The following is a 72,089-nucleotide window of genomic DNA, read 5'->3' on the forward strand; positions in this document are numbered from 1 at the left end:
CAGGAGATTATTTAGATTTACTATCAGATAATTTAGATTTACTATTTGCCTACAATTATACTCAGAGTAGATATGACTACAGGATTCCTATATAACTGTTAGAAACTGTCACTGCTCTGGCCAACTTTGGATACCTTATTATGAGTATAAAATATTCTTTTTAATCAAGCCATTTCTTACAAGTTATCATTCTCCATTCTTACAAGAAATAAGAATAGATTTCAACTTTATTCTAACCTAAATGCTCTCAGCTCCCTGAATATAGTTTTTTACAGTTGAATAGCACCAGAAACTGGCAGTTTTAAACTTTCTTTTCCTCCACTTTGATGATTTACATGTTATAGAGAATAATTACCTCTGTGATAAAGGCACCCCCATGGCTAGAAATAAAACCTGCCTGATCTTTAGAGTCTTAGTTTAAAGAGATTTCTCTGAGAGTGATAAGTGAAGTGGTCTTCTGGTATAATGATGTTTAATGGTTGAACTGACAGTAAACTGAGATTCAATACAGATTCAGGAAACCTGACTTATGCTAAAAACAAATTTTAATAGGAAAATCTTGAAACTCAAATTTTAAAAGCTATAACTGAGATTCATGTTGAGGTTTGATAGAAAACAACAAAATTCTGTAAAGCAATTATCCATCAATAAAAAATTAAATTAAAAAAAGTTACAGCTGAAATATAACCATTCCTTAATAGTTGGTTAATCTCAGAAATTTTATTTTGATCTCTGAACTTGTTATTCTTTCACTGTGCCCACCCTTTCTTTGAAACTAAAAATTTCCACATTGCTTAAAACTCTAACCAGTCAATATTCACAATATATTGATGTGATAAAAGGATGGAAAAATTGCTATGAATGTGATTCTCTTTGAAGACTGAAATTTCTTGAGGAAATGAATCAAAAATTTCCTGAGTTGGAGCTAATATAAAGCAAAATATATAAACATGGTAAATTTACAGGTAGTTGTACTAAAAATAACACTCACAGATTGATGGAAAAGAGAGAGCCTCTCTTTTGAGTGAGAAGAGAGAAATGAACACTGATACATGACAATAAATGAGGAAACTGACAGTTTCAGATGCCTAATAAACACATGAAAAGATGCTCAACGTTGCTCATTATTAGAGAGATGCAAATCAAAACTACAGTGAGATATTTCATCCACTCAGAACGGCCATCATTAAAAAGTTTACAGACAACAAATGCTGGAGATGGTGTGGAGAAAAGGGAAATCTCTTGCACTGTTGGTGAGAAATGTAAATTGATACAGCCACTATGAAGAACAGTATGGAGATACCTTAAAAAACTAGGAATAAAACTACCATATGACCCAGTAATCCCACTACTGGGCATATACCCTGAGGAAACCATAATTGAAAAAGACACATGTACCCCCAATGTTCATTGCAGCAGTTTATATAATAGCTAGGACATGGAAGCAACCTAGATGAATTGATGAAAAAAATTGACAGATGAATGGATAAAGAAGTTGTGGTACATATACCCAAGAGAATATTGCTCAGCTATAAAAAGGAATGCATTTGAGTCAGTTCTAATGAGGTAGATGAACATAGAACTTATTGTACAGAGTGAAGTGAGTCAGAAAGACAAATATACTAAAGCATATATATGGAATCTAGAAAAACAGTACTGATGATCCTACTTGCAGAGCAGCAAAGGAGATGCAGACATAAAGAATAGACTTTTGGACACAGTGGGAGAAGAAGAGGGTGGGGTGACTGGAGAGAATAGCATTGAAACATATACATTACAATATGCAATACAGATAGCCAGTGGCAATTTGCTGTCTGATGCAGGGAACCCAAAGCCAGCGCTCTGTGACAACATAGAGGGGTGGGATGGGGAGAGCGGTGGGAGGGAAGTTCAAGAGGGAGAAGACATGTGTATACATGTGGCCAGTTCACGTTGATGTATGGCAGAAACCATCACAATATTGTGAAGTAACTATCCTTTAATTAAAAATTTAAAAAGAGAAAATAAAGAAAAAAAATTTGACAGTTTCACAAGGAGTCAGGGAAGTGGCTGGCACTGTGGGAATTGTTGAGATGTAGTCCCAACGATGGTTCACAAGAGACAGCCCTCCTCCTGTAACTCCCCTGGGGGCTGTTCTAATTGAATTGGACAAGTAAGAGAGGGGAGTGTTACTGCCACCAGCAAGCTAATCCTTTATCAGAGCTAAGAGGAAGAAGGAGCAGAAAGATGCATCTTTATGGCAATCTCCATATCAGGGAACTGTTGCACTCTAACTGTTTATCCTCCAGATCTAGGCTTCATGTTGGAAGTGAGCAGGATTCCTTTTGGAAACACATCAGAGGGTCAATTTCTTAAAGGACCTAACTCCCATGTGAGTTGTGCTGAACAGCCTGTGGCTGTAATAATCAAGGGGCAATTAGCAGAGCAGTCAAAAGCACGGTACCTCATAAACTGCACTCAGTAAGCAGAGCCACAACCCAAATCAAGAGTGTGTGTCTTGTGAATGAATTTCAACTTGTTTTCAATTGAGCAACTGTTCATGCATCTCCTTTCTCCCCCATGCCCCCTTTTTTTGCCTAGCCAAAAAAAAAAAAAAAAAAAGAGTGAGCTGGCAGGAATGACAGGATGACAGGGAGAGGAATTGGAACAAAGAGGTGTCACCGGCAGATAGCCCTCCCCACATTCCTGCCATTTGTCGCATGTTCACTGTGATTCAATTACTGCGTTTATATTCTGTTGTTTGATCTGTACAAGATCCTAGGAAGTAAAACAGACTCAGAGAAGTTAAGAAAACTTGCCCAAGGTCACACCGCTGTTTGGTCATGGAACATGCTTTAGGCAGTTTAAATGGTAGATACACCAACTTTCATGAGGTCGCCTGCCCAGGAAGATGACGGCAGGGGCTCTTTGCCTCACCACTGGAATGTAGGCAGGGGCCCTTCCAAGTGTAGGCAAGTCATCAGCATATATATAACCTGCCTATCAGGTTTTTTTTCTTTAAATTTTTAAAAAAGTTGTAATTGAAGGAACATTGTTTTACAATGCTGCATTGGTTTCTGCCATACAGTGACATGGATCAGTCATGGGAGAGTGAAATTTGCTCCATCATGTCCAACTCTCTGAGACCTCATGGACTGTAGCCCACCAGGCTCTTCTGTCCATGGGATTCTCCAGGCAAGAAGACTGGAGTGGGTTGCCATTTCCTTCTCCAGGGGATCTTCCTGACCCAGGATAGAACCCAGGTCTCCTGCATTGCAGGCAGATTCTTTACTGTCTGAACCACCATATATTCCTGTTAAAAGTTAAGACGGAATCATTTCTAGGTCTCTTGTGGATGAAAAGATATTAAGGGTTATGCCCATTTTTGCTACCATCTTAAATTCTAGAAAATTTTATCCACTCTAGAAAATTTTATGTAGTCACTACCCTTTGTAGTGATGGAGGAAGATCAAATGAGAATAGAGCCCTTTTATGCAGCTACTCTTAGTTTTCTGTACATCAGGTTATTTGCATTCTCCTTTTTGCTTCTTAGGTGCTTAGGTGTGGGTAGTTAACTCTTAGACTAAGTATAGTGAGGAAGGAGAAGGGAGCATCTTTTTTTTTTTTTTTTTTTAATAGCTGGAGGGAAAAGAGAAGGGCAAAACAAGAACAAAGGCATATTCTTTTCAGAAACCCAAGATCTTTTTAACTTGTAAATGTGTTCAGTTCATGCATATTCAATCTAATATCACAGTTGCTGACCCTGAAATAGAATTTTGAGGATAGTATTTTACGAATAAGGCAGAAGGCAAGTGATTCCCCTGCCCCCCACAATTTGAAAATCACATACTATTTCAAGACTATTTGATTCAAGACTAATATGATTCTTCATATTGAACTTGGGAGGCAGAAGCAAATTGATTGATGCATATATAGGTGAGGTGAAAGGGCTAAAACAATTCTGGACTTAAATGGAAAAATAAAACTATCTTATCCTTAAATGACTAAGTCTTAGAGACATTTCCCATATACATGAAGTAATGGATTTTAAGATGTTATGAAGATTTTAAAATAAGTTGAAGTGCTTTTATACAAACTCATCCTAATATAAACTAGCTTTTAAAAATTATCTTTATTTTTATTTGTACTTTAAAAATAAATTTGAGTAATTTTAAAGTATTTTAATTAAAAAATTAAATATGCTTATTTCAGCTTTCAGTGACATTTAAATGATGAAAACTTGCACCCAACTGACTAAGATTATTCACTTCTCAATGTTGATCTTTGATAATGAACTTTGCAAATTATAGTTTATTTCCTATGTTTGAAACAAGGATCCCTACAAGTAACTCCATTTGCACTAAAAGGTTTAGTTTTTTTTTTTTTTTTTTCAGAAGGTAGGACAAGGGAGAAAAACTAACAGATTAATATGAGTCTATGAGTCTCTGATTCATTTTTTAAAGAGAATTTTTCCAAAACCTGCTGTATCTTTCCATGCCAGGTTAGACTTTTACAAAGTTAATATTTTTAAGTGCAAAGTTTTAAGTAATTTAGAAATGAACATAGAATGAGGTGATGGCAGTGTTTTAAATAGAATCCTCGACCGAGAACTTTAAAGGTGTCTAATACATATCCGCTAAATTAAGAGTAAGCAAGCTTTTCTAAGCTGTGTTGTGTGCAGAAAGGTTTATTTGACTGAGGAGATAGACTTAATGTGATTCTTCTTAATGAGCCAAGGAGTGGAATGTGCCCTAAGGCTTCCTGCCAGTCCTTTTCTGTGCTCCACAGTTTATGTATGAGCTTGTACCCAAAGCAATTGTTGTTGTTTAGGTGTTAAGTCATGTCAGACTCTTTTGCAACCCCGTGGACTGTAGCCCGCCAGCCTCCTCTGTCCATGGAATGTCCCAGGCAAGAATATGGAGTAGGTAGCCATTTCCTTCTGCAGGGGATCTTCCCAACCCAGGGATCAAACTTGTGTCTCCTGCATTGGCAGGCGGATTCTCACTGAGCCACCAGGGAAGCCCACCCAAAAGAATGCCCAGGTACTATTTGCAAGTGGGCTTTGCTATACGAACAGCAGAAGAAACACCTTTCAAACTGACATTTCACAAGTTTCAAAGGGAGGACACTGACATTTTTTCGAGTACCACTGGGATGTTGCCACTGATTCTCTTTGGTTTATCTAGTGAGAGAACCAGTTTAAGCTCTGAAAGGAGTTTCCTCCTCTTCCTAAGCCACAGAAAGACCTTCGGGTATTTCTTCTCAGTCTTCACACTTAACTCACCAACACAGGCTCAGACCAAAGCATTTAGCAAGATGTACGTTGCTCAAAAGTCTCTCTCAGTTGGGAGCAGTTCTGTCCCTCAGAGAGTATTTGGCAATGTCCGTAGAGAAAAACTGAGGAAGGGGAGTGCTGCTGGCAACTAGGATGGAGACGCGAGGAGGCCACACATCTTACAGTGCACAGGACCGCTCCCACCACAGAGAATTATCAGGTCTGTTAAGTGTCAGTGTCTGGAGGTTAAGAAACCTTGCTGTAGACTGGGGGAGAAACATCAACACAATACATTTCCTCACATGGCGAAGGAACAATAATTGAAGGCAAATCCCTCTAGTCCAGAGGTACACAGATGTACTGTGGTACTCTGCCATATGGTACTCCTGCCATATTGCATGGGTCCTTAGAAGGATGCTGGGCACATAAATTGCTCTGATAACTTCTTTTAAGGGCCTCATATGTTTAGGTGCGATTTAAAAATTCCATTAGTATCTTTATAGTGAATGCCTTGATTACCATAGACAGAGAGAGGAATCATGTGGTAAGAGCCTGTTTTAAAAAGCAGTGGCTGCTTCGTTTTTATTTATTTATTTTTTTATTGAAGGATAATTGCTTTACAGAATTTTGCTGTTTTCTGTCAAACCTCAACATGAATCAGCCATAGGTATACATATATCCCTTCCCTTTTGAAACTCCCTCCCACCTCCCTCCCCATCCCACCCCTCTAGGTTGATATGGAGAGCCCCTGTTTCAGTTTCCTGAGCCAGACAGCAAGTTCCCCATTGGCTATCTATTTTACATATGGTAATGTAAGTTTCCATGTTACTCTTTCCATATATTTCACCCTCTCCTCCCCTCTCCCCATGTCCACAAGTCTATTCTCTATGTCTGTTTCTCGTTTTTTGGCTTGTAAATAAATTCTTCAGTATCATTTTTCTATATTCCGTACATGTGCATTAGAAAATGGTATTTATCTTTCTCTTTTTGACTCACTTCACTCTGTATAATAGGTTCTAAGTTCATTCACCTCATCAAAACTGACTCAAATGCATTCCTTTGAATGGCTGAGTACTATTCCTTTGTGTATATGTACCACAACTTCTTTATCCATTCATCTGTCAATGGACATCTAAGTTGCTTCCATGTTCTAGCTATTGTAAATAGTCCTGCAATGAACAATGGGATACATGTGTCTCTTTCAATTTTGGTTTCCTCAGGGTACATGCCTAGGAGTGGGATTGCTGGGTCAAATGGTGGTATTATTCCTAGTTTTTAAAGGAATCTCCATACCATCTTCCATATATATCTTATGTATAGCATGCTCTGCAGTTTCATGGGCTTATAATTTTTACAATGATTTTTGAATAGGAAATAAATGCAAATAGTTCAAAATTTAAGCGTTACCAAAGAGTTTACAGGAAAAATTAGTAATATCTCTTTCCTTCCCTGTTTCCTAAGTAAGGTCCCCTCCCTTGAGACAAATCCTATTAACAGTATTTTCCTTATGATATTGTTAGTTAGAATAGGGAAACAGGGTCTCAGATGGCAGTCAGAGGGAGTGGCGACTAGAAAAACAAAAAAGTCTGCAGAAAGGGGAAGCCATGGACTGGAATGGGAACCTCTGGTGAGAGAATATGCCAAACACGTCCCCTGTCCTAAAAGCAAGCCCATTTCCCAGAAAGCATGTCCCCTTCCCTGCTGGTCTTGGGCATATGCAGGTTATTCCCTACCTGCATAGGGTGTAACCTATGAGGCCCCAGGAACCCCTCAGGGGAGGGAAGAAGGGATATAAAAGAGGGAAGCCAAACTAGGACAGGGCCACTCCTGTGGGGTGGCCCACTCTTAACGTGTCAAAAGTGTACTGCTTGCACAATAAATCTTGCCTGCTTGAGCTATAACTGTTGGTCATTTCAATTCTTTGCTACGATGAGACAAGAACTGAGGAAGAAGGACCAACCAGACAGTATGTATCCTTTGCATTTATGGTCATTCATGTCCAAACTGATAAGATCTTTAAATATATTATCTCATTTAATCCTCACATCAGCTAAGGGTTATTTAATTTAAATATGAGTTATATTATGAACAGAATTTTATAGGTCAAAAATAGTCAAATATCAACAAGTCATATGGTTGGATCTAATTTAGGTAAGTGGGAGATTTCCATTTTCTGTAGCAAGGAAGAGAAGGTACCCTGAAAACTTTTCACTGAGCTGTGTAGCTGAGTTTTCAATAAGGGGAAGTTCCCAGAAGACAAGTATAAATTGGGAAATGAAATCAGCCAGAAACCTGAGGGCTGGAGGTATAACATTGATGAAAAACCAGGAGATAAAGCCTTTGAGCTCATAGAGAAAATGGAGGGTTCACAGGAAATGGAATTAAAACTTTTATAAAAAAGCAGGGAAATTTGATTAGTCTCAGTTAAAGGGATATTTAGAAAAAAACCTGTCCTTCAGCACATATAGGCAAGGAAAGAACTTACCTTTCTTGATTTTGGCTCCAGGTGGAGGAAACACAAAGGGCTTCCCTAGGAATTCATTATGCTTGGTGAAAGCAAGCATAACTTTTTAGCTAAAGTTTGAGATTCTTATCTATGCTACCCATATACAGTGTGAAATTCCAGTTAAGGAAATAGCATGAAAGGGGTTTGGGCTGGGAATATGCCTGATATATCTGTCAGAAGCAATCACACAAGAGTCCTTTTCAACCCAGACCAGAAAAGATAGCCACAGGCAAAGTATGACTTACATGAAATAAAAACACAGTAACAAGATGCATGGGGGGAGAGGAGATTTAAGATTCAAGACAACAAATAGAACTTCTAAACTTGACTTATTTGATCATTGAAACAAAAGTCTCAATGGGAAAGTCAAACAGCAGTTCTGACACAGATAATAGAAAATCATTGAAATCAAAGATGAAGCTGAGGAAAGATAACAAAAGGAAACATGTAAAAGAGTTTGAGAGACATGAAAGAGAAGCAAAGCTCTTTATGTGGCTAAAACCAATTTCCAAGAATAGCCAATATTTGAAGAAAAATATTGGATGAGGATCTCCAGAGTAGTAGGAAGACAAGAATCCTCAGGCTCAGAAAATGAGTCCTAAGCGGAATATGAAAATATATTTTATCACGGTCAAACTGCTGAAATGAAAGATAAGGTCTTTTAGAACAGCCAGAAAAATGGAAGGTTTTGGTATTTTGGTTGAGGTTACTGAGAAATGGAATATTTGGAATGGAATGCCGTATCAGTAAACAAGGATGTCACAGTCATCAGAGATTGCAGCCACCAAGGACAGAACTCAGGAAGGAAAGAATACTTGCCATCTAGCAGCCGTCAGACTGCAGCCACTCCCTTTGGTGAGCCCTGAGAAAACTCAGGATATGAAAACAAAAGATACTGGCCCCAGATAGCCAATATCAAAGCAATGATTTCAGTGAGCCCAGACCCTTGCATCTTCATATACATAGAAATACTAAATTCTTTAACTTCAGGTGTCTTGTTTTCTTTCATTAACAATCACCTTTTCATGTTCAGACTACCTGCCCTTTGTTGCAAAACTTCTATATAACCTGGCTCCCCTCCTTGGAGCAGTTCTCTCAGGGTTACATGAGATGCTATCTCCTGGGTTTGAAGTCCTGATAATTCCTGCTGAATAAAGCATAACTCTCAACTTCTAGGTTATGAATATTTTTAAAGGTAACATTACAAATCCAGCAGAGAAAAGTTTTGAAATCACATCTTTCAGACTGCAGACCCCTTGCACCTTGCAGTTGCTCTGTTTTGCTCCCTAGCATTCTTGATTGCTCTCTTTTAATCTCTTGCTGTTATTCTCAGTCCCCTTGAAATACTTTTATAAATATTTAATCTGTTCTAACAGCTTTTAGTTTTTATTCTCTGCTTTTTAAATTTTAAATATGTCATTTATTCAACAAATATTTACTTAGCAACTACTGTGTACAAGTCATTATTCTAGGATAAAAAACAAACAAAATTTCTATAAAATAGAATAAAAGTTCAGCAAATACCAGTCCTGATATTAGGATGCAGTGATACAGCTTGAGGGTTGGCTAGTATGCTTTCTGACTTTTCATGCTGAAAGGATTGCTAAATTCCTTCCATACCATCTTGGATGTATCCATTTTCACCGAAGTTCGGTGCTTTTTCTTGGAATGATTTCATCAACTCTTATATACCCAGTCTAAGTCTTATTTTTGTGAGGATAGGGAGGTGCAGAGGTACAGGGCTTCCCTGGTCTGGTTGCTTAGATGGTAAAGAATCTGCCCGCAATGCAGGAGACCCAGGTTCAATCCCTGGGTTGGGAAGATCCCCTGGAGAAGGGAATGGCAACCCACTCCAGTATTCTTGCCAGGAGAATTCCATGGACAGAGGAGCCTGGTGGGCTACAGTCCATGGGGTGGCAAAGAGTTGGACACAACTGAGTGACTAACACTTTCACTTTTAGGGAGGTACAGATATTATGGTTAGTAAACTTTTGAGTCTTTAGTTTAGTGGGTTGTAGTTTACTTAGGTTTTTTGGTGAAAACTATTTCTTTTCTCCTCCTTCCACATTTATGTCACATAACAGGAACCCCTAGTTTATTCTGCAAATATACATGATGTTCTATTCCTATCTCTACTTTTTCCAAATGTGGACAAAAAATGTCAACTGCCCTGTCAGTGAGCAAGGATGTTTCAGCCATAAAGCCATCAGTCACTGCAACAGCCTCCATCTCCCACTCTTGTGTGCCCCAAGGGGAATTCAGGATAGAGAAAAAGAGGATACTGGCCATAGATAGTTAAGATGTACATCAAAAGAATGATTTCTGTAAGTCCAGATGCTTGCATCTTCCCATATACCAGAAATCATTAAATTCATCCATCTGAGTTATCTGAGTTTTTGTGATTAGCAGTAATCTTTTGATATTCCACTATGTAGTTCTCCCTCCAGTAAAAACTCCTATGTATCCTGGCTCCTTCCTTCCCTCTTAGAAACAGTCCCTCAGAGCTATCTGAGAGACTGCCTTCCCAGGTTATAGTCCTCCATCAGGCCACCTCATAAAACTCAGTTTTTCTGAGCACTGAGAACTACTGAGAACTCAGTAATTCTCAGTTTTTAGGTTGTGCATTTTTTTCAGTTGACACAACCATCTTGTCTTTGTAGTATCAAAACAGAAACAAAAAACACAAAAGAAATAGGTTTACCAGACTTCAAAGAACACCCAACTAATCTGATCACTAGCCACAAAAAAAAAGTGATTCTACCTATCTTTTAAAACATGTACCATGTATATGTATATTATTTTGCATTTGTATAGGTTTATATGGCTTCAAATTCTTTCATAGTTATCATCTTAAAAGTCATATATATGTGTATATATACCTACCTATGTTTGTAAAAAATTCAGAAGTTAGCAGTTCAATCAAAATTACTTAGATTTCTGTTTTTGAGGAGGGTGGTTTAAATTTTATAATTTTGTAACCCAAGGAGACAGTAGAAATTATCAGTCTATAAGGAAAAGTATTAAATTAATCCATGGGTTCCTTTATAAAGCCAAATCAATTATCTAAAAGTGAGTGCGTGAGTGAGCAAAGGTCACTCAGTCATGCCTGACTCTTTGCGACCCCATGGAATTCTCCAGGCCAGAATACTGGAGTGGGTAGCCTTCCCCTTTCCCAGTGTATCTTCCCAACCCAGGGATTGAACCCAGATCTCCCACATTGCAGGCAGATTCTTTACCAGCTGAGCCACAAGGGATGCCCAAGACTACTGGAGTGGGTAGCCTATCCCTTCGCCAGGAGATCTTCCCGACCCTAGGAATAAAACTGGGGTCTCTGGCATTGCAGGCAGATTCTTTACCAACTGAGCTATCAGGGAAGCCCATCTAAAAGTAGATTGCTCTTAATTTTATAAAATGTTTTATTGTGAGTCTATCATATGGAGTAAACGTGTGTGATTGTGTAAAATAACAAAAATATAAGGAACAACCTTGTGTTATCAGCCAGCTTAAGAAACAGAACATTACTTATACTTGTGAAGGCTACTGTGTGCCTCTCCTTGATAGCAACACCACTATCGCCTTCCCAGAGGCAATCAAGGTCCTAAATTTTGTGATAATCTTCCCATTTTTTCTTCATATTTTAATCACATGCATGTGCCTGAATATATCTTGTTTAGATATCCCTGTTATTGAACTATGCATGAATGGAACTATGTTTCTATATTCTGCAGTTTGCTTTTTGACTTCAAAAATTTTCTCTGAAATTTATGTTGATGCATATAGCTGTAGTTCATTTTTACTACAGCACAGTATTTCGCTGTATGATTATATAACAATTTTATCCATTCTAAGTTTAATGGACAATTGAGCTGTTTCTAGTGTTTCCTGCTATTATGGACAGTGCTATTCTAAACCTTGTATGTGTTTCCTGGTACACATGTGCAAAGATTTGGAGTAGAACTGCTTAGGCAAGGTGTATATGTACACTCAAGTTGACTGGGAGATAAGTTATTCCCCAAAGATGATTATACCAATTTGTGGTCTTAACTCCTCTGAGACATTCTATCATTCTATGTCCTTCTTATCACTTGGTTTTGTTAGACTTTAATTTTTTTCTAGTCTGCTAGCTGTGAAATGGTATATTATTATTTGAATGTTCACTGACTGTAATGAGGTAGAGAATCCTTTGATATTTATTGACTGCTCATGTTACCTATGTGACATGATTTTTCAATAAAAAATTGATTTATATTTTTCTATTGATACATGAGGTTGGTGTATATTGTAGACACTAGTCCTTTTTTTGATTTTTGTTGTGTGAATCACAAATATATTTTTGCAGTTTGTGGTTTGTCTGTTACATTATTTACAGGGTCTTTTAAAAAATTGATGTATAGTTGATTTGCAGTGTTATATTAATTTCTGCTACACAGCAAATTGATTCAGTTGTGTGTGTGTATATATACATATATATATATATATATACACATATTTACATTTACACACACATGTACATACACACACACACACACACACACACACACATACTCTTTTCATATTCTTTTTCCATTATGGCTTATTATAGGATACTGAATATATTTCCCTGTGTTATACAGTAGGACCTTGCTGCTCATCCATTCAACATATAGTATCGGGTTGGCCAAAAGGATTATTTGGGTTTTTCATAGGATGGTATGGAAAAACCCAAATGAAGTTTTTGGGCAACACAATAGTTTGTATCTGCTAACCCCAAACTCCCAGTCTACTCCTCCCCCAACTCCCCTCCACCTTGGTAACCACAAGTCTTTACAGGGTCTTTTAATGCATGGTTCTTAATTGTGGTGAAGTAAAATTTCTTAATCCTTATTACAGTTTACATAATTTCATTTAAGAAATTAAGGCTATGGAAGTTTTTATCCTATATTTTCTTCTAGAATTTCTAATATTTTATTGTCATACTTAAGGCTTAATACATTAGACACTTATTTTTTGTTTTTGCTGTAAGGCTTGAGTTAAGGGTCAGTTTACAGTTTTATCTTTATAGATAAGCAATTATTCTAGAACCAGTTATTGAATAATCTGTTCTTTTCCACCAATCCTGAATTTAGTTGTGCCTTATGTCAAGTTTTCTACGTGCATAGATCAATTTCTTATTTTTCCATTCTATTCCATTGCTCTATCTCTGCACCAATTACATGGTTTTAATTATTACAAATTTTTCTGGTAGGAAAAATCTGCTTGATTCTTTAGCACTCATTTGGCTCTTTGCTCTTTCATTTAAGTTTTTAAATCATTTTTAAAAATCTGTAATTCCAGTAAATAGATATAATTTGAGGAAACACATATTTTTACAATATTAACTCTTCCAACAAATGAAGCAAACATGTATATCCATTTATTGAGAACTTTTAAAATGTCTTTTGATTCAGTTTTATTATTTTCTCTATAGAAGGCTTGTTTGATTTTTGCTATGTGTATTTCAAAGTACCATCTATTTTCAGTTGCTTGTATAAATAGTATCTTAAAAAAATTGAATTTTCTGTTTGTTGCTGGTGCATAGAAATACAATTGTTTTTTGTGTATAAATCTTATGATGGTTGGATGGCATCATTAACGTGATGGACATGAGTTTGAGTAGGCTCCGGGAGTTGATGATGGACAGGGAAGCCTGGCATGCTGCAGTCCATGGGGTCGCAAAGAGTCAGACACGGCTGAGCAACTGAACTGAACTGAATCTTATGTAATTTCTACCTTGACAAATTTCCATGATAATTCCAGTAATTTTTATGTCCCTCCTTGTGTTGTCTATGCAGATGACCATATTATTTACAGATGACATTTTTTCCCCTTCCATCACTTTTCTATCATTTTCTCCTTAAGACCTTCAGTACGATGTTGAATATCTATGATAGTGAGTATGCTTATACTGTTCCTTAAAGTGAACACTTTTAGCATTTTACTACTGAATATATATTCTCCTTTTGTACATACTGATGAATTTGTTGTTTGAACTATATCTTTTCTTTTTCTCCTTGTGTTTTGGTATTAAGTTATAACTCATGAAACCAGAGTGGATTACTTCTTTCAGTCTTTTAAAGAGTTTTTGTGAAATATGAATACTCTTTTCCTTGAAAGAATTAGAATTGTCCCATGGAACCGTCTGAGCCTTGTGTTTGATCTATGAGGGAAAAAAATGATAAATCTAATTTCTTCAATGGCTATAGACCTAGTTTCTACTTATTGAGTTTGCTTTAGTAATTTGACCATTTCACATACTTCAGAAGTTCTGGGAATACAGTTGTTTATAATACCCTCTGCTTGATTTCTGCAGTATTTTTATATTTTCCTTTCCCCAAATTATTTATCTGTGACTTTTTTGGTTTTTTCATTTTGTCAGTTTTCTTAGTCTTTCTGAAGAAATATATTTTGGCTTTGTTCATTCTGCCTATTGAATCTTTATTTTCTTTTCCACTCACTTTTATCTTTATATCTAATTTCTTTCAAGTTATTCTGCTTTTCTAATTTCTTAAAGTTGTATATTTAGCTCACTTACTTTCAGATTTTCTTCTCTAACCCAAGTACCCAAGACTATTGGATTATCTTCTCTGCAATCAAAAGTGACTGTTCTCACACATGAAAAGATGCTCGAGATCACTAATTATCAATGAAATGTAAATCAAAACTATAGAGAGGTATCACTGTATACCAGTCAGAAAGGCCGTAATCTAAAAGTCTACAAATAATAAATTCTGGAGAGGGTAAGAGAAAAGGGAACCTTCCTACAGTGTTGGTGGGAGTGTAAATTGGTATAACCACTATGGAGAACAGTAAGGAGGGTCCTTAAACTAAAAATAGAATTAGCGTATTGTCCAGTAATCCCCCTCCTGGGTATATAACCAGAGAAAAAGTGAAGTGAAAGTGTTAGTCACTTAGTCATGTTCAACTCTTTGCAATACCATGTACAGTCAGGGTCCTTGGTCCATGGAATTCTCCAGGCAAGAATACTGGAGTGGGTAGCCATTCTCTTCCTCAGGGGATCTTCCTGACCAAAAGATCGAACCTGGGTCCCTCCTGAATTGCAGGCAGATTCTTTACCATCTGAGCCACATGGAAGTCCATAACCAGAGAAAATCATAAACCATAATGAAAAAAGATACATGTACCAATTTGGTCATTTACAATAGCTAAGACATGGAAGCAACATAAATGTCCAGAAACAGAGGAATGGATAAAGAAGATGAGACACATATACACAATGGAATATTACTCGGCCATAAAAATGAAATAATGCCATTTGCACCAACATGGATAGACCTAGAGATGACCATACTAAGTGAAGTAGGTCAGACAGAAAAAGACAAATATCATATGATATCACTCTTATGTGGAATATAATTTTTAAAATGATATGATACCTGTTTACAAAACAGAAACAGATTCACAGATCTTGAAAACAAACTTATGTTTACCAAAAGAGAAATACTACCAGAGGATAAGAGAGGGATAAATTAGGAGTTTGGCGTTAATACACACACACTACTATATATAAACTAGATAACCAACAAGGACCTACTATACAGCACAGGGAACTCTGCTCAATATTCTGTAATAACCCACGTGGGAAAAGAATCTGAAAGAGAATGAATGTATGTATATGTATAACTGAATCACTATGTTTACACCTGAAACTAACACAATATTGTAGAACAGCTGCGCTTCTATGGACACTCTTAACACAGCCATGTTTCTTCATTTTGGCAGTGACTTTTTCTTTTTTTTTTTTCCAGTTTTCTCTACAGTCCCATAACCAACATCACTGTCCCTCTTTAGAGATGGCCAGATGGCCAGTATTCCCTTTATCAGTGGTTTGACTCCCAGATCTACAGGGGGGTGTCTTATGAACTCCTGAACATCAGTTCAGTTCAGTTCAGTTGCTCAGTCATGTCCGACTCTTTGCGACCCCATGAATCACAGCACGCCAGGCCTCCCTGTCCATCGCCAACTCCTCAAGTTTACTCAAACTCATGCCCATCGAGTCGGTGATACCATCCAGCCATCTCATCATCCCCTTCTCCTCCTGCCCCCAATCCCTCCCAGCATCAGGGTCTTTTCCAATGAGTCAACTCTTTGCATGAGGTGGCCAAAGTACTGGAGTTTCAGCTTCAGCATCAGTCCTTCCAATGAACACCCAGGACTGATCTCCTTTAGGATGGACTGGTTGGATCTCCTTGCAGTCCAAGGGACTCTCAAGAGTCTTCTCCAACAGCACGGTTCAAAAGCATTAATTATTTGGCACTCAGCTTTCTTCACAGTCCAACTCTCACATCCATATATGACCCCTGCAAAAACCATAGCCTTGACCAGATGGACCTTTGTTGGCAAAGTAAGGTCTCTACTTTTAAATATGCTATCTAGGTTGGACATAACTTTCCTTCCAAGGAGTAAGTGTCTTTTAATTTCATGGCTGCAGTCACCATCAGCAGTGATTTTGGAGCCCCCAAAAATAGAGTCTGACACTGTTTCCACTGTCTCCCCATCTATTTCCCATGAGGTGATGGGACCAGATGCCATGATCTTAGTTTTCTGAATGTTAAGCTTTAGGCCAACTTTTTCACTCTCCTCTTTCATCAAGAGGCTTTTTAGTTCCTCTTCACTTTCTGCCATAAGGGTGGTGTCATCTGCATATGTAAGGTTATTGATATTTCTCCCGGCAATCTTGATTCCAGCTTGTGCTTCTTCCAGCCCAGTGTTTCTCATGATGCACTCTACATATAAGTTAAATAAGCAGGGTGACAATATACAGCCTTGATGTACTTTTTTTCATATTTGGAACCAGTCTGTTGTTCTATGTCCAGTTCTAATTGTTGCTTCCTGACCTGCATACAGGTTTCTCAAGAGGCAGGTCAGGTGGTCTGGTATTCCCATCTCTTTCAGAATTTTCGACAGTTTATTGTGATCCACACAGTCAAAGGCTTTGGCATAGTCAATAAAGCAGAAATAGATGTTTTTCTGGAACTCTCTTCAGCACCTTCTAATCAGAGATCTGGGTCCCAGCTCCGTAAAGTCCCTTTTCCAAGTTGTTAGATTCCAAGAGCAATCACCTCTTCCTTTCCCCCCAACAGCTTATAAGTAATAGATAATGCTTATGGTTACTATCTCTGTTACCTCAGTTGTCCTCAAGTCTCTTTATACAGTTCCTATGTTAATTTTATCTTTTTCCCTGAATGAACCCTGACTGGTAAAGTCATGTACTATATGGGTTAAATAATTTTTCATGAGTCAGTTTTAATATTTTCTATCATTCTAGATTTTGAAACATTACATCTGCTTGAAATTTAGCTTCGTACACTTCAAAATAACTTCTGCTTGATTCTGCAGTCTAGTTATAGCACCCTTTACCCTTTTCACTTTCAGACTTTTAAAAACAATGATATAACATATTCTTTTAATATGAGTATGCTCCAGTTGCATCTTGGAAATATTTATATATAGTTTTTCATTCATATTTGATTCTAAGTAATTTAAATTTCTGGGTGGTTTCTTTTACCCATAGATAATTAGAGCATGTGAATTTAAACATGAGTTTTAAAAATTCTCCTTTTGGTAGTTATCATCTAACTTAATTTTCTTGAGGTCAGAGATTAGGACATGTATAATACTGGTTTTTGAAATTAAGGAGTTGCTTTATGTCCAGATCATATTTCAAAGGAATGTTCCATGTGTGCTTGAAAACATATTCTAATAAAGAGCTCAGAATCTGATATGTGCACATTAGATCAAGTTTTCTAATTGGGTACAAATCCTCATCCTTAGTGATTTCTTGGCCTACTTTTAAAATCAGTTACTGAAATTGATGTGATATATCTTTGTTTATTTTGTTTTGTTATATTCACTCATTTGTGTATTCTTTAGATTCCATATATAAGTGACAATATAGAGTATTTGTTTTTCTCTGGCATTTTTTCTCTTGTGTTTTTATTTTTTAAATTATGGAAGTAGGATAACATTTATAGGAAACTTGGAAAATACAAAGCAAGGTTACATATAGTTCCACTATATATTATAATTATTTTTAAATAGACAAATTAAGATTTTTAGTTGGAGATCTAATACCAAATTCTCAAAAATTAATAGAATGAAATACAGAAAAGCATAAGGATATAGTAGACCTGAAAATCACTATGAATCTATTCAACATAATTAAGATTTATACAACTTTCATAACAATTTTCATATAGCAGTAAGATACAAATTCTACTCAAGTTCCCATACACTATAAACTAGGAACAGTGGAATATATCCAGGGACACAAAACAGGGGACATAAATTCCATGATCTAAGGTATTGGAAGCATACAGAGTTTGTTCTCTAATCACTGTGGAATTATGTTAGAAATCAATATCAAAAGATATTTGAAAATAACCCACATATTTTCAAGTGAAATGTGACATTTACCAAGAGAGGCCTTTGACTTAGCCATTGAAAGCCTCAATATAGTTAGAAGACTGAAAACCCACAGAAGGTGATTGCAGAGAAAAAAGCATTTAAATGAGAAATTAATAGATGTGATTTATCTTTAACTGTGATGGTGGATTTACCTATCCTTGTAATTTCTCTTTATTTAAAGCTATGTTTTAGTTATGTATAACTTCAGAATTATATATATTCTCTTGGTGGGTTGGGAATTGTATATACTTGTGACCCTCTTTATTTTGAATGTTGCTTTGGTCTTAAAGCCTGTTTTGTTTGGTTTCATTTAGCTCTATCAACTTTGCTTTGGTTAGTATTTGTATATTTTCTCATCCTTTTACCTTCTGTCTTTCAGTGTCTTTATTTAGTTGATGTATGATGGTAAGAATCCCTTAGAAAAAACAGAGTGGCCCTCATGGTCAACAAGAGAGTCTGAAATGCAGTACTTGGGTGCAATTTCAAAAATGACAGAATGTAATCCAAGTCTATGCCCCAACCACTAATGCCAAACAAGCTGAAGTTGACAGTTCTGTGAAGACCTATAAGACCTTCTAGAACTAACACCAAAAAAAGATGTTCTTTTCATCACAGGGGACTAGAATGCAAAAGTAGGAATTCAAGAGAGAACTGGAGTAACAGGCATGTTTGACCTTGGAGTACAGAGTGAAGCAGGGCAAAGGCTAACAGTTTTCCCAAAAGAACACACTAGTCATAGCAAACACCCTCTTCCTACAACACAAGAGATGACACTACGCGTGGGCATCAGCAGATGGTCAATACTGAAATCAGGTTGATTATACCCTTTGCAGTCAAAGATGGAGAAGCTCAATACAGTCAGCAAAAACAATACCAGAAGCTGACTGTGGCTGGGATCATGAACTTCTTATTGCAAAATTCAGGCTTAAATTGAAGAGATTAAGGAAAACCACTAGGTCATTCAGGTTTGATGTAAATCAAATCCATTATGATTCTACAGAAGTGACAAATAGACTCAAGGGATTCCATCTGACAGACAGAGTGCCTGAAGAACTATCGATGGAGGTTTGTAACATTACACAGGAGGCAGTGGTCAAAAGCATCCCCAAGAAAGGGAAATGCAAAAAAGGCAAAATGGTTGTCTGAGGAGGCCTTACAAATAGCCAAGAAAGGAAGAGAAGCTAAAGGCCAAGGAAAAAAGAAAAGATATACCCATCTGAATGCAGAGTTCCAAAGAATAGCAAGGAGAGATAAGAAAGCCTTCCTAAGTGATCAGTGCAAAGAAATACAGGCAAACAATAGACTGGAGATCTAGAAAACAATAAACTAGAGATCTCTTCAAGAAAATTAAAGATGCCAAGGGAACATTTCATACAAAGGTGGCACAATGGACAGAAAAGGAATGGACCTAACAGAAGCAGAAGATATTAAGAAGAGGTGGCAAGAACACACAGAAGAACTATATAAAAAAGATCCTAATGACCCTGATAACCACAATAGTATGATCACTCACCCAGAGTCAGACATCTTGGAGTCCAAAGTCAAGTGGGCCTTAGGAAGCATCACTATGAACAAAGCTAGTGGAGGCAATGGAATTCCAATTGAGCTATTTTAAATCCTAAAAGATGATGCCATGAAAGTGCTGCACTCAATATGCCAGCAAATTTGGAAAACTCAGCAGTGGGCACAGAATTGGAAAAGGTCAGTTTTCATTCCAGTCCCAAAGAAGGGTAATGCCAAAGATTTTTCAAACTACTGCATAGCTGCACTCATTGCATATGCTAGAAAAGTAATACTCAAAATTATCCAAGCTAGTCTTCAACAGTATGTGAATGGAGAACTTCCAGATATTCAAGCTGGATTTAGAAAAGTCAGAGGAACCAGATATCAAATTGCCAACAGCCAATGAATCATAGAAAAAGCAAGATAATTCCAGGAAAACATCTACTTCTGCTTCATTTACTATGTTAAAGCCTTTGACTGTGTGGATCATACAAACTGTGGAAAATTCTTAAAGAGATGGGAATACCAGACCCCCTTAACTGCCTCCTGAGAAACCTGTATGCAGGTAAAGAAGCAAAAGGTAGAACTGGCTGTGGAACAATGGACACATTTGGAACAAAGGAGTGTGTCAAGGTTGTATATTGTCAGTCTGCTTATTTAACTTATATGCAGAGTACATCATGAGAAATGCCAGGCTGGATGAAGCACAAAGCTGGAATCAAGATTGATGGGAGAAATATCAATAACCTCAGATATGCAGATGACATTACCCTTATGGTAGAAAGTGAAGAGGAACTAAAGAGCCTCTTGATGGAGATGAAAATGGAGAGTAAGAAAGTTGGCTTAAAACTCAACATTCCAAAAACGAAGCTCATGACATCCAGTCCCATCACTTCATGGCAAATAGATGGAGAAAGAATGGAAACAGTGTGGGACTTTATTTTCTTGGGCTCCAAAGTCACTGCAGGTGGTGACTGCAGCTGTGAAATTAAAAGATGCTTGCTCCTTGGAAGAAAAGCAATGACAATCCTAGACAGTGTATTAAAAAGAAGAGACATCACTTTGCCAACAAAGGTCCAACAAAGGTTTTTCCAGTAGTCATGTATGGATGTAAGAGTTGTATCACAAAGAAGGCTGAGCACTGAAGAATTGACACTTTTGAACTGTGATGTTGGAAAAGACTCTTGAGAGTCTCTTGGACTTCAAGGATATCGAACCAGCGAATCCTAAAGGAAATCAACACTGAATACTCATTGGAAGGACTGATGCTGAAGCTCCAATACTTTGACTACCTGATACGAAGAGCCTACTCATTAGAAAAGACCCTGATGCTGGAAAAGACTGAATACAGGAGGAGAAGGGATGACAGAGGTTGGGATGGTTTGCTGGCATCACCAACTCAGTGGACGTGAGATTGAGATAAAAATTGTTTTTACAAACCTGACAGCTATTTCTCTTCATATATGCATTTGTTCTTACATGTCCTAATGAAGGACAGTAAGACAATTTGCCTTTTTAAACTCTTCTCTAAGCTTTTTTTTTGCAATATACTCTACTGAATGGCTTCCCTGATTGCTCAGTTGGTAAAGAATCCACCTGCAACGCAGGATACTCCGGTTTGATTCCTGGGCTGGGAAGATCCCCTGGAGAAGGGATAGGCTACCCACTCCAGTATTCTTGGGCTTCCCTGGTGTCTCCGCTGGTAAAGAATCTGCCTGCAACACGGGAGACCTGGGTTTGGAAGATCCCCTGAAGAAGGGAAAGGCTACCCACTCCAGTACTGTGACCTGAAGAATTCCATGGACTGTATAATCCATGGGGTCACAAAGAGTTGAACACGTCTGAGCGGCTTTCACACTTCACACATTACTACTGAATAGATATTTATACTTAATTCATTGGATGAGTATCTCTAAAAATGTTTTTGTTACCTGAATTGTTTTCATCTTTATTTTTATTTATTTTTTTTAAATTTTTTTATTAGTTGGAGGCTAATTACTTCACAACATTTCAGTGGGTTTTGTCATACATTGATATGAATCAGCCATGGATTTTAATGCAATTTGTGTGATCCCTGAAGACTGAGTTAGGACAACCTTCTAAGCCAAACCCCTGGTGACTTAAGAAAAACAGAATTGGTGGCAAGTGTCAACAGGACTCAAGTGTGAAATCACAATAGGGCAAAATGCAGTTGCAGGACTGTGGAATCAACTGTGTAATTGTAAACTTCTCTCATGTGTCTTACACTTCTGAACTTGTCAAGAAATGTTTTACATATATATGCATTTAAAGATATAGTGGTTTTAACATACACCTGTAATTTTTCAAAGCAAAATGAATTTAACTAGTACACTTAGGGAGATGGGTTTGACAGGGTTATGTTCGAGACAAAAAGTTGAAAATCAGAATATCTGCCCATTCTCCAAACATAGATACATTCTCAACAGGGGATTGAATGATCTTTCTACACAACCTCTTAGGAATTTACTTCATCATGTAAATTCCCTTTTAACATGGGTTTCCCTCACTGTTCAAGCCTAGGACAAAAGCAAAGCCTTTATATTTCCTACCTGATGACAAATATTCTGTGGGACTGAATGAAACTTGGATAACTGACAAGGTACAAAAAACCCCTGACTTTCCCAATACTTTAGCCACACATGATGCCTTTTGGTGACTGCCATACGAAAATAATGTGTTCATTCTAGCATACTTAATTGATTCTAAGAATTCAAAATGGGATACATACCTGGACACACATACTACCACAGCCCTATTTGTAGCTTCATCATGGCTATCAGAATCTGCAAATATGTTTTATTTGGGTACTAGGAAGTAGGGGAAATAATTCCTCCATGTCTTGAACACATAGCTCATACTTGACCCAGGCAGTCTGCTAATTATGAAGGAGTTTGTTTTTTACATTTTATAAGTCGGATGTATGAGGGCAAGGAAGAAAATCTTATTTTATATCTGCAGAAAAACAAGACTTCAAGGATATATGCAGCATAACCAGTATGGGGTGGGGGCACAGCTGTCTATGGGAAAGCAGGACAGATTTATGTCAGCTCACTATCTCCAGGCACAAACCTTCTTACCATGGTCCTATTTTAAGAAATGAATGAATATTTTTTTTTACTAAAGTAAAAGCTATGTTTCCTGAAAACAAACACAATCAAATAACATTTCAAAAATGCACAGTTCCAGACACTTCAACAAACTCAATGGCATAGTAACTAACATGTGCTGCTAATAGAAATTACAATCACTTTAAACTGATTTTTGAGTCATTTTGTCAGAGGCTTGTCATAAAAAAAATTTGAATAGTTAGCTATTTTAATTAATTATGTATATACATATATAGAACTAATCTTTAGTTTCAAAAAATAAAAATGGTTTTGTTTATGGCTCCTCATAATTAAACCTTTGTATCTTGTATTTGTTCTGTTTACTATGAATCCCTAGATTCACATGAAAGCCATCTAAAAACTATCTGTGGTCTTGAATCTATGTGCTCTAAGTATTTTCACTAGGATTTTTCTTTTAAAATTTTGCCAACATTTTGCTGGTATCAACAGAGGCTTTAGGATAAACCCTTTCAACTGGGAATGTATATGCACTAAAATAGATATCACAAAAGTTTGATTTTTTCCTGAGGTATGCTGTCCACGGTTTAGGCTGTGTGTCTGTCCTAAATACTAAACATCTAGATATTGATTTGGGTCATGCAAGCAGAGAATGGGGTGCAATGCCCTTTGAACAAAGGTGTTGTAAGGGGCATTGTTTCAGGCAACTGTTTAGCAGCCCTAGAAAGACCCTGAACATATCTCCTGACACTCACCAAACAATTATGGGCTCTTTTGCACCTGTCATGTAAAACACTGGGTTTAGCAATTGTGGCTATCATCTATTTAGAAAGTCACACACAAAATATTTGGCATCTTTCCCACAGGAAAATGCATGCATGATGCAGCAAATGGGCATGTAAGGCTGGTAAAATTTCTGGAAGTGTTACTTCTACCTAAAAATTAGGTCATCTGTCAGTGTATAGCAGGGTACCTTCCAGTGAATTCAGCTGAATGAGTTTTCATTGTGGACCGTTGCCTTGGCCTTGCGTTTCCACCCTAGGGAATTATTACAGTGCCTCTTCCTTCCTCACATTTCAAAACTCCAAGTCCAAATGCTTGTATATTTGAAAGAAAGAAAACTTTCCAGAGAGCGCTAAGTCCAAATGGGGATCCCCAGAAATTTGGTCAATGTGATTCTGAACAGAGAATAAAAAGGTCATAGAAAAGCCCTTTGGTCTTCATCCCATGGTTTCTAGAACTTTGTGCCTTACTGATTATTTCCAAATGACCCAAATTCCTTCCAAAGAAGAAAGTCAACCATGATTTTGTGAAATGCCTTAGCAAGCGTGTCTCTTTCTCCCAGTGAATGCTCCATTCTTTGAAGTATCTAATTCACCTTCCTATCTGCCTGGAGGTGAGTCTTGCTCAGGAATCACTTGTGGGAGGACAGGTGGGTGAAATGCTGTTTGTACTTAATTGACATGCACAGTGAAAACCTCTATTTGTGGCATCATCTTGAATCCAAAGAGCAAGGCAGAAGAGCTTGTCTGCATCTAAGAGGCTAAAATAAAGACCCAATTCTCACAGAGAGTCATGGAGAAATACAGAGGGGTATTTATTAATTTCCAGGTGACTGGCTTAAGTCCTTTGCCGGTTTTAAAACAACCAAATGCTTCTGAGAGTCCATAAATCAAATGAGTGTCAGAACCCTGCCAGCAGGTTTCAAACATACAGATTTATGTAACTTTTTTAGTCTTGGAGAAAACAAGAATAAAATCCAGCAGGAGCCTTTTGCTGCAAATTCTATTGTAAAGCACTAATATGACAACAAAGAATAGTTCTCTGAACTGTCTCACATTATTGGAAGTACGGAGAAATTTACCCATACTATCATCTTGAAATAATCAATAGATGTAAAACATGTGTCCTAACAAAGGGAAAGAGCTGAGCTGTTATTCAAATGCTGACAATCATACAGCTTCTATGGGAAGGAGGTAAATATCTGCCTTTCTCACTCTGGAAAAATACACAATTTTGCCAATAGATTTCACTTAACTGAAATTTCAATGGGAAATTCCCGTTTCAATGGGAATCAGAGGTGATTAGAACTAGTGTTTCCTCACCCACACAGTATCTGAAAGACTGCAAATAACTGGAAAAGAGCCTAATAGAGAGATGACGTAGAAAAAAAAAATCATGGGGAAATATACCTTGGCTGGTGTTTGCTGTCACTAAAATTGACTTATGATGATGACACTTAAACAATGGAGCACAACCTTAAAAGGCACACTTGTCAGAGAGGAAAATGCATTAAGTGGATGATGGGAGAAGGCTACCAATATTTTGCCTAATTTTAATTTGTTCTGAAATTTTGGTCCAGACCCCAAAATTGTGTCTTATTTCTAAATTGCAGATGATTGGGTTGCCCAGTAGAAATGGGTGATCCAAACTTTACCCTGGTTGCATCCCTCAGGGGTCTTGCCACTGAGTCTTGGTTGAGATGTGGAATAAAGTTCATGGTAAGGTGTCAGAATCTTCCTAGAACCCCAGAATTATGCACACAGTCACTGACCCACACAACCCCTTCCACTACAGAGGTGGGTGGGGCCGTATCCTAGGACCGGCTCCTGGTCTAGTGCTTGAGCTGCTGGGCAGGGCAGGTGCTCCCCCAGGTTCATCTGCTCCCTGTTGGGGACACCCAGTGTTTTGCCTCAACCATTCACAGCCTCGGGCCTTCCCAGATGGTGCTAATGGTAAAGAACCCACCTGCCAATGCAAGAGACATAAGAGACCATAAGGGGGTTCAATCCCTGGGCTGGGAAGATCCCCTGGAGAAGGAAATAGCAACCCAGTCTAGTATTCTTGCCTGGGAAATCCCATGGACAGAAGAGCCTGGTGCTACAGTTCATAGGGACGCAAAGAGTCTGACACGACCGAAGCGACTTAGCTAGCACATTCATAATCTCCAGACTAGTTACCTAGTTTCTAGATTTTGCTCTTACTGATTTGGGTCCAGTCCTGAATTCACCTTTCCCACAAAACATTCTCTACCCAAGTGATGCCCTCAAAAGCATTTCTAGGACACATCAGCCACCCCTAAGGCCCTTCTTACTTATGGCCTCACCTCACAGAGATCTACACACACTTCTTAGCTTTAAACCCACTGAAGATCAGTTTTCGCCTTCTTAAAGTTCCTATATTCTTACCACTGAATAAATCTCTTAAACATAAAATAATGAAATCAATGTTGGATAAATATTCATGAATTTCACTTTAGAGAATAGATCTTTCTCAAGATAATTTAGGTTTCCTTTAAAATGCTCCATAACACTGACTTTTTAATGAGGTCCTATGTTCAGAACTTTTATAAAAAGAATAATTATCCTTTAATGGTTTCCTTGGTAAGTCCAGTTTTTTGTATGCAAAATTTCCAAGGCAAACTCAGAGGATTTGGAACCCTTTGGAAGGCACCTAAATGCTATAATAATTCATGCTACAGCAAAAATTTTGCCAAAGAAGGTCTTTCCATGTGTTAGTCTTCCATTTTGAAATAGAAATCATAATGTTTTACAACTTCTAAGTATATCTAAGCCATGCTGTTGGATCTGTCTCTCAGCTTTAAAGAGGATACTAATTCAAGAGTGCTAGATTTTTTCCCCCCTCCAAATCTGTGTTCAAATTCCCTGGTTTATAATGATCTAAACATCTATCTAAAGTTTAGACTAGAGCAACGTCTCTCAACTTTGGCACTCCTGACACTTGAACTGGATAACTGTTTCCCCGGGGCCTCTCCTGTGCATTGTAGGATGTTTAGCAGCACTTCTGGCGTCTGTCCACTAGAAGCCAAGAGCACTCTTCCATTACTCCCCCATCCCCCACCCCGGGACAACAGAAAATGCCCCTACACATTGACTAATGTCCCTGGGGAGAATATTCATTTTTCCTGTGATCCCCAGATCAGCAGCAATGACATCATCTGTGAACTTATTAAAATGCACATTTTAAGCCTACCCTGACCTACTGAAGCAGAATTTCTGGGGCAGTACATGCCAAATGGTCATTGAACAAGCTCTTTAGATGATTTTGACATGCAGTAAAGTTTGAGATCCACAGAGGCCCAGACCCAACTAAGTAGGATAGGACCCGGCTTTTGCATGGATGATGCTGATGATTTTCATACTCATCAGAGCTTGAGAGTCACTAGAGCAAAGGTTCCTAAACTTGTCTGTGCATTAGAATCATGTGGCGCATTGTGGGGAGATGGGCAGGGGTCTTTTAAAAAATTCCGAAGCTCAGGTTAGATTCCAGACCAATTACATTACAACCTCAGGGGTGGGGAGGGTGGGACACAGGTATCAGTATATTTGAAGCTCAAGCATTGGCTGCATATTAGACCCAATCAGGGAGCTTTTGAAAACATTTGTGACTGATCCCATTTTCCAACAATTAAATCAGAACTCTTAAGTTGGGATTCAAGCATTGGATGTTTTCTTCTGTAAAATACAATGTTCCAGATGATTCCCATGTGCATCCAGGGGCAAAATCTACTGCTCTAGATCTGAAGAAGTTTTGAGAGGCAGAATGGTGTAATTAGGGAGGCAGACCTTGGATTCCAACTCCCTGGGAGTGAATCCCAGCTTTCCCACTTCCTATTGGACCCTGGACAAGTCACTACTAAGCCCCCACAGACTCATTTGTCATTTGGGGAAGATAATAATCATGCTTATCTAGGGGGTGCTTGTGAGAATTACATGGAATGACCCAGTTAAAGCACTCTGCATAGTATTCCCTCAAAATAAGCACTCACTAAAATTTGATAATTTTTAAAGCAAAATCTTGAGGAGATTAAACATTAAAAAAGATCTCTTCAGAGATAAATATTTATCAGCAAATGTATAATTCTTATTCCAAGCAAGACAACCCTGTTGGTATCCAGAGTTGTGTTTCTAGCAAATGGAGGTCAGCTACAAATTCTGGAAACTCAATTTCAAATAAGCTATTTCAATATTGCCAACCACCCACCCAGGTATCCATGCAAAGAAGGCATGTGATGAAAACACCCTAGCTTTGCTCCTGTCTTTCATGGAGTCTACAGAGAATCTGATCATGGCTTCTTTGAGACTGTATGATTAGCATTAGAATACTTCCCCTATGTATCTCCCACTATCCTATGTTCCCGTTAGCCTATGTACCCTCCCATTAGCCTATGTACTCCCCTATTAGCCTTAAGAGCATGCTCCCTTTAACGTCCTCTGTCCTATTCACTAGCTGTGCCTGTACCTTGAATCTTTGCAGCCTCTCCCCTGTTCATGAACTTCTGGATGCAGAGGACAAGGTTGACATTTTGGCAGAGGATCATGACATTCACAGAAATGTCTCTCCATAGTAAACACAGCTCAGAACCAGCATGTTCTAAGACATCTCTACAGGTCTTGAAGGTTTTATTCACTGCCTGCACAGGAAGTTTGACATGTGCTAACAACTAACTGAAAACCAGAATGTATTGATAAAATCCCCACAAAAGTGAGTTTGTTGATGTATGTGCACAGGTCCTAAAAATCAAGGGAGTTCAAATAAAATCAAGGCAAGCTTTGATAAGGAATCAAGAAGCTTTTGTGGCTCTTTATAATTCTCTTTTGGCTTGTTATTATTTAACAAATTCTGTATTTGTCAGAGAACTCTGCTTCTATGTGTCAGCAAGCATGGTAGAATCTGATATAAATTAAATATTATATATTATATAAAATTATATAAATATAAATAAATCTGATATAAATCAGGTATAAATCCTGATGCACAACTTATTGTTAATGTTTCCTTGGAAGAATTAATCTCTGAGCCTTAGTTTCCTTACCATTTTACTAGCAGAGTTATTGTGGGTGTTACATGAGATGAGGAGTAGGTAACTCAGGCATCACTGTCACCTCATCCCATATCTCTTACAGGCAACGAGTCTATAGACAAAACAATAACAGATACAGAGAAGCAGCCCTCATGATTTTTCAAATTCTGAAAATTGTTGTCAACATTTAACCCACACACTGAAGGATAGAAAATATCAGTGATCCCAATGAATCATCAAAGAGTATAAAAATAATGACCTATATTGAGGCATTTTTTTTTAATGGAAAGATTTGTCACTGTGGTCTTATATTTATATAGAAATTAAATCAAGTCTAATTTGCTATCACAGTTTGCTTCTGAGAAACCCCAAAGCCTTCTCCAGGAGGTGATAGAATTCAAATGCTCCAAACAAGAGCAGATGCCTGTGGACACACTTCAGCTGCAGAGCATTTTAATCAGACTGGTCATAAGAGTCATTTACATGGTGTCATGGTGCTTTGCTAAGTGAATATTCTATTAACTAAATGGTTGAGCAACAAAGGTCCAGCTTTTGGTGTTCATCCTTAGGAACCATTTGGCAGGCTTGATGCTTGGTATAATCCCTTACATGTTTACAAGTGCAGATGAAACTTTTAAGAAGCCTTTCAAAGCATGAGTAGTCTGTGCTAAGGATAAGTGGCTAACTGGAGACAGGAGAGTTGGTCATACAACATTAAGCAATTCTCAATAAATATGTAATCTTCAGACCAGCAGCACCAGTTGCAGCTGAGGACTTCTTTAGAAATACATTTTCTTGGGCCCCGCTACAGAACCACAGGAGTAGAGTCCAGCAATCTGTTTTAATAAGCTCCCTAGATCATTCTGATGTTCAGTCAAGTTTTAGGGCCGCTCTAATGTGGCCCTAAATTTTGGTGTTTATCACCAAGAATAACTTGCAGAGCTTGTGATGAAACAAAAACAGAAAAACAAAACCTAAAAAAACCCAGATGGTATCATGTCAACCCTCTAGATTCTGATTCAGTTAGTTTTAGACCAGGGAATTCATAGTTCCAAAAGATGACTCTAGGTGACTTTATTGATTATCTGGTTTGGATGTCACTTTATGAGTTATCAGATTTCAGTGGCTCTCACAGACAGGGAGAGAAGGAAAAACAGAGGAGGAAAGAAGGAAGAAGGAAAAGAGAGAGGGAGAGGAAGCAGGAGGGGGAGATGGGGAGGGAGGGAACGGAACACCTTTTGTTTCTTAAGTCAAAATAGAATACTTTGATACATCTATTTTTAATATCATTTTCAGGCCTAGGTTTTAAGAATTTGCATTAACAGCAAGCCTTTAAATAGGCCTAGGGTAAAAAAAAATTGTTCCCTTTCCCCCTAATTTTTGACTGTTTTTAATGATTATTTAATTTAGCACTAGTTAACTCTAGGATTTGATTATCATCTTTTTCTAACACACTTGAAATGTTTACCTTGGAGTCAGATACTTTAAGGACTTGTCCAGAATCTTAGGTTTAGAATTAAAAATCAATCCTGCTAGTAGTTTGGCCTCAACATTCCAGCTACTGCCTAATTCTCTTCATCTTGTACACTGGTAAACTATCCTCCTACAAAGATAATTGAAGGTAAAGCCTTTTAGATTCCTCCTTGGCTGGAATTATCTGCCATTTTCTGACTTTTCCACATCTGATCTCCTTTTGTGCCTGAAAAAGAAAACCTCTATCACAGAAAACATCTGCCAATAACAGCCCCAAAAGGTTTTGTGACAAATTTTCAAATATTGTTTTAAAGGAGAGGTGCAGCACCCTTTTATAACAGTGATTCTAGCATTTGCCTCTGACTATGGAACTAAGGCCACTTTCCAACTCGCTAAACCAGAGAAGTGGCAAAAACTCCTCTAACCTACCACTTACTTTGCTGTAACTCGTGAACTAAGAAACATTTTTAAATGATTGAAAAATATTATCAGAGCCCAGGCACATTCATTCCACAAAGTACAAAAGCAGAATGGAGTGCTACCATGGTGCTGAGTATTCATGATACAAAGACTGTGTGCATGCTCTGTTGCTAAGTCGTGTCTGACCCTTTGTGACCCCATGGATGGTAGCCTGCCAGACTCCTCTGTCCACGGGATTTTCCAGGCAAGAATACTGAAGTGGGTTGCCATTTCCTACTCCAGGGATCTTTCAGAGCCAAGGGATTGAACCTGCATCTCTTGTGTGTCCTGTATTGGCAGGCAGATTCTTTACCATTGAACCATTTGGGAAGCCCCTATAGAGGTCATTTAACCTACAAAGCTGAAAACATTTCCTATTGGCTCTTTTCAGAAAAAAAATATGTTGACCTTTGACCTAGATTCTGAGATCCTGGAAGGATAGACCCCCTGCTATTCATTCCTGGCAATTGTCTCCCACCTTGAATAACTATCTAACCTCATGTTTTTTTATTTCATAGGCACAGTTTTTACAATCCACTTTCCTTTTGAAAGAGCTTATTTCTTATTTTATTTTATGTTTTAAACAACATTTAGAATAGGAGCTTTAGTAAGGATATAAAATAGAGATTTTCAGTGGTTGACCCACCTGGTACAAAGTCATAAGTATGGTGAAGGAAGCTGAGGCTTACGACTAAATGAGCAGTGGAACTCATTTTTCCCTGGGGTCATTTTCCTCTCTAGCAACTATTTTTTTCTATCATGAATAAAAGCTAAAATGGTTTAAAAAACTCCACTTCCAGCTATTTTTGCTCATTTTCAACTTACACGTCATAGTAAGTTCTTATTTTTTCCTTCAAAGAATCCAACAAGAACATTCTTTGAAACAGGTGACTGGTAAATGGGAGTATTGACATTTGAATTACATTTAAAATAAAGGGAGAGAAGGTGATGAGGAGAATATGAATCAGCCTTAGAAAAACAATGGGATTTCCACATTCTAAAATCACACAAGAAATAAGATTATGAAATAACTGAATATCAACAGCAACTACTTTTCAAAATGGCAGTCAAGCAAAGTCTGACTTTCTTAAATTCAGCTGTTAGTGACAAACATTTTGGTTCCCTTGTTTTCTGAATGTAATGGAAAACGAAAAAAGTAGAGTTCACTGCATTTGATGTCGGCTCTCATAAACATCTCTACTTTTCATTGCCAGTATTGTTGGCATCTTCAAGCAGTTACATGATAAATTGCTCATAAGCATGTAAAACCGCTGTTTCTTTTGCAAACAAAATTACCAAAGAAGGCTCTAGTTTTATAGGCAAATCACATTTTCTTCACACTGTTTTTTTTTGTGTGTAAATGCCTTTTTTTAAGAGTGACAGAAATCCACTGTTACTGTTTCAGATTATATCACAATCCCAATAATTAGATGCCAGAGACAACTGCCACTCAGAATACCATTTACATTTTACTTTTAATAGCCTGCATTTCTTTAAATGTAGGCATTCAAATTGATCTTATTTTTTGACAGGGCAAATGAACATAACTAAAAACATAGTAGGAACTTGTGCTGGGCTCCAGATTTAACAAGTAGCAGATGAAACGTCCACATTTATGGATTTGGGATGAATGTTTCATGGCCTGCCTGCCAAACAACTTTTAGCTGGAGGTAAAACAGCAAGAATAGTTCAAGGAAAATGCTACTTTCATAATTGAAAATGATACAACAGCTAAAGTTCACCTGGCGTTTCATATGCAAGGCATTGTGCTCATTGCCTTACATGATTTATCTTGTCTCTTTCTCCGATGCCTTTAATTTTCTAATTTTCAACGCTATTGATCCAGTGTTTCATCGAGCAGCATCTCATGGCAGATGGAAACAGATTCAGCAGGAACAGGTGAGGAGGATGTAGCCTGCCCTAGTCTAACTCTTCACCTGCGCAACACCCAGTCGCCTGGGGAGAAGCCAGTCTCCAGGACAAGCCTATCATGGCTCTAATGTCTAGGTTCTCACAACAAAGGCTACTAGCATTGCAGAACAGGTGCAAACATTCTTCTGAGTTCTGGGCATTTTCCCCTTGCATGGCATGATGACATTTCAAGCTGAATTGGTTAACATTGTGAAGGCATAGGGATGTCAACTTATTGGTTCTCAGAGAAGGTTGTAAAGTAGAATACATCAATTTCAGATTTTCCTGGACTGTTTGTACCACCTTCCTCTCCCTTCCCTCACCCTACACACAAGCATATATACACACACACACAGAATTCCAACTTTAAAACAATGAAAAAAGGAAAATTCCAAGTTGGGACTGTATTAATCACTAACACAAAGAGAAAGCTGGTTTTAGAATCTGGTAGAGTTGAGGAGGCTTTACATTTTATTTTTTTTGTTGCTTTTTTTTTTTTTTTTTTGAGGCTTTACATTTTGTTTTGCTGTTTGAAGCTAAGCATCTGAAGTGAAGACAGACAAAATTCCCTATGTTTACCTACACTTAAAAAAAAACAACAAAAAGCTAAACTTATCTTTTGGTATACTACATAATGAGTAATATGAAGCAAAGTGTTATATTGATTTTAAACTTTTTTCAATAACAGAGAAATGGAATAATGCTGAAGGATTTTCTTAGACTAGTTTTCCTCATGTGTGCCTATGCTGCTAGAAGCACACTAAGAGAAGTAAATCATTACAGTCAGAACCCGTGTTAAATGTCCTTCTTTATCAGTTGCCAAGTGACATTCTTTGATTAGCCTAAAGCCCAAAGGGGGGACAAATCAACTTGAAAAGTCCTTGGTTTGTCTATTATTCATAAATTCTCGGCTCAAGCTGTCTCCTTGAACTATTTTCTGTTGTGTTTTAAAATAGTCAATATGTAAGTAATTACACCACTGCTAAAAGGTCATATATTCATGACAGATATTTTGAATAAAAGAGTTCATAAACATAATTTATGCTTAGTGTTCCTGAGAATTAAATAAGTGGTATCTGAAGTCAGCTGTGAACTAGTCCTGCGTAGTCCCTTTCTTTTTGAGCAGACAGCTGACATCTAATCACTGAGGAGTAAAAACTGCAGTTTACAGGAAAATATTTCCAAAAGATCAAAAACATATAAAATCAAGACAATTCAAAAATCCAAAATGTAAACACAAAAAACGCTATCCACTGTATTTGTGAAACTACATTTGCAAATATTATTGGTATAACTGCATCTCCAGTTTATGTTGTCTGTAGTGTTTAAACCTTTCCAAAACTGTTCATGAGATGCTGCTTGATGAAACACTGGATCAATAGTGTTGAAAATTAGAAAATTAAAGGTATCGGAGAAAGAGACAAGATAAATCATGTAAGGCAATGAGCACAATGTCTTGCGTATGAATTGCTAAGACCAGAAACTATAAAACTCCTAGAGGAAAACATAGGCAAAATACTCTTCGACATAAATCACAGCAGGATCCTCTATGACCACCTCCCAAAGTAATGGAAATAAAAGCAAAAATAAATAAATGGGACCTAATTAAACTTGAAAGCTTTTGCACAATGAAGGAAACTATAAGCAAGGTGAAAAGACAGCCTTCAGAATGGGAGAAAATAATTGCAAACAAAGCAATGGACAAAGAATTAATCTCAAAAATATACAAGTAACTCCTGCAGCTCAATTCCAGAAAAATAAATGACCCAATAAAAAAATAAGCCAAAGAACTAAACAGACATTTCTCCAAAGGAGACATACAGATGGCTAACAAACACATGAAAAGATGCTCAACATCACTCATTATCAGAGAAATGCAAATCAAAACCACAGTGAGGTACTATCTCACGTCCGTCAGAATGGCTGCTAGCAAAAAGTCTACAAACAATAAATGCTGGAGAGGGTGTGGAGAAAAGGGAACCCTCTTACACTGTTGGTGGGAATGCAAACTAGTACAGCCACTATGGAGAACAGTGTGGAGATTCATTAAAAAAATGGAAATAGAACTGCCACATGACCCAGCAATCCCACTTCTGGGCATTCACGCTGAGGAAACCAGATCTGAAAGAGACACGTGCACCCCAATGTTCATTGCAGCACTGTTTATAATAGCCAGGACATGGAAGCAACCTAGATGCCCATCAGCAGATGAATGGATAAGGAAGCTGTGGTACATATACACCATGGAATATTACTCAGCCATTAAAAAGAATTCATTTGAACCAGTCCTAATGAGATGGATGAAGCTGGAGCCCCTTATACAGAGTGAAGTAAGCCAGAAAGATAAAGAACATTACAGCATACTAACACATATATATGGAATTTAGAAAGATGGTAACGATAACCCTATATGTGAGACAGCAAGAGAGACACAGATGTATAGAACAGTCTTTTGGACTCTGTGGGAGAGGGCGAGGGTGGGATGATTTGAGAGAATAGCATTGAAACATGTATATTATCATATGTGAAACAGATCACAAGCCCAGATTCGATGCATGAGACAGGGTGCTCAGGGCTGATGCACTGGGACGACCCAGAGGGATGGGATGGGCAGGGAGGTGGGAGGGGGGTTCAGGATGGGGACGCATGAGCACCCGTGGCTGATTCATGTCAATGTACGGCAGAAACCACTATAATATTGTAAAGTAATCAGCCTCCAATCAAAATAAATAAAATTAAAACAAAACAAAAACTGTTCATATTCATAAATCCTTTTAGTCTGTACCATAGCACTATGGAGGAGACCAGACATATTGCTCATCAGAGAAAAGGTCTCATTAGGGTGACAGATTTTATCAAAGTTTGGGACTGTACATGCTGGAGCCATTACAAGAAGTAAAATCATACTCATAACTCATTTTCTTCCCAAGCACCTTTTTCGTATAGTAAGAAGAACATTGGAATCGCTCAAGAATCTCTCCTAAAGCTAAAATTTTCAGATTCTGCACCTCAGTTTCCTTGTTGCCATAATGGAGCTAACACTATATGTCCTTGACTAGGTACATGTTGAGAATCTGCATGCAAAAGGGCTCACCTTTGTGGTCAGAGTTTCAAGTGTAAAGTGAGGACTCCTCTATGCCAAATCAAGTTCAGTTTGCATGACGGAGGATAAGGCTCAGGAGACTGGAGGGCTGGTGGGAAAATCTCCAAACTTAATAATCAAGTCATGGGGGAAAAGTGGAGGCCTTGTCTCCCAAAGGTGAGAAGAGACAGGAATGATAAGGACTTGCAGTAGGAAGTTGGTGAATAAAAAGGAATACTCTGTGGGAGCTTGTGTGTCAGCCCTGCAGGTTGGGGCAGAAGTCAAAGATGTCATAGATACATCTATTTTGATGAGAGTTGCAAGATGTTATAATTACATTTATATGTTCATAATAAACCCAAAAGGTCTGGATGCATAGTTTGGGTTCTAAGAAAAAAATAAACTTCCCTTCCTCTTTCCATTTCTCCCTTTCCAATCCCTTTTCTTCCTCTTTTAATATTGGTTGAAGGAGAGTCCTTCCCCTAACTCACCGTTAACAACTGGAGTAAAAGAAGAGTTAGAACCGTAATATTTGGGGCATGTTTTGAGACAGTTATGGCAATAATCACTATAACCAGAGAATTGTCATGATCAAGAGGAAGGCTGTATTCAGAGCTGAGTAATCAATTTAGGGTACGAGCCATCCTATACCTGTAGGGACTGTGACAAGACCAATCCAGAGAAAAACCTGAGAAACAGAAAAGCTTAAGTCCATAGGGGTGTATTTATCTCATGCAACAAAAATTGAGAATAGGCAGTCCAGAACTGGGTACCAGCTCTGAGTGTCTTCAGAGAACTAGAATCCTCTATCTGCTCCTTCACCTTTGGTGTCTTAGTTGTCTATTGCTATGCAGCAGTGTTGCCACAAACTTCACTTAAAACAACCACCCCTATTATCTTACGATTGCTGTAGGTCAGGAGGCAGCAGCCTTGCAAAGGACCTTACAGCTAAGCCATTTCCAATAAAGATGTTGGCCAGAGCTAGGTTCTCATCTGGAAGTTAGACTAAAGAAAGGGAATGGCTTCTGAGCTTTGGTGTTGGTTCAGTTCCTTGTGGATTGTTAGACTGGGGGCCTCAGTTTTTCACTAGCTGTTGGCTGGAGGCCACTACAGTTTTTAGTTGGTTATTGGTCAGAGGCTCCCTCTAATTCCTTGCCACATGTATGTCTCCCAACATGGCCATTCTCTTCACCAAACTCAGCAGGAAGGTCTCTGAGAAAGATGCTACCCTCCTACGTAACACGGGGCTTCTCTGATGGCTCAGTGGCTAAAGAGTCCTCCTGCCAATGCAGGAGACGCAGGGGACGGGAGTTCAATCCCTGGGTCGGGAAGATCCCCTGAAGAAGGAAATGGTAACCCACTCCTGTATTTTTGCCTGGAGAATCTCATGGACAGAGGAGCCTGGCGGACTACTGTCCATATGGTTGCAAAGAGTGGACATGACCAATCACATGACATACATGTAACACAATCACAGGGGTGACATCCCATCACCTTTGCTGTAATCTATCAGAAGCGAGATCCCTTCTACACTCAAGGGGACAGTATGAACATGAGGAAGTGAGGATCGTGGGAGATACTTTATCATCTGCCTGCCGCGTCTAGCATGGGCACAAGAAGGCTGCTGTATCTCATGACACCCTGTGTCCTGGGCAGAAAGGAGAAAGGGGAGACGTGACATCAGACTTCCTCTTCCATACCGTCCATCAGAACTGTGATGCATGTGTGCATGTACTTCGTCGCTTTAGTTGTGTCCGACTCTGCGACCCCATGGACCGTAGCCCGCCAGGCTCCTTGGTCCATGGGATTCTCCAGGCAAGAATACTGGAGTGGGTTGCCATGCTCTCCTCCAGGGGATCTTTCAGACCCAGGGATCGAACCCGTATCTCCTGCATTGCAGGCAAATTCTTTACTGCTGAGTCACTGGGGAAAGCATGGTGCCCATCCAGGCCAACTCAAAGGCAGGCCAGGAACTCTCTCTCATGTTCAGCTTCTCTATTTTTTATAATGGAGCCAAGGGGGTTGTGTTATGTTAATTAGCTAGAATCTCCCACTTACTCGTAAGTAGCAAAGGAAGATTATAATGGCCTGGAATAGTTTGGATAAAGACCAGTGGTTTTGAACATGAAAGGAAAGATCCATGTGACTAAGGTTTAGTGATTTCCCAAGAGAGGTTGACGAGACATGAGATGACCATGGTAGATGTGCCTAGGGAGATGGTGGAGGGGCAGGAAGACCACATATATATGTATGGAACAGGATGTAAAATAATGATATGGATTCCCATAGTACATATATTGGGTTGGCCAATAAGTACATTAGAGATTTTCCGTAAGTTCTAAAAACCTGCAAGAACTTTTTGGTCAACCCAATAGAAAATAGCCTCTAATTTTCTATTTAAAGTTCCAAAAATAGTACAAATGGAATTTCATTTGTATTACATCAGCCTTCTTTTCTAGTGAGAGGATCCTACTTTTTTTCCTAATGTTCTGAAGGACCTTAAAATTCTTCTACAAAAGAAAGCTATAAAAATGGAAAAGTTAATTATTTTAAAAATTGTTTTCAGCTATTATTTATATAAACTTTGTTTTCATATGTGTGACCATAACATTTAGCTTTAAAATTTTTTACCTTAACCTTTGGAAAGAATAGCTCTCAATTTAAATGGACCACACTGGGGAAAAAAAAAAAATCAACTCTTGCTCTGCTTTAGCCCAGAAGAAATTAACTCGGCTGAAACTTTTCATCCCTGCGGTGGCACTGCCACAAGTCAAAGTCTCCTGGGAATTAAATACTTGATAATCATGAAAGAAAATCAAATTATTGTCTCACTGTGTGCTCTTTGGATGTGAAAATTGTTTACACAAAACCAGGCTCGCCCTTGCCTGTAATATTTTTTTTCTCCTCACTGCACAGTTTATTATTTTTTGATGGAATCAAGTCACACTCTAGCCATATCAAAGTACTCTATGAAACAGGATATTCTGTCAATATGAGAGATGAGCGGCAAACACAAAAGACTCCTGTAATTTGCTTCTCTGCCTTCTTTTTATTAACTTTCCAGAAGGAGTATAATAATTTTACGTGAAGTTCTTTAGTTTTCCACTCTAATGAAGTATATCATTATTTGGGCCAGCAGAATGGAATATATTTTCATGTCCTCTGTTTTGTCTATCTAGCATCTTTCTTCTGAAAGTTCAACACTGATTAAAACCCTACTGCTAACACTCCAGGCAACATTCAGACAGTACTGCCCTGGATCTGTTAAACCTGCTAACAGCTTTCTCACAGGTAGGAACAACAAAACAGTTTGAAGCTAAGTACTAAGATCACACACTGCGAGAAGAAATATGTACTTTATGTAAATATGTCACATATTTACATTTTATATAAATGAATATATTAATATAAATATTTTATATTTATATATTTCTTTATAAATGTATAAATTCTATATATATGTTATATACATGTTTACATAAATATAAAACAAGAGACAAATACCAGCTCACGGAGTTCTTTTAGGGCAGTAAATGGAAGATTTTAGAGTTGCAGGCATAGACTTACTCATTTGGAATTTATGTTGTATATGAGGTAAGAGATTTGTTTGCAATAAATTTCAATTTTATACTTTGATGGCTTTCCTAACTCCTTATTTTTGACATAAACAAGTCAAAAGGATACAAAGGTAAGCTGAACTGTGTGTTGATATTACCTAGTATCAGTTTTCAGCTGGCTTCTGGAGACCTTAGTTTCTCTAGCTACTATAGAAGCTCTGTGTTTAAAAGGGGAATAAAAATCACACCTTAGGCACAAGATGACGGAGCTGATTTATCTCAGCAAGTTTAGGGAACATTTCCGACAATGGTACCACCTCTGCATGAATACATCTTATGGGATCAGCCACCGCTACCTGGGCAGCTCTTCTGGGGTCCAGCATTTCAGTAGGTTCCCTTCACTCTATGTTTTATATGAGCAATGCCTGTTATAGTTTCTGCTGTAACAAATTACTGCAAATTTAGTGACTTAAAACAACACATATCCATTATCTTCAGGTCAGAAGTCTGGCACGGATCTCCATGGATTAAAAATCAAGGTGTCAGCAGGCCTGTGCAATCAGTCTGGAGGCTCTAGGTGTGAATCCATTTTCTTGCCTCTTCCAGCTTCTAGAGGCCACCCCCATTCATTCAGTCATGGCCCCCTTATCCCATTTTCAATGCCAGAAACAGTGGTCAAACCCTGCTCACCTGGCATCACTCCCTCCTCCTGCCCCTCTTTCACTGTCCTAGATCCCTGCTGTATTAATCCACCTATATTAATCCACCTAGATAGTCCAGTATCCTATCGCAATATTAAAGGCAGCTGATTAGCAACCTTAATTCCATCTGTAACCTTAACCTCTTTGCCATGTAAAGTAGCATATTCACAGATTCTGGAAATTAGGATGTGAACATCTTCTGGGACCATTATTCTGGCTACCAGAGCTCCTAAATAGTGTTTGAAATCAATAGCGATTTTGATCAGCTAGTCACATTGAAGAGCAAAATCACAGGTATAGTACTGATGAAATATGAATTGAACTGTGTCAATCAGCCCTGCCCTACATAGAAGCTTAAGAGTGCAAAGGTCAGCCAACTCTCCTTATCTCTTCTCTCCCCCTTTTAATTAATACATCAGCAAGCTCTCTCTGCATTTACTCTCCCCTATGTTATTGCTAAGAATCTTTGAGTCCATGTGACAGACGGTGAGCTGTTAACCAAAATCTGTCATTTTCTTTCTTGGTCCCCAGACTACTTTTTGCAGCCTCTTTTGAAGTTAGGTGTGGTCACGTGACTAGGTTCTAGCTAGTGGAAGTCAGCCAGTTCCTTACTCAAAATCCCTTATGGTTACCCAGGGGGAAACGGGGGGGGGGGGGGGGGGAATAAATTAGGAGTTTGAGATTAACACATACTCACTACTACATATAATAGACAACCTATAAATAGCAATGTGCTGCCTCTGACCTGGAGTCCCCATATAGGACTATTAAGAGAAAGAAAGAACGAGTCTTATGAGCCACTGAATTTTCGGAGCCACTGAGCCTATATGGATTATTTTCTCGTGCACTCCTGTTTTGCTGCACTCTTTTCTTCTTTGCATCTTTAAGGCCTCTGCAGCCAAATGCTTCCTGGACTATATTTATAGCTTTGCTGCCCCTGTGGCCTCCCGGGCTGCTCTCATTTTTCTCATTTACTGAACGTAGGGTCTGGGTCCCCTCACTAGCTTATACGACACCTTTGTGATTATTAGGAAAAGATGTCTTTTTCTCTGGGTGAGCCAAATAGAAGAGCAACACTTCAGGCTGGTGCATTCTGTAAGCGCACAGCTTGGCAAATGGACCAACATTTTAGCAACTCAAAAGGCTCCCCTTCTGCTAGGCAGTTGCTTCCACGCACCCGAGTGCAGGTTTAATGAGCTAGAGGCAGCTGATTTTGGTTCACACTGACTCATCATCTGGGTCCTGTTACGTATGCTCGCGGAGGCTCCACCAGAACCCATTCACAGTGCAGACCTGCTTCTGCTGATGCCACCCTCACGCTCAGGACCTAACCTTAACTCACATTAGGTTGTGTAAGCCGGGCCCCAGTACTGCTGCTGACTCAAGACATTCATTTTACTGAAATCATCTGTTTTACTCTCCTCTCTAAGGAAGTATCATTTGAAAGAAAAAGATGGGCTTCCAACACCGTGAGCATCCCCCTCGGTTATTAGAACCTTAACACAAGCTTTCTCTAAATATTGAGGAACGCCTGCAAGGAAATAAAAGGATTGGGGAAGCCAATGGGTTCCCTGCTTAAGAGATGGGGTCCAGACCTGACCTGGACCGTTCCTCTCACCTTTATTCCTCAGGAGAACACATGGTTACCACTCTGATCCATTCAGTTTCTTTGCTCAGTGATTACAGCATGTGGTAACTGTACTCCAGCTTGGACCTAGCTGGATGGTATTTCTGAATTGTGCCTAGCACCATGCTTCCTACTTTCAAGTCTGCATAAACACAGGAAATTTTCCACATCTATTTACTGAAACATTTAGTTTTCTTCTCAGAAACACAAGAAGACTACATTTTCTAGGCTGTGCTGTGTTTAGGTATACACATGTGACTGAGTTCTGACCAAGGAAACGTGGGTTAGAATCATATGTGTCACTCCCAAACCAAGAAGAAGAAAATTATCTTTAAATAAAACTTTCTCCTAGGTAAAGAAACTTTATTCTTCAAATGTAAACACATCCTCTATGGAGACAGGAGTAGCTCTGTTTACATAAGAAAGATAAATTTCTCTCCCTCTCTTAGAGGGGATGAGGGGTAGATATCTAGCCCCTATATAAGCTCCTGGTTTCATAAATTTGGAGTTCATCTTACTGGCAAAAAAAATCCCTTTTTCATCTGCAGTGTCCATCTTCTCTCATTGTATAACTCTGCATGGGATGAAATGGGGCATGAGGAACTCAGCCCAGTTATTCCTGTAGGCAATAAAAGCATGTTCTCTGATCCAGAAAGCTGCTTTGCTTTCAGGATAAGTTAAGTACATACCAGATATTTAAAACCACCCCTGTATTTCTTTATATTCTCTCTTTGCTGTCTTCTGGCTGGATGTAGGGTGTCTAGTGGAGGACTCCCAAGGCTTAGGGTAAGCTGAGTTACTAGAAAGGGGGAGTCTGCCTCTGAACATCTACATGAAGAAGATACCCCTGTTGGACCGTGATGTGAGTAAGACAATTTCCCTCAAAACTTTAAGCCATTGGGATTTTCTTGGTTGGTTGCAAGAGCTGACCTAACTTACTTTAACACAAATGGACCTCTCAGATTTCATAGTAACTTGCCATCAAAAGCACTAAGTTAATAGAACCCCAAAGGAATGGCTACTCACTCCAGTATTCTGGTCTGGAGAATTCCATGGACTGTACAGTTGCAAAGAGTCAGACACGACTGAGTGACTTTTACTTTCTTTTCACTCAAATTTGTATAAATGTTACAATCAATGTATATAGTACTTTTATCCTTGAGGTTATTCCCAGATATTTTATAAAAAATTGGAATGATCTTTAAAATGTTATTTAAAATAGCATAATGTCTATAAACAGTAGAAGACATGTTATATAATAATAATGTGTTATTTTTTAGGACATTGAGATAATAGATCTATTCCTACTTCATTTTTTTTTCCTTTCATTTAAATTTAAATATGCAAATGTTCCTTTTGACAGATAGGTTTAGCGTATTATGTTGTAATGACATTCAGCCTCACTTCAAAATGTAGCTAATTTTGATCGTTTCAGGGAAAATGACAACTGTTCCCTTGTTACAAAGAGCATACATGAGATGATTTATAATTTTTACTAACTAAAGTTAATCACTGAGGTTAATAATACTTGATACTTACATAACCGTTTGCTTCTGTATATTGAATGCCTATTATTACAAATGCTTGAAACATCTTTGTGAACCAGGCAGGAGACAAGGTTTTGTGTGTGTGTGAGTGTGTGTGCGCACGCACATGTGTGCACACACATTTCCTCACAAGTTCTGTGGAAACAGTGATGTAGCCATGGGAATGAAACCAAGGTACAAAGATAGAATTTACTCATATCTACGTGGCTGAAGTAAGGGTCTAACAGTCAGAGCAGGTGTCCAGAGGCAGTAGAGTCTAGGCATGGCCACAAATGAACTCTGAGGATGATATTACAATTCAAAGTAGACTAACCTTCTTGGGTGATCTTGACCATCTTTGCTTCCCTTGACTCCTACTTTTTTCTTTCCCTTTTTAAAGGACTTCTAAAGACTCTTCATTAGTGCTATGGGCTACCCAACATTCTAAAGCAAATTTTGTTTCCTTGAAGTTGGCCTAATGTTGTTGTGTGTGTGCATGCTCAGTCTTGTCTGACTCTTTGTAGTCCCATGGACTATGCTTGCCAGGCTCCTCTGTCCATGGAATTTTCCAGGCAAGAAAACTGGAGTGGGTTGCCATTTCCTCTGCCATGGGATTTTCCCGACCCAGGATTGAACCCATGTCTAAGCTGGTTTTTATTCTGGCAACCAAAATCTTGACTATGGCCACAAAGTGTTTGGAATTATCATCTTTAGTCTAAATAAAAGATTTACGGAAAGGGAAGGTTGCTGCCAGAAGAAAAGCTCTGGAGTTAGTTTGAGGAAATCGAATAGCTTCCTAAGATCTGCTTGCCTTTGGGGATATCAGCCCTCACGGTCGATATTCTTCCTCCCAGGCCAGACTGCCAGTGTAAATCTCTGTTGCTCTTTAAACACAAGATATTTGATTTCTAGTCACCCTATAAACCTCCATTGACCTGTCACTTTGTCTGGAAAGTCTTCAAAGGCTTCCTTCCCTCTACTCTGCGATGAGTCTAGTCTTTCTCTTGCTCCCGTGGCATGCTCTAATACACATCATTATGCTTAACACACTGCACTATGACAGCCACATTTCTCATAGACTAGGGAGGGAGTCTGCGTTATTTACTCTGCCTCCCCAGGCCTGGTACAGTGCTTGGAATGTAGTAGACACTCAGTGAATGTCAGTTGAGTGAATCATGCAGACTAATGCCCTTAATATGTTCAGAGAAATGCATTACAAGTTTTTGGATTTCTACTTCTCAGTTTGAAATCTATATCCCTTGGCTGCTATCCAAATGTCTGCAAGCAATAAATGCTGGAGAGGGTGTGGAGAAAAGGGAACCCTCTTACACTGTTGGTGGGAATGCAAACTAGTACAGCCACTATGGAGAACAGTGTGGAGATTTCTTAAAAAACTGGAAATAGAACTGCCATATGACCCAGCGATCCCACTTCTGGGCATACACACCGAGGAAACCAGATCTGAAAGAGACAGGTGCACCCCAATGTTCATCGCAGCACTGTTTATAATAGCCAGGACATGGAAGCAACCTAGATGCCCATCAGCAGATGAATGGATAAGGAAGCTGTGGTACATACACACCATGGAATATTACTCAGCCATTAAAAAGAATTCATTTGAATCAGTTCTAATGAGATGGATGAAACTGGAGCCCATTATACAGAGTGAAGTAAGCCAGAAAGATAAAGACCATTACAGTATACTAACACACATATATGGAATTTAGAAAGATGGTAATGATAACCCTATATGCAAAACAGAAAAAGAGACACAGATGTACAGAACAGGGTTTTGGACTCTGTGGGAGAAGGCGAGGGTGGGATGTTTCGAGAGAACAGCATCGAAACATGTATATTATCTAGGGTGAAACAGATCACCAGCCCAGGTTGGATGCATGAGACAAGTGCTCAGGCCTGGTGCACTGGGAAGACCCAGAGGGGTCGGGTAGAGAGGGAGGTGGGAGGGGGGGATTTGGATGGGGAATACATGTAAATCCATGGCTGATTCATGTCAATGTATGACAAAAACCACTACAATATTGTAAAGTAATTAGCCTCCAACTAATAAAAATAAATGAAAAAAAAAGAATTAAAAAAAAAGTTAAAAAACAAAAACAAAAAAAAAAAAGAAAAAGAAAAAGAAATCTACATCCTTAAGCTGGAAAGCTACATACTGTGCCACTGTTTCATGTCATTTTTTCCTTAGCCTGGATTGGCACTAAATACTTTTACATGCTTGATCTTTTTGGATGTTAGTAACATCATAAGGGCAGGGACTGAATGCATGATGTTAGAGCTCAGGGGAGTTTGGGGATCATCTATCACAAACTCAAAATCCTTTCAACAAGAAAACTGAACCTACATGCTTGTGGTCACACGGTTGGCAGGAACCCACCATCTGTCATCCCAAACCTGGTCTCTAAGTTCCAGCTCCGTGCTCTTGCCTCTGTGCTACCTTGTCCTTCCCTAGTAAAGTTGTTTGTGGAGTTGTCAGTGGGATGTTTGGTTTGTCCTGGGGAGGGAAGGGGAGTAACTAACATTTGCTGTTCTCCTACTACAATTACAGGTGTGATGCTGAACACACTGTGTATCTTATGTTGTTTAATTTTTCAATATCCCAATAGAGGTAAGTTTTGTTATCTATATTTTACAGATGAGGAATCTGTAGCTCTGTTGGGGAAATTCCTTAAGGTTACAGAGCTGAGACTCAAATTTGAATCTGTGTGATATCAAAATTATGGCACAATTAGATTATTACACAATTATTACACAATAATTATACAATTATTAAGAGTCCTTCTTAATGCAGAGGACTGTGGCAGAAGTGACTTGATCTCTATCTGGGCTTTTCCACTTCTCCTTACCATAGCCTGTATTTGCTTGGTTGAGTTATGCTTTTTCTTCGTAACATGTTCCCTTCTTTTGTCCTCTTCAGCAGGTCTTCTGAACTAGCTCAGAACTTCCCTCCTCCTGGAAGCCTTCCTAGATTACCATTCAGGTTTTAACCACATTCCTATGCTATGCATTCTGTACATGTTAAAGGGAACATTTACATGCCATGGACTCTATCCTCAACCTTCAGGCAACACTCTATGCAAATGTATTTCAGAAAAATGTCATTAATAGTGTTTAAAAATCTCCAGTAAAAGGGCCTTCATAAGTTACTTGCCACTATTCTAAACTCTCTAATTACAAATTAAATCTGGAAGTAATCTTGGGGATCGGTCTACTCTAAGACTCCTACAGATGAAGAAACAGATCTGGAGAGATTAAGATGACTTGCATAGGATGTGTGTTATACTTCAGTTTAGTAAGTGGTTGAATTAGTTCGGGTTCATTTTAACTTATTTTTAGTGGAAAATGGGAGGAAAACCCACTAGTGGTCTAACGATCAGTTGTGTAATATTCCTTCACAGGAAAAAGGACAGGTAAAATCTCCTTTTAGCTTTTTCTTGTTTAGGCCAAATTGTTTTTGCCTCTCTCTCTGTCTTTTCCTCTCCCCTCCTCCACCTCTCCCCCTTCCAACTCTAGTCATGCTTCATTTCCTAAAGGATTCTAGGTAGCCAGCAAATAGTTACTGTTTCTCCAAGCCCCCCCCCCCCACCCCCACCCCCCCAACCCTTGAGCAGGTATTTCTTAGAAGGCATCTTTGACCCTATTGGAATTTGGGGGAGAAGCTCTAGTTAGTAGTAAAAATATGGATATCTGGAATATAAACACAAAATTCCTCAAGAAAATATTAGCAAAATGAATCCAAGAACACATGAAAAGAATCATATACCATGATCCAGTTGGATTCATTCCAGAGTCAAAAGAATGGTTCAGCATATGCAAAATCAATGCGATATGCATCAACAAAAGACAAAAACCACATGATCAATAGGTGAATAAAAAGCATTTGATAAAATTCCCTATCCATTCATGATAAAAACTCTGCCAAAGTGGGTTTAAAGGGAACACATCAACACAATGAAACCATATATGACAAACTGACAATCAACATAATAACCAATGGTGAGAAACTGAAAGTCTTCCCACCAAATTCTAGAACAAGACAAGGATGCCCACTCTCATCACTTTTATTCAACACAAATGGAAGTCCTAGCCACAGCAATCAGATAAGAAAAAGAAATAAAAGTTACCCAAGTTGGATATCACTTCAGATGGTGACTGCAACCATGAAATTAAAAGATGCCTGCTCCTTGGAAGAAAAGCTATGACAAACCTAGACAGCGTATTAAAAAACAAGAACATTACTTTACTAACAAATATCCATATTGTCAAAAGCTATGGTCTTTGCAGTAGTCATGAATGGATGTGACAGTTGGACCATAAAGAAGGCTGAGCACTGAAGAATTGATTCCTTTGAACTGTGGTGTTGGAGAAGACTCTTGAGAGTCCCTTGGACTGCAAGGAGATCAAATCTGTTAATCCTAAGAGAAATCAACCCTGAATATTCGTTGGAAGGACTGATGTTGAAGCTGAACCTCTAATACTTGGGTCACCTCATGTGAAGAGCTGACTCATTAGAAAAGATCCTGATGCTGGGAGAGGTTGAAGGCAGGAGGAGAAGGGGATGACAGAGGACGAGATGGTTGGATGGCATCACCGACTCAATGGACATGAGTTTGAGCAAGCTCTGGGAGATGGTGAAGGACGGGGAAGTATAGCATAATGCAGTCCATGGGGTTGCAGAGTTGGACACAACTGAGCAACTGAGCAACAGCAACAACAAAAGTTGGAAAAGAGGTAAAATTGTTATTACATGCAGATGACATGATACTATATGTAGAAAACAAAAGATTCCAAACAAAAGCTCCTAGATCTGACAAGTGAATTCAGCAAGATAGCTGGAAACAAGATTGACATACATCAATCTGTTTCATTTCTTCACATTAACAATGAAATATCAGAAAGAGAAAGTTAAAAAAAAAAAACTCATTAAAAGTCACATCAAAAAATAATATACTTAGGAATCAATCTGACCCAAGAAAGACTTATATGCTAAGAACTATAAAACATTGACAAAGGAAACTGAAAATGATTTGAAGAAATGGAAAGATAGTCCATGTTTTTAGATTTGAATAATTAATGTTAAAATGGCCATATTACCCAAAGCAATCTACAAATTTAATGTGATCCCTCTCAAAATCCTGCCAACTATGCATTCATTTGGGCTTCCCTGATAGCTCATTTGGTAAGGAATCCACCTGCAATGCAGGAGACCCCAGTTCAATTCCTGGGTCAGGATGATCTGCTGGGGAAGGGATAGGCTACCCATTCTAGTATTCTTGAGTTTCCCTTGTGGCTCAGCTGGTAAAGAATCTACCTTCAATGCAGGACACCTGGGTTTGATCTCTGGGTTGGGAAGATCCCCTGGAGAAGGGAAAGGCTATCCACTCCAGTATTCTGGCCTGGAGAATTCCATGGACTAGTCCATGGGGGTCTCAAAGAGTTGGATGTCACTGAGTGATTTTCACTCTCAAAATACTCATGACATTTTTTTTTCAGAACTAGAACAAATAATCCTAAAATTTATATGAAACCATAAGAGACCCAGAATTGCCAAAGCAATCCTGAGGACAAAGAACAAAGCTGGAGGCATAAACCTTCCAAGACTTCAAACACTACTACAAAGCTACAGTAATCAAAATAATGTGGTATTGGCATAAAAGCAGATATATAGATCAATGAAACAGAGTCCAGAAATAAACCACACACCTATGATCAATTTTTTACAAAGGAGGCAACAAAATACAACAGAGAAAAGACAGTCACTTTAGGAAGTGGTGTTGGGAAAGCTGTTTGAATATTCCCTCATACCACACAAAAGTAAACTCAAAATGTCTTAAAGACAGGACACCATAAAGCTACTAGAAGAGAATAAGCATGCAAGCTAAGTCACCTCAGTGGTATCCAATTCTGTGCAACCTTATGGACTATAACTTGCCAGGCTATTCTGTCCATGGAATTCTCTAAGCAAGAATAATGGAGTGGGTTGTTGTGCCTTTCTCCAGGGAATCTTTCTGACCCAGGGATCAAACTCACTTCTCTTATACCTACCTGCATTGGTAGGTGGGTACTTTACCACTAGCACCACCTGGGAAACCCCTAAGTTTGTGGTCTCATTTATTTGCTTTTATTTCTTTTGTGACACTGACCTAAAAAAAAGTTGCAATAATTTATGTCAGAATATTTTGCCTAGTCTGACATAAATTATTACAATATTTTCTTAGGTCAGTCTCCCAAAAGAAATAAAAGTCAACAAATGAGACCACAAACTTATAAACTTTTGTACACCGAAAGAAACCATGAACAAAAAAATAATTTGCCAACTGGGAGAAAATATTTGCAAATGATGCAACAAACATGGGCTTAATTTCCAAAATATACACACAGTTCATACAACTCAGTATCAAAAAAGACCAGAAAACAATCCAATCAAAAAATGGACAGAAGACCTAAATATTAATAGACATTTCTCCAAAGAGGACATACAGATGGCCAATAGGCACATGAAAAGATGTGCAACATCATTAATTATTCAGTTCAGTTGCTCAGTCGTGTCTGACTCTTTGCGACCCCATGAATCACAGCACGCCAGCCTTCCCTGTCCATCACCAACTCCCGGAGTTTACTCAAACTCCTGTCCATCGAGTCGGTGATACCATCCAGCCATCTCATCCTCTGTCGTCCCCTTCTCCTCCTGCCCCCAGTCCCTCCCAGCATCAGGGTCTTTTCCAATGAGTCAACTCTTTGCATCAAGTGGCCAAAGTATTGGAGTTTCAGCTTCAGCATCAGACCTTCCAATGAACACCCAGGACTGATCTCCTTTAGGATGGACTGGTTGGATCTCCTTGCAGTCCAAGGGACTCTCAAGAGTCTTCTCCAATGCCACAGTTCAAAAGCATCAATTCTTCAGCACTCAACTTTCTTCATCATCCAACTCTCAAATCCATATATGACCACTGGAAAAACCATAGCCTTGACTAGACAGACCTTTGTTGGCAAAATAATGTCTCTGCTTTTAAATATGCTGTCTAGGTTGGTCATAACTTTCCTTCCAAGGAGTAAGTGTCTTTTAATTTCATGGCTGCAATCACCATCTGCAGTGATTTTAGATCCCATAAAAATAAAGTCTGACACTGCTTCCAATGTGTCCCCATCTATTTGCCATGAAGTGATGGGACCAGATGCCATGATCTTAGTTTTCTGAATGTTGAGCTTTAAGCCAACTTTTTCACTCTCCTCTTTCACTTTCATCAAGAGGCTTTTTAGTTCCTCTTCACTTTCTGCCATAAGGGTGGTGTCATCTGCATATCTGAGGTTATTGATATTTCTCCCGGCAATCTTGATTCCAACTTGTGCTTCTTCCAGCCCAGTGTTTCTCATGATGTACTCTGCATATAAGTTAAATAAGCACAGTGACAATATACAGCCTTGACGTACTCCTTTACTTATTTGGAACCAGTTTGTTGTTCCATGTCCAGTTCTAACTGTTGCTTCCCGGCCTGCATATAGGTTTCTCAAGAGGTGGTCTGGTATTCCCATCTCTTTCAGAATTTTCGACAGTTTATTGTGATCCACACAGTCAAAGGCTTTGGCATACTCAATAAAGCAGAAATAGATGTTTTTCTGGAACTCTTTTCCTCTTTCGATGATCCAGCGGATGTTGGCTATTTGATCTCTGGTTCCTCTGCCTTTTCTAAAACAAGACCAGGAGCTGACTGTAGCTCAGATCATGAACTCCTTATTGCTAAATTTAGACTTAAATTGAAGAAAGTAGGGAAAACCACTAGACCATTCAGGTATGACCTAAATCAAATCCCTTATGACTATACAGTGGAAGTGAGAAATAGATTTAAGGGACTAGATCTGATAGACAGAGAGCCTGATGAACTATGGACAGAGGTTCATGACATTGTATAGGAGACAGGGATCAAGACCATCCCCATGGAAAAGAAATGCAAAAAGGCAAAATGGCTGTCTTAGGAGGCCTTACAAATAACTGTGAAAGGAAGAGAAGTGAAAAGCAAAGGAGAAAAGGAAAGATATTCCCATTTGAATGCAGAGTTCCAAAGAATAGCAAGGAGAGATAAGAAAGCCTTCCTCAGTGATCAATGCAAAGAAATAGAGGAAAACAACAGAATGGGAAAGACTAGAGATCTCTACAAGAAAATTAGAGATACAAAGGGAACATTTCAGGCAAAGATGGGTTTGACAAAGGACAGAAATGGTATGGACCTAACAGAAGCAGATGATATTAAGAAGAGGTGGCAAGAGTACACAGAAAAGAAGGACTGTACAAAAAAGATCTTCACGACCCAGATAATCACAATGGTGTGATCACTCACCTAGAGCCTGACATCCTGGAATGTGAAGTCAAGTGGGCCTTAGAAAGCATCACTATGAACAAAACTCATGAGGTGATGGAATTCCAGTTGAGCTATTTCAAATACTGAAAGATGATGCTGTGAAAGTGCTGCACTCAATATGCCAGCAAATTTGGAAAACTCAGCAGTAGCCACAGGACTGGAAAAAGTCAGTTTTCATTCCAATCCCAAAGAAAGGCAATCCCAAAGAATGCTCAAACTACCTCACAATTGCACTCATTAATTATTAGAGAAATGCAAGGCAAAACTTTAATGAGGTATCATCTCACACAGTTTAGAATGGTCATCATCAAAAAGTATACAAGGATAAAATAGGAGTATGGGATCAACAGATACACACTACTAAATAGGAAACAAACAACATGGATTTACTGTATAGCATGTGGAACTACATTCAATATCTTGTAATAAATAATTGAAAAGAATCAGAAAAAAAGAATACATATAATCAAATCACACCTGAAGCTAACACAATATTGTAAATCAATTGAATTTAAAAAATATATATGTATATATATCGATATCAGTAGGTCCCACAAATAAATTTTAATGGCAATGATAAGCCTATACACTTTAGAGAGGATTTTTAAGTGTTTGAATAAAGATATAGGCTCAAGTCTGATTTCCAGCTTGGTTTACCAAATATTTACCATGTATTTGGGCTCCAGTCGATTAACATTTGTTTCTCTCTTACATAATTTATAATTTTATCATTATATTATCATAAAATTTCAGTTCAGTGGCTCAGTCATGTCTGACTCCTTGTGACCCCATAGGCTGCAGCATGCCAGGCTTCCCTGTCCATCACCAACTCCCAGAGCTTATTCAAACTCATGTCCATCAAGTTGGTGATGCCATCCAACCATCTTATCCTCTGTCATCCCCTTCTCCTCCTGCCTTCAATCTTTCCCAACATCAGGGTCTTTTCCAATGAGTCCGTTCTTTGCATCCTGTGGCCAAAGTATTGGAGTCTCAGCTTCAGCATCAGGCCTTCCAATGAATATTCAGCACTGATTTCCTTTAGGATGGACTCATTGGATCTCCTTGCAGTTCAAGGGACTCTCAAGAGCCTTCTCCAATGCCACAGTTCAAAAGCATCAGTTCTTCAGTGCTCAGTTTTCTTTATAGTCCAACTCTCAATCCATACATGACTACTGGAAAAACCATAGCCTTGACTAGACAGACCTTTGTCAACAAATTAATGTCTCTGCTTCTTAATATGCTGTCTATGTTGGTCACAGCTTTTCTTCCAAGGAGAAAGTGTCTTTTAATTTCATGGCTGCAATTACCATCTGCAGTGAATTTGGAACCCAAGAAAATAAAGTCTCTCACTGTTTCTATTATTTCTGCATCTATTTGCATGAAATGACGGGACCAGGTGCCATGATCTTAGTTTTCTGAATGTTGAGTTTCAAGCCAACATTTTCACTCTCCTCTTTCACTTTCATCAAGAGGCTCTTTAGTTCTTCTTCACTTTCTGCCATAAGGGTGGTATCATCTGCATATCTGAGGTTATTGCTATTTCTCCTGGTAATCTTGATTCCAGCTTGCGCTTCATCCATCCTGGCATTTTGCATGATATACTCTGCATATAAGTTAAATAAGCAGGGTGACAATATACAGCCTTGACTTACTTCTTTTCCAATTTGGAACCAATCTGTTATTCAGTGTCCAGTTCTAACTCTTGCTTCTTGACCTGCATACAGATTTCTCAGGAGGCAGGTAAGGCGGTCTGGTATTCCCATCTCTTAAATAATTTTCCACAGTTTCTTGTGATCCACAGTCAAAGGCTTTAGCATAGTCAATAAAGCAGAAGTAGATGTTTTTCTGGAACTCTCTTTCTTTCTCAATGATCTAACAGATGTTGGCAGTTTGATCTCTGGTTCCTCTGCGTTTTTTAAATCCAGCTTGAACATCTGGGAGTTCATGGTTCACGTACTGTTGAAGCCTGGCTTCGAGAATTTTGAGCATTACTTTGCTAATGGGTGAGATGAGTGCAATTGCATGGTAGTTTGAGCATTCTTTGGCCCTGCCTTTCTTTGGGATTGGAATGAAAACTGACCTTTTCCAGTCTTGTGGCCACTGCTGAATTTTCCAAATTTGCTGGCATATTGAGTGCAGCACTTTCACAGCATTATCTTTTAGGATTTGAAATAGCTCAACTGGAATTTTTTTTTTTAAGCATTTTGTCAACTGGAATTCTGTCACCTCCACTAGCTTTGTTTGTAGTGATGCTTCCTAAGGCCCACTTGACTTCACATTCCAGGATGTCTGGCTCTAGGTGAGTGATCACACCATCATGGTTATCTGGGTCATGAAGATCTTTTTTGTACAGTTCTTCTGTGTATTCTTGCCTCCTCTTCTTAATATTTTCTGCTTCCATACCATTTCTGTCCTTTATTGTCCCCATCTTTGCATGAAATGCTCCCTTTGTATCTCTAATTTTCTTGAAGAGATCTCTAGTCTTTCCCATTCTGTTGTTTTCCTGTGTTTCTTTTCATTGATTGCTGAGTAAGGCTTTCTTATCTCTCCTTGCTATTCTTTGGAACTATGCATTCAGAAGGATATATCTTTCCTTTTCTCCTTTGCCTTTAGTCTCTCTTCTTTTCTCAACTATTTGTTAGGCCTTCTCAGACAACCATTTTGCCTTTTTGCATTTCTTTTTTGGGGATGGTCTTGACCCTGCCTCCTGTACAATGTCACGAACCTCCGTCCATAGTTCTTCAGGGACTTGTCCATCATAGGTAATCCCTTGAATCCATTTGTCACTTCCACTGTATGTTCGTAAGGGATTTGACTTAGGTTGTACCTGAATGGTCTAGTGGTTTTCCCTCCTTTCTTCAATTTAAGTCTGAATTTGGCAATAAAGAGTCCATGATATGAGCTACAGTCAGCTCCCAGTCTTGTTTTTGCTGACTGTATAGAGTTTGTCCATCTTTGGCTGCCAAGAATATAATCAATCTGATTTCGGTATTGACCATCTGGTGATGTCCATGTGTAGTCTTCTCTTGTGTTGTTGGAAGAGGATGTTTGCTATGACAAGTGCGCTCTCTTGGCAAAACTCTGCTAGTTTTTGACCTGCTTCATTTTGTAGTCCATGGCCAAATTTGCCTGTTACTCCAGGAATCTCTTGACTTAAAAATTTAGTGACACATAAAGTGAATAGTTTGTAATCATCAATTTATATACAGTAAGTCTACCAACTGTTATGGAGAAATATATAGACATCTGCCCAGAATTTCCCCTGGGTGATAAAAACCCCTCAGAAATTTTTGACTACAGAAGGGGATGGTTGAAGATTCATTTTCTTCCACATATTCTACTTGGCGTATGATTTCTTATTCTCCTCTGGATTGTCTTGATGGGCTGTCTAGGCAGATTTAGGGAGTCTGCTAGAGTCTCCTTTAAGGTCCCTATATGTATTATCCTAGGCATAGACACAAAAAAACCTTGAAAACCTTCATAGTATCAACAACAATGATCAGTCAAATGAACTCTTTTTTAGTGGCTTTCAAAAATCCCAACTGTGAATTCCTAATCACTTTCTGTATTCATTATGCAGAGGTGGCCCGAAACCATTTGTGTATTCCCACACAAATGGGATGCTCTGTGAATTCCTCCAATGTTAGGGCCCCTCGGGACTAGAACTAAAAGATACAAATCTTTCACCCTATGTATGAAGTTGATACTGTCCTTAAAGACAGAGCACGGGAAGCATGCTTAGTTTGAATAACCCGTCCAAGGTCCCTCAGCCAATGAGAGCTATGATGTGAGATGAGGTGCATCCTATGTTCTTTCCCTCTCCACCTCCTGCCTCTGCAGTTGAACGTGTCAGGTCACTGGGGCTTCTAATGTTGGCTCAGTCTTGGATGGGAGCAGCTCTGGATCTCAAATGACAAACACACGCTAAGAAACTGTCCTTCTCCTTTTGTCCCCAAACTGAAGTGATACCATGCAAGCAGCAGCATTAGGCCTAGATAATACAGATACTCCTCCAGGTTCTGGTTAAAAGAAAGACTCACACATTAAAAGCTATTTTATTTATGGGTCTTGTAGTTTGGGGATAGTCTATCTCTTTAGAGGAGCCCTTCCTTAATGTGTCATGACAAGGGTGTGCTAGATTTGGTATTCCCATCTTCTTGGCAGTATGTAAGGTCCTGAAATGGGATAAAATGAGATGGGGAGCTGGCTTGAGAGCCATTGTTCTAGATAATTTTTCCTGAACTTTCATGTAATTTTTATAATTTTTGGAGGTATAGAATGATTTTAGAAGATCTTCTTTGCTTTCCCCCCCTAAGGCAGTCCCTCTTCCAAAAAGGAAAATAATATATATATGTAAATGGAGGGGAATTATTTCCATTTTCTAATTTTTTAATCACTTTGAACCCCAAGAGTCACTTCTGGGTATAGTTTTGCTAGAAATAAGGCCACCTAATGATTTAGTCCTTCTGATAGAAAATGGCCACTCTTTTTTTTTTTTAATGGCCATTCCTTTTGCCCAAGCAGTTTCTGTGAAACATATGAATAGTAAAGAGAAAATAAGAAAAAGATTTGGCAAAGCATCTATGACAGCTCAAATGAGCAGTTTATGAGTTTAAGTAGTAACAAATGATAAAGACGTGTGATCTCAGCACAGGCAAGCTAGTAGCAGAAGACTTTTCTGTGCACACTGGACCAACATGAAAGAATTAGACAAGTGTCCTTGAAGCTGACTTCATCTGTCTTAATGAGAAAGAGAGATTATTGTCAAAGTCCATATAATTTATATGGGGTGGAGAGATCTCTTCATTAATTTCTGCATAGCAAAGGAAAAGAAAATCCCATGAGGGCATTCTCTACAGAGCTGTGACTAAGAATAAATAGAAAATTCGATACAAATAATTAAACCAAGAAAGATTTTCTCTAAGCCATACCCGATCCTTATATAAAATCCTTCTGTGCTTTAATCTAAGATTTAAAATCCTCTGTGACTACTGCTGTTCCTTTTTAGTATACTTCTAACTCATCTTGCCACAGCCTCATGTATTATTCAGCGCATGCATGCTTTGAGTCAAGGCATGCTGACTGTTAGGAATACAAATAGCAGTAAAGTTTCAGGGCAAATACAATCAGGTGAAGTTGGTCAAGTTAAAAAATAAGTTGCTTCTTTAAATTTTGTTGGTGAACCATCTAGTGATTTCTTAAATCCTATATAAGATGACTATATTCCCTTTTAAATAAACAAGGATTTAGCATTGATAGAAAGTACTTGTGTTTAAAAAAGAGTGGGTTTTTGTTTTGTTTTTTTGGCTTGGTAAGGATCCTGGGCAAATAGCAGAGGCAACTGTGGTATTGTAAAAACACAGCCAGCTGAATCCTGAGTTGGGGTGATAGTGTATTCCAGGACACTCCAGCCAGAATGTACGTGCTAAGTTGCTTCAGCTGTGTCTGTTGTGTCTGACTTTGTGACCCTGAAATTGCCTGCCAGTCTCCTCTGTCCATGGGATTCTCTAAGCAAGGATACTTCAGTGGGTTGTCATACCCTCCTCCAGGGGATCTTCCTAACCCAGGGATGAAACCTACGTCCGATGTCTCCTGCATTGGCAGGTGGGTTCTCCACCACCAGTGCCACCAGAGGGGCCCTTTTTGGGGTCAGCTAAATCAGGCCTCACAGCCGCCAGCTTCCCTCCTCTACCCCAATACTTCCCTACATACAGACTCAGTTAGGAGAAACTGCTCCTCAGCGGGAGGTTGACCAGAAGCTCAACATCAACCCTATTTGGGCCTTGCTAAGGTCCTATGAGGCTTCTTACATGCAAACTGCAGCAATCAGAGCAGGCAGAGTCCTCACCTGTCACTTTCCATTCTCTTAAAGATACGAAAATCTCCTCAGTGAAGAACTGTCAGTGACATGATAAGCACACTAGTAAGATAGTATTACAGCTAAAATACGAGTTGGGTCTCAATGTCTTAGTAAAGTGTGAAGGCAATATATCTCAATGTTACCAGTTTGTATAGTCCTCTAATTTAAGTTCTTGTTTCCTATAACCCTGGAAATACCTTCAAGATGCCAAATAGGAACCTATCCAGGGAGCAGGACACAAGGATGAAGGATATAAATATTCTAATAAGAGTGAGTGTAAAGTTCTCTTTGTTTCAATTTAAAATTTCAACCATCTGCATGTCTTATTTGGAGAGATATCTATTTAGATATTCCAGCCATTTTTTTATTAGATTGTTTTTCTTTTTTGATATTGAGTCTTGTGAGTTGTTTCTGTATTTTGGAGAATAATCCCTGTGAATTGCTTCATTTGCAAATATTTTCTTCCATTCTGACAGTTGTCTATATGGGAAAAGAATTTTAAAATGAGTGGATATATGTATAACTGATTCACTTTATTGTATACTTGAATTTAACACAAAATTATAAATCAATTATATGCCAATCAAACTGTAAAAAAATTAAAAACATATCTAGATCAATTTTTCCCTGTACATGATTACTACCTAGGGCCAGAATTGGGGGATTATTATGATCCTTAAATACCAAAGGATGGATAAAAAAACGTCTAGCATAAATATGAGTGGCTCTGAACATGTCTTCCTAGATATCCTATGTTTCTCCTGGTAACATTGAAAATAATTTTAATTCTAACACATCAAAATAAAAAAGCTATAGACACCTAAAGCTTTAACCTTAGAAATGTTTTTCATATGGAATTGCAAATTATTTGCTAATATCTAGTACTTGATAATCCTCTAAAATCAAAGGATGCCAACAATGAGTGCCCAAGTATTTTCAGACTTCAAGGATTCTTTATTAGATTCTGCCAAATTTTATTTATTTCTTTTTCCAGCAGCTGCTACCTACAGATTCCACAGCTGTTCCTCTGGTATGTCCATTAGAAAAGTTGCTACTTCCTCCAACTGACCCTAGAGTTTAATGAACGTTACAGGAACAAATTACATGCCTAATGATAGTGTTGCTTCTCCCAGGTAAGTTTATAACACAACTTTTAATCAACATAATTACAGAGGGATGCCAATCCTACCTTCAGGAAGACAGATTACGGGGAGATGACGATTATTATCTAGCCATTTTCCTAACAAAGTGACAAGGAAGTCACATGCACCAGCAGATACTTTGAAGAGATGCTGCTAATTGCCACCCACCATTCACCTAAGGATGTATGACTAACAGACTCAAGTGACAATCAATGAGACAGTTGGTGAGGAGGAAGATTCTGAAGACAAATGCCCACCAAATGAGTCTCATGGGGGAACAAAGACATTGACTCTGAGCAGAAGCTAACCAAGCACATTCAGATGATTTAGAGATTTTTTTAAAATTAATTAATTAATTTTTTATTTATTTTTTTAATTAGTTGGAGGCTAATTACTTCACAACATTTCAGTGGGTTTTGTCATTTGGGAGTTACAAGTGTCTTGCATTCTAGTTGAATACACCAGCACTAGGCTCTGTGAATATTTGGAAACTTAATCTTTTAAAAATAGGATGCTATAAAACAAACACACAAACTGAATGAAACATGAAACAGTTCTGAACCTTATACAATATTCAGATATTTTGCTGACCCTCGACTCCTTTACTTTTCTGTCCCTCACTACGTGTGGGGACTTGTCTAAGTTAGTTGTATCCATTCTTTTTATAGAAGATGTTGAAACTTTCATTAACTCACTAGGAGACCTTGACCAGGTCACTCTGCTTCTCCAACTGTAATCATTGGATGAGACCATCCCTGAGGTTGCATCTTATATTCATCATTCAATGACCCCTAGAGAAGAAAGGGTCTGTGTGGTGGTTTCTGCTCCTCCTTCCTCGAGGCCATTGAAGGGGCAGAAGACCTGAAACATGTGAGCGATGCTGAGAAGGAAAGACAGGAGGCTCTTCCTCACTCATTTTCTACACTCAGATGATGAACAGAAAGGTGTTTGACCCTGCAGGCCTGTGTTGCTCACACCATCATCATCAGACTTACAATTCCATTTGAATCAGGCTTTTCTCACATCTCCACTAAACCTAAGGTCCAAGGTTTTTAAAACATTGCACTTCAACCTTTAAGTCAGAGCCACACAGAAAAGTAAAACAGCTGAGAAATGTTTCTTTAGGGTAGATTCAAAATGTGGTCTTGGCAGGCATTACTACAAAGATCCTTCTACCTTGCCATAATTTAACCCTCCAATGATCAAGCAGAAGCATAATCAAGATTAGACTGGAGGCAAATCTTGTTCTTTGGTTGATTTTTTAGTTTTTAAAAAATGTAGTGAGTTCATCATTTAAATCCATGGGTAATAAATTTAATTGCAGAAAAGTTAGAAAATAATAAAAATTAAAGCAAATAGTAAGGTTGTAAAGATCTCAGGTTCTGGATTATAAAACACTTTAGGCTGGAAAACCTGCACCAATGCCTTATAGCTGTGTGGTCTTGGTCAGGTTACTGAATATCTGTAAATATCACTTTCCTCACCTGTAGAGAATATAAAATCTCTTTCAGAGGGCTGCTGTGAGGATTATATTTAATAGTGTAGTTAAGGCAATTACTGTGTACTGCTGCTGCTGAGTCACTTCAGTTGTGTCCAACTCTGTGCAACCCCATAGACGGCAGCCCACCAGGCTTCTCCGTCCCTGGGATTCTGGCAAGAATACTGGAGTGGGTTGCCGTTTCCTTCTGTAATGAATGCATGCAAAGTTGCTTCAGTCATGTCCAACTCTGTGGGACCCCATAGATGGCAGCCCACCAGGCTCCTCTGTCCACGGGATTCTCTAGGCAAGACCACTGGAGTGGGTCGCCATTTCCATCTCCTGGCAAATGGCAAGTGTGCCATAGAAGGTAGTTGTTGTTATTAGTCGCTATACTTTCACTGATCTTTGCCAGTATCATTATAGAATGCTTTCAAAATCCAAGGTACTGGCATCTACAAGGCTTTTGTATACATGAGTTATTTTTCATTGTCCTAGACATTGAAATAACAAGTGAGACGGACTGTTTTCCAATCCCCTGGAAGGCAAATTTAAACGTAAAACAATTTGGCAGGAGTAGATACTACGCCTCAGAAAATACCACACAGATATTGCCAACTGGTATCTTGATGTCACAGGGGGATACATGCTCCATCTGACAGGATATAAGAATTTATTAAATGCCTCACTTGTTTTAACACTGTTCTTCCATATAATGGAGAAGGCAATGGCACCCCACTCCAGTACTCTTGCCTGGAAAATACCATGGACAGAGGGGTTTGGTAGGCTGCAGTCCATGGGGTCACTAAGAGTCAGACATGACTGAGTGACTTCACTTTCACTTTTCACTTTCATACATTGGAGAAGGAAATGGCAACCTGCTCCAATGTCCTTGCCTGGAGAATCCCAGGGATGGCAGAGCCTGGTGGGCTGCTGTCTATGGGGTCTCACAGAGTCGGACACGACTGAAGTGACTTAGCAGCAGCAGCAGCTTCCATACAAGGTCTCATTTGACCAGATACTATTTCTCTTTTCCCAAACTCTTCCAAACACTCTACACCATAGGCTGAAAAAAACCTTTAAATCTGCAGCAGGATAGTAAAGATCCTCCATGATCTAACTTTATCATTCTGTTCTCTTTACAATCTTTAAGTTCAAGTCAAAATAACTTTCCATTGGGTTCTTCAGATAGACCCTCCCATATCCCCGTTAATATTCTTGCTTTTTTAAAAATATGGTTTCTTGACCCTTCACCTTTCTAACAAAGCCTACCTATGCCTCAAGTCCAGTGTTCCTCTCCTATTCTCCTTTGCTGCCTTCCACACACTGATTTCATTAGTCATTTCATACTGAGCTCTTATGGTATTTGTTATTTCTCCTTCTTTTATAGATTTTTCCTCCTATATTTGTCTCAAGTTTTAAAATAAATGATAAGGCCTTCAGGGGAAAGGTCTGTGTCTGGGAATGTCTACATCTCTCATATTATATTTCTCAAAGAAGAAAAACTTCTACACATGCAAATGTGTGTGAGTGCATGCTAAGTTGCTTCAGTTGCATCAGACTCTGTACAATCCCATGGACCGTAGCCCACCAGGCTCCTCTGTCCATGGGATTCTCCAGGCAAGAATACTGGAGTGGGTTGGCATGCCCTCCTCCAAGGGATGTTCCCAACCCAGGGATTGAACTTGTGTCTCTTACGTCTCCTGCATTGGCATGTGGATTCTTTACCCGTAGCACCACCATACTTAATTCTATTTGATGATCATGGCAAATTTGCTATCTCATGTGGGGAGGCATTGCTAGCTTTACTTTAGCAGATAAGGAAACCATGTCTTGAAGAGGGTGAAAGGAGATGTGTCCTAAGCTACATTAGCTGACGAGACTGGCTAAACACAATCTTCGGATTCCTAATCCAGGGGTCCTTCTACTCTATAATGAACTCCATTATAACTCTGTACTATCTGAGGACAGGTGGAGGTATTGATTGAAGGTAAGAACTAATCTCTAAGTTATTTACTACCTTGTTGTTTTTGGTCAATCGCTAAGTCATGTCCAACTCTAAGCAACTCCATGGATTGCAGCATGCCAGCATTCCCTGTCCTCCACTGTCTCCCAGAGTTTGCTCAAATTCATGTCCATTGAGTTGGTGATGCTATATAACCATCTCATCCTCTGTCACCTTCTTCTCCTTTTGCCTTCCATTTCCCCTAGCATCAGAGTCATTTCCAATGAGTCAGCTCTTATTGTCAGGTGGCCAGAGTATTGGAGCTTCAGTTTCAGCATCAGTCCTTCTAATGAATATTCAGGACTCATTTCCTTTAGGACTGACTGGTTTGATCTCCTTGCTGTCCAAAGGACTCTCAAGAGTCTTCTCCAGCACCACAGTTCAAAACCACCAATTTTTTGGTACTCAGAGTTCTTTATGGTCCAACTCTCACGTCTGTACATGACTGCTGGAAAAACCATAGCTTTGACAATAAGGACCTTTGCTGGCAAAGTGATGTCTCTGGTTTTTAATATGCTGTCCAGGTTTGTCATAGCTTTACTACCTACTTGAGAACAAAGGACTAAGATACAATGTAGTACTTGGAAAGGGGTCAGCCTCAACCTATCCCAGCAAATCACAACTGAGATGTAAAACAGAATTGGACAATGCAGGGCCCCTGCTTACTTGGTATTTTGTATTTTGTATGTATCAGTATTCAGAAGCCCTGTTTATACTGGACAAACCATAGGTATTTCATATACTCCCTTTGTGCAATTATGTGTATTTTTGGGGAAGAAAAAAATTCAGTTAAAGTAAATTCAGATCAGTACACTGAGAGAGGGAGGAAATGATCTTCTGACTATGATAAAAAGAGAGGGAACCACCCCTTGAAATTAAGTAGCAAAGAAATATGAAACATGCCTCATATGTCACAGATTACATTCTGATATTCTAATGACTAGGCATTTGGGTTACTAGCTCCTCCTGCACAAATAAGTTGTCTCCAGAGAACCAGGAAGAAACCTACAGGATAACCCCTATTCACTCCTCAGCGTTTCTTATCACCAGGGTTGGCTTTATGAGCACGTGACCCGTGTAGTCACCAGGACCTAAAAGGGCCCCATGTTTGGCTTAATGCTTTGTTGTCACCATCTTTAAATTCTTAATTTTAGAAGGAAGGGCCCTGCATTTTTACTTTGCTCTGGTTCCTAAATATTATGCAACCAGTTCTATTAACCATCCTTCCAGGCCTTTGAATGCCTTACAATTTAAGTTTCCTTCTGAGGAGTATTGGAGGAAATGCCTCTTTTCCATAGGCCCCATTACAGAAACATTTAGAAGAGACTGTAAGAGAAAAAGACCATGAGAGCACAGAAAAGACATCAGTCTCTCTGGAAGTGGATGGTGGGGGAGTCTGGAAAGAATCATATGAGTGGAGTACAGGAAATAAAAAATCTGGGTTTCCTGCAATATAATAAAAAGCATTCACAACAGAATACAGTACAAGATGTTATGTGTTGTGGGAACCTTCTTATTATATCCACATTGGCCAGAATCTTATTAACATGATCAGTGTTTGGCTTTAGGTCTTTATTGTGAAAAGTGAGACAACTTAAAAGGAAAGAAACCAATAATTAAAAGAATAGGAAGTGGAATCCATTAAAAATGTTAAGGGTCTTGGATTACATTGTTAAGAAAGGTCTGAAGTTTATAGCTTCCAAAGTGTATGAAGAACTATCACTTGGGCAATTATTTTTCTAGTTTTGCAAGGAGATTCTCCCTGGATGGGATGAGCCTAAGATTAAGGGAATTTTCAATGTACTGGGTGGCAAGAAGCAAGTCTGTCTTCAACACAGGGAAGGCAAAGCAATCAGAAAAAAAATGTTTAAAAGCCATCAGCAAGGTAGCCCAATAGGAGCAACTAGATTGAAAAGGGATGAAGAATAGTTGTGTTATGACTGAAATAGAGTGCTCGGTTGTTGACTTATAGTTTTGAAATGTGCATTCTTCCTATTACAATTAGTGAGAAGAAAATCAATACAATCAGTAAGGTTAAGGAAGGGAGAAAAAATTACCAGTCTAAGAAGAAGAGAAAGAGAAGCAAAGAATAACAGTTACTGACATTCAACTGATTACTTGAAAGTACACTGAAATCTCTTGATATTGAGACAAAGTTAGCAAAGTGCTTGAAAATTCTCAAAGTCTCTCCTTTCCCTTCTAAGACCCCTCTGTCTTTCATTTCCCAATGTACTTCTCTAGAAAGACTGCCTCCACATCCTATCATGAAGTTGGTAAGTGAGCCTGCTAATTGCAGCAATCTGTGGTTTCCGACTTAAATCCTGGCTGAGAAGAGCACATCTCCTTTCCAGATACACCACCAAGGAGCACAGATTCCATCCCTCCTTTGGTATCTGCTTGCTTAAATTGATAAACATTTTAGAAAGATAAATTTTCTAGGAAAAGTAAAGTGTTTGCATTTTGGAGAGAAGTAGAGGGGAAGATAGAGAAAGAAAGACTATGACATATAAAAAGGTTAATTTAATTCTGTAATTCAACTTATAAATAGATAGAATTGTTTTCATAAGGAAATGAATGGTCATTATCAATTTGGGCCACTTTGCTTTCCTTCTCTGAACTCTTCCCCTTTCCCTTATGAAAAAGCAGTAATCAAGTATGCCCCAAGATGCATCTAGAGAAGGCTTTTTTTTTTTTTTTAATATTATGGCTCTTAATTATGTGGGGATAACTAAGATACAGAGGGAATGACCTCTGAGAAGAATAACAGATATGAAATGGATGATGACAGAATGAAAGCCTAAAATAGAAACAATGCTTCAGATGCAAAATGAAAGATGCAGACTGAATCACAAAATGAAAGTAGGAAATAAATAGAGCACTAATATGATTATGAAAAGAAACAAAGATGATTGCTTGGGATAAGGTGCTAGAGAATAAGTAACAGATTTATTTGGGGGCTTTATTGTGTATTTAGAGAAGATAGCTCTCCTTACTGGATGTATAAATATAAAGCACAAGTTTCAAAAGCGTAAGAAACTTAATGAATCCTAAAATCAGGTCAATAGTTTACTAAACTTGATTTGATAAAACAATTAAGTTACACCAACTCTTGGCTTTGTCTTCCAAACCCAATAGGAGTAAGCAATTGCTAGTAACACAATTCTCAATGGATGCTTCCAGGTGCTTTCCATCTGACATAATTTGAATCTCAGGTACAGCTTACAGTGGAAATGAAACAATAAGATGAAAGTCAAGGTAAGTATCTTTTATTCTCAGCTGCTACATGCTTTGTAAATATGTCCATGGTGGTTGGTTGTTGTTGTTTAGTCACTAAGTCGTGTCTGACTCTTTGCAACCTTATGCACCATACCCTGCCATGGGATTCTCCAGGCAAGAATACTGGAGTGGATTGCCAAGCTCTCCTTCAGGGGATCTTCCTGACCCAGGGATCAAACCCACAACTCTTACATCTCCTGCATTGGGAGGAGAGTTCTTTACCACTTGTGCCCCCTGGGAAGCCCTAATATCTTTTTTTCTCTGCTTTTTTCCTCTTTTTTATACTTTGTAAATATGTTCATGGAGGTACAAAAGCTGAAAAAAAGCTCATATTAGGAGCATATTTTTTAAAAAATATGCATCCTTCAACAACCTATCTATACAAAGTGATATATTAAGATTTTCAGTCTTTTGTCCTAAAAAAATACTGTACATATTAAACAAGTGTTTGAATAAATTTACTAGGGACTGCTACATGAAATATCCTAAAATGTCTCATTCAGACAAATCCCTTTCTGTGTGTGTGTACATACGAACTTACCCTATGATAACTGCAAAGCATAGTGACAAAACAAAACTATTTTGATGTTTGCTGATTTGAAAGCACTTGGCTCACAGAAGTTCTCCAGGATTCGTGTCCAGGATGTCCATCCCCCTTCTCCTTTTTAGTAATTGTATTCCCCCCTCCCAGATTTAGACACAGGTCCCAAACTAGAGCTGTCATTTTCTGACATGATTCCACTTCCCCAGCTGAGGGTGGGAGCTTGTCTCAATTAATCCCATCATCCAAAGAATCCACCTCTATGCCCTCTCCCTGCCCCTCTATAGTCACTGCTTCAGATAGGGGGATAATAGCCCACTCAGCCAGTTATGTTTCTCTTCCAGGATTTTGGACCCTGCGTTGGGGAAAATAGTTCTCTCTGGTTCCAATGTTGTGAGTATGTGAACCTAGAGCCACTAGAAACCATGGTTTAAATCCTTGGAGAGGTGTTATCCTGAGAGAATGAAGCAAACGTGAACACAAAAGAAGCCCTCGAGAAATTAGAATTACCGTACAATCCAGAAAGTCTGTTCTTAAACACAGACCCACAGGAATTGAAAGCAGGAACTCTAACAGATATGTGTACCAATGTTTATAGCAGCATTATTCACAGTTGCTAAAAGATGGCAACAGATACATGGATAAAGAACATGTGGTATATGTACACACAATAGAGTACTATTCATCCATAAAAAGAAGTGGAACTTTGATATATGTTACCACAGGAATGGGGCTTCCCTGGTGGGTCAGATGGTAAAGAATCTGTCTGCAATGCAGAGGACCTAGGTTCAACTTCTGGGTCAGGAAGATCCCCTGGAGAAGAGAATGGCAACCCATTCTTCAGTATTCTTGCCTGGAGAATTCCATGCACAGAGGAGCCTGCTGGGCTACAGTTCATGGAGTCGCAAAGAGTCAGACACGACCGAGCGACCGACACACTCATGTGCACACACACACACACACACACACACACACACACACACACACACCCTACAGGAATGAACTCTGAATACATTGTTCTAAATGAAATAAGCCAAAGACAAAGAGAAAAATATTGTATGATTTGCATGATTTATATGAAATACCTAGAATAGGCAAATTGAGAGAGAGAAAGTAGAATAGTGGTTACTATGGGGTGAGGAGGGAAGGAATGGGGGTGATTGTTAACATGTACAGGTTTTCTGTTTGAACTGGTGCAAAAGAGCTGGAAGTGGTTACTCGTGATGGTTGAGAAAAGTACATATACTTAATGACTGAAATATACTCTTAAAATGGTAAATTATATATATATTTTACCAACTAAAAAGAAAACGATTGGAGAGGGAGGTTGAGATTGGCTATCAGAGTCAGGTCCTGGTTGAGTTAACCTCAAGTCAGGTCCACCCTACACTTCATGTGCTTCAGAATCTGCCAGTTCTTTCTTATCTAAGTCGGTACAGGTTAGGTTTCTGGATCTTGAAATCTAGCGTTCTAACACAAACCTGAAGAAAGTCCTTTCATGATTTATATAGACCCAAACCCATGGACAGAGGAGCCTGGTGGGTCCATAGGGTCACAAAAGAGTTGGACACAACTTAGTGACTAAGCAACAACAACAAAACCCAAAGATAACCGAACCCTATGCGCATGTCTATTTCAAACTAAGAGGTTTTCTTCCTTTCAGAATTCATCTCTCTACTTGATTCATTTGCAGGTGGACTCTGTACTCTTTTCTTTGACCAAACACCCTACACACTGGTACAACGTTCTAACTCTCTCTGGAAAGCAAGTCCTTGATGCAACACGCAAGACTAATTGGTTATAAGGTTCCTAACTCCATGTACTCATGGCATAAATGTCTAGAAAAATTCCTCCAAAAAATGAGGTCTGATACCTCTCAAGATCTGCCTTGGTTTTTAAAAATAACTTGTTTTTAATTGGAGGATAGTTGCTTTACAATATTGTATAGGTTTCCCATACATCAACATGAATCAGCTACAGGTTGCCTTGGGTTTTATATAGTTAAACTTCCAGTCCACATTGTTTGGCCCCAAATCTGCCAGGGCACATCTTTGATCTTTTGGCTGTTCTCAGCAATTATTAATACTAGATGCAACCCATTTTAAGCTCACTAAATCACTGGATAAGAGGCCAATATTTTCTTCACCTATCACTCTCACCTATTGTGCCACATCCTTCAAAGAGCTCTAAATATTAGCAGAAGATGGAATCATCCAATTTTTGTTGCTTTGTTGTTACGCCCTTAAAATTAGCACTTCCATCTCTCATGTAACAGAGTATAATTTAAGCGTACTGACTAGGTGAGGACTTGACAGGAAAAAAGTTACTAAGAACGTTTTATCTGCCTGCCCTGGGATAAAGAACATCAGTTTTCAAACCTGCCAACCTTTCAAGCTGTTAAATATTTAAATGCAAAGTATGGTTTAAGATGATATATAATGGATGCCCTAGAATTCTGTTTTTCCAAGCCATGTAGTGTTGATTTGATTCAGATACACATTTGCAAAGCCTTTCTAGGCTCAGGGGGGCCCTGCTGCCAGTGGGGCTTTGGAAATAGGTTTCCAGTTCAGAATGAATCTTTGGGGGGCAGCTTTTTTGGTACCAGTCCTTGACACAGAAAAAAAAAAAAAAAAAAAAGACTTACCAAGCCAGATTTACAGCAAAGTCTCTGTCACAGTAAGACAATTCCTGCAAAACACTGTTTAAAAAAAGTCACACATTGCATTGTTTTCTAACCAAAGTGATATAGGTATATTGTCCAAGGCTATGTAAACATTATAACTTTTACACTTTAAAAAAGTCTAACTACAGATAATTTCAAACATACATAAAAGTGGAGAGAATAGTACAATGAACTCCATGTGTATCTATAATCAGTAGCTGGTTATGAGAATTTCTGGAGCTGTTACAGATGATGTTGGTGATGGTTGCACAACAATGTGAAAGTATTAATACCACTGAACTATAGGCTTAAAAATGGCTACAAATAGTAAATTTTGTTATATCTTGCCATAATGAAAAAGTGACTTCTATAATACATCAAAATTTTATTTTAAAATATGAGAATTTTAGACTCAACAATTCTACTTTTAAGAATTTAGCTTAAGGAAATAATCAAGGCTGCTAAGTAATGTTGAATATGATATGAGGGGAATCACCAGTAACTGGTGATTTATGGAATAATGGACTGGTTCCAAATTGAGAAAGGAGTACGTCAAAGCTGTATATTGTCACCCTGCTTATTTAAGTTATATGCAGAGTACATCATGTGAAATGCCAAGCTGGATAAAGCACAGGCTGTAATCAAGATTGCAGGGAGAAATATTAATAATCTCAGATAGGCAAATGACACCACCCTTATGGCAGAAAGTGAAGAGGAGCTAAAGAACCTCTTGATCAATGTGAAAGAGGAGACTGAAAAAGCTGGCTTAAAACTCAACATTCAAAAAACTAAGATCATGTCTTCCGGTCCCATCACTTCATGGCAAATAGATGGGGAAACAATGGAAACAGTGAGAGATTTTATTTTCTTGGGCTTCGAAATCACTGCAGATGGTGATTGCAGCCATGAAATTAAGAGACACTTGCTCTTTGGAAGAAAAGCAATGACAAACCTAGACATTGTAGTAAAAAGCAGAGGCATTACTTTGACTACAAAGGTCTGAATAGTCAAAGCTATGGTTTTTGCAGTAGTCATGTATGGATGTGAGAGCTGGACAATAAAAAAGGCTGAGTGCCAAGGAATTGATGCTTTTGAACTGCGGTGTTGCAGATGATGCTTGAGGGTCCCTTGGACAGCAAGGAGATCAAACCAGTCAATCCTAAAGGAAATCAACCCTGAATATGCATTGCAAGGACTGACAATGAAGCTGAAGTTCCAATACTTTGGCCACCTGTGCAAAGAGCTGACTCATTGGAAAAGACCCTGATGCTGGGAGAGATTGAAGGCAGAAGGAGAAGAGGACGACAGAGAATGAGATGGTTGTTTGGCATCAACGACTCGATGGACATGAGTTTGAGAAATCTCCAGGAGACGGTGAAGGACAGGGAAGCTTGGCGTGCTGCAGTTCATGGGGTCTGAAAGAGTTAGACACTACCGAGTGTTGCAACAACAACAATGTAATAACTTATGGTTTATATTTAGTGAATATTTTATGGTTTATATTTAGTGGATTGTTGCACAGCCATTAAAATTATAATTTTAAATGACATGATCAGATAAGCAGGATATTTCGTGAAGGGAAAACTCAGGTGAAAAAAAGAAAAAAGCAAAATACCACCTCACGTAAGTTGTACTGCCTCTAAAGTTAGCCTTTTCATTCCTCATGAGGATTTCAAAAAATTTTTAACTACTTGTATGTACATACATGTTAATAATTTAGAAAAGAATATATCAGGATATGATCCACAGTTACCTCTGGAATGAGATTAATGGTTCTGCCTCTTTTTACTTGTATGCTTTTTTTATTTTTAATATTTCTGTGGTAATCATGTGATACCTCAGCAATGAAGCAAAGTTATGTATTTATTTTTAATCAACTTCTCTGTTGGACCTGTAGTGACCTAAAATACTACTTTAAGATATGGTTCATATAATATGTACAAAAATATACAAAACAGAGTTCTACCATATAAAATTATAAGTTTTGAGGGTTAAAATATTTGAATACTACCAATTGCATAAAGTACAAACTGTTACATTTACCAAGAATTTTTTTAAAAAAATAGCTGTCTTGCTTTCCAAGAATAACTATTTAATCTCTCTTTGCATTCTAATGTTATTTTATTGGAATGACTTTAACGGGCCTTGTTTTATATTCATCCAAGTCTAAATATTTCTTGATACACTACTACTTGCTAAGCATCATTCTAGATTGTGAATATTCAGTAATGGGGAAAAAAGGCAGGAAAAAAGTTTCTTTCCTTGTAGAGGTTACTTTTTCTTTTTTAAAAGTACTATCTGGATCCTGGACAAAATCTGGACGCAGAAAGATGTCAAAATGAAAATGAGCTTTCTGTGTGTAATAATGTGAAAAAGGTATATTTGGGCATAATCTTTGGAGAGCATGCTGCCTTTCAAGAGCTATTTCTTTTCTTATACACATGGCAGAGTTTACACCACCATTTCCTGTTGCTGGACACACAAACTACATATTCCAGCCTCTATCACACTTAGTCTGGGGCCATGTGGCTGCTTAGGGCCAATGAAATGTGAGGAAAAAAGATATTGGTCCCTCTAGGAATGTCTCCTCTTTTTCTCCTCCCCGTCATAGTGTCTAGAGGTGGTGGTTTAGTCACTCAGTCATGTCCAACTCTTGGCAACCCCATGGACTGTAGCCCACTAGGCTCATCTGTCCATGGGATTTCCTAGGCAAGAATACTGGAGTAGGTTGCCATTTACTTCTCCAGGGATCTTCCCAACCCAGGGATCAAATCTGAGTCTCCTGCATTGCAGCCAAGGTCTTTACCAACTGAGCCACTGAAACCTCAAGACCTGTACTCTAGACAGCATGCCTAGGAGACAGAGGTTGCCTGCTATTCTTGGATCAGGCTTTTATGTGAGAAATAACTATTGGGAGGGGGATTCTGCCAATTGTCATCACACAGTAAAATGTAGACTTTACAATCTCTAAAACTTATTATTTGGCCTTGGAGGAATGTGTATAACAGTGAAGGGGAATACATATGAAACAAGATACGAAAGCAATAGGTTGGGTGCTCATGAGATGATCCCTTTATAAATTTCACATCTTTTCAGTCTCTGGGACCAATCATGTTTAAAACTCAGTTATGAGTTTGTGATTTTGTGGTGACTGTGGTGGGTCTCCTGCCCTCCTAACCCACCCTGACCCCCCCCCACCCCCGCCGCCCAGGCATTCCTATTCACCCTTAGCAGTGTTTTAGGAGCGCCTCATCTTTCCAGGCCCATCTCTTCCACAAAGCTTTGAGGGAGACTGCGCTCCCGCCATTGCAGTGGGAAGGAAGCTCAAGCAGGAAAGTCACAGTTTGCTGATTTGAGATTGTCTCAAGGAAAGTCACTCACAGTCATGAGGACATTCCAGTGACCTCTGAAGAGGCCTGTGTGGGAAGAAATTGAGGCCTCCCGTGACCTCCCAGCACCACCTTGCCAGCCTGTGACAGCAGCAGCTTGGAAGCAGATCTTCCAGCTCCAGTCACTTCTGATGACTGCAGCCCTGTTGGCATCTCAGCTAAGCCTCATGGACGCCCTGGGCTAGAAGAACCTAGCTTAGCAGTTCCCGGATTCAAGACTCACACAAACAAGATCAAGCACTGAGCCTTTGGAGTGGGAACACTGACTCCAAGACCCTAGACTACCATGGAACTAACCCTAGGGGGTAACAAATAGTGAGAACTCACACAAAGGAAACCACCGGAATACAAGACCCGGCATCACCCAACCACCAGTAGCACCCTGTGCAGGATGCCTCATCTAAACAACA

This window comes from Dama dama, chromosome 18, assembly GCF_033118175.1.
Source record: "Dama dama isolate Ldn47 chromosome 18, ASM3311817v1, whole genome shotgun sequence".
Taxonomy (NCBI): Eukaryota; Metazoa; Chordata; class Mammalia; order Artiodactyla; family Cervidae; genus Dama; species Dama dama.